This window comes from Falco rusticolus, chromosome 2 (assembly GCF_015220075.1).
Source record: "Falco rusticolus isolate bFalRus1 chromosome 2, bFalRus1.pri, whole genome shotgun sequence".
Taxonomy (NCBI): domain Eukaryota; kingdom Metazoa; phylum Chordata; class Aves; order Falconiformes; family Falconidae; genus Falco; species Falco rusticolus.
In genome coordinates, this window is record NC_051188.1 from 29,591,397 (window position 1) to 29,663,485 (window position 72,089).

General features: G+C 40.2%; 1 protein-coding gene across 3 annotated transcripts; it reads right to left on the reverse strand.

Moving 5' to 3' along the window:
• Positions 1-10,575: 10,575 nt before the first annotated feature.
• RNASEH2B (ribonuclease H2 subunit B) lies at positions 10,576-54,280 on the reverse strand. Of its 3 annotated transcripts, none has more exons than XM_037376537.1 (11): positions 54,144-54,280; positions 41,117-41,188; positions 38,056-38,163; positions 35,719-35,795; positions 32,998-33,115; positions 27,706-27,770; positions 26,428-26,533; positions 23,325-23,403; positions 22,354-22,396; positions 17,594-17,671; positions 10,576-15,642 (listed from the first exon to the last, which is right to left on the reverse strand). In XM_037376537.1, the coding sequence occupies exons 1-11, from the start codon at positions 54,205-54,207 to the stop codon at positions 15,535-15,537; spliced, it is 918 nt and encodes a 305-aa protein (XP_037232434.1). In that variant the 5' UTR covers positions 54,208-54,280; the 3' UTR covers positions 10,576-15,534. The 3 variants fall into 3 exon arrangements, with proteins under 3 accessions (XP_037232434.1, XP_037232433.1, XP_037232435.1); XM_037376536.1 differs by having other exon boundaries at positions 32,998-33,118; positions 54,144-54,279; XM_037376538.1 differs by lacking the exon at positions 41,117-41,188 and having other exon boundaries at positions 32,998-33,118.
• Positions 54,281-72,089: the final 17,809 nt, after the last annotated feature.

Here is a 72,089-nt window from a genome sequence, read left to right on the forward strand (position 1 = left end):
TTACTATTGAGATTATAGTGGGACAACTGAAGATCAGGACTCCTGTAAGCCAGAGCTGCATGAACATGGCTGAGGAAATGTGCCTCGCCTCAAGGAGCTCACGTTAAAAATACAAGGCATCGCAAAACCCCTGACGGGGGGGGGAGAAGCAGAGATCTATATCCTTCCCTCCCCTCCATGAGGCAATAAAAAAAGATGTATCTCACCCCAGATCCCAATGAAGTTTTGGAGCAAGCCAAGAACTGAACCCAGACTACTCAGATGCCAGTCTTGGCTTTCAAGCTCCTCCTCTGGCCACTCCATTCACCTTTACCTGTGTGAGAGGGGAATAGACCCTACAGCTGTTGGTTTGGGTCCAGCTGGTGCAGATGTTGAGAGTCTGCTGCTCCTAGAAATGCAGAGCAGAAGCACTTGTTGGCACCTGGACACATCTGCTGAATGTGAGGAGACCCTACCACATCCCCACAGCCCAGGGAGCCTCGCTGGGAAACTGTGCCTACTGCCACCCACAGCTCTCGGGCTGGGAACCAGTGTTGATGTCATTGGCTTCAGGACATGAGCCCTCCTCTCCCCGTCTTCTGTGGCTCCCTGCTCACTTTTCCTACCTCCTCACTGACCCTGGTCACAGGCTCTGGTTTTAATTCTTTTCCTAGTCCCCCAGGGAAAGCATCACTCATTCATTAAGATACCCCCCTCCTGATCCTTCCTCTTGTCTCATTTATTTCATTCTCAGCCCCTTGCAGAAGATAAACCACATGAAACCTGAAAGTGTTCCTTGAAGACAAACAAGCGCTGCTGTAGCACCAGTAGGTTAGCACCACATGGCTTCTTCAACAAGAGACAAAAATCAACGCCCCACAGATGAGGTGGGAAAAATGAACAAACAAACAAGCCCAAATGATAGAGCTCCCTGTAAGCACAGAAGGGGCATCAGTATCACCATCAGCTGGGCTTCCGTCAAGCAAGGCTGGGATGGAGGGAGACGACCTTTTTTGGCCTTCTGCAAATAACTTGGCAAAATGCACAAAATCTTTCCTAGGAGTATTTGCAGCTGATAGGGTGCTAAAAGAGAAAAACAAGTTAGTGGCACTGTCAGGACAGTGGGCCACAAGAAATCCATCTGCATGGCAGCACTGCCATGCCTGGGGGTAAAGACCACAGGCCATCCCAGGAAACAATGAATCTGAGAAAAAAGCATGGTACGGGCCTAGTGTACTACTGATGGACCACCCACACGTTGTGCAACACCGGTTAAAAAGGAGATTGTGATCCTTGGATTTTGAATTACAAAATCCCAAGTAGGATCCACATTTTGAAAAAAATTGGACTTGAACCAAGAGAACGGGAAAATAAGTGTTATGATGAAAACTCCAACCTACCCAGCTTTCCCAAAAAAAGCTGAAGGGTGGTGACTACTCAGGGTACAGAGGGTGGTTATGTTCTCCACCCCTGTCGTGGTTCAACCCCAGCCAGCAACCAAGCCCCACGCAGCCGCTCGCTCACTCCCCCTCACCCAGAGGGATGGGGAGAAGAATCGGAAAGGAATGTAAAACTCGAGCGTTGAGATAACAACTTAATAGGTAAAGCAAAAGCTACGCATGCAAGCAAAGCAAAACAAGGAATTCATTTGCTGCTTCCCGTGGGCAGGCAGGTGTTCGGCCATCCCCAGGAAAGCCGCGCTCCATCACACGTAACGGTTACTCAGGAAGACAAACGTCATAATACTGAATGTCCCCCCCTTCCTTCTTCTTCCCCCAGTTTATATACTCAGCATGACATCATATGGTATGGAATATCCCTTTGGCCAGTTCACGTCACCTGTCCTGGCTCTGCTCCCTCCCAATTTCTCATGTCCCTCCAGCCCTCTCACTGGCAGGGCCCAAGAAACCAAAAAGTCCTTGGCTTAGTATAAACATCACCCAGCAACAACTAAAACCATCAATGTCCTACCAGCATTGCTCTCACACCAAATCCAAAACACAGCACTGCACCAGCTACTAAGAAGAATATTCTCTATCCCAGCTGAAACCAGGACAACCACACAGTGGCTAGAAGGTAAAGCCCAACGTACTTCTGATAAAAATAAAGTACACACTTTCAATCAAGAGGATACTTAAGCACAAACACCTTGCCAAAGTCTGGATGAGCAAATCAACATTGGGTTTCCTTATTTTCCTAAGAATGGTGGTCTGCTTTATATGGGAGTTCATCTAGGTCCTCGGTATCATAGGAGAATAATTAGCGTTGGAGGGACCTCAGAAGGTCTGAGCAGGGTCAGATAGGAGATCACATCAGGTTGTGCAGGGCTTTATTCAGTCAGTCTTGAACCCTTCGGTAATGGAGACAGCACAACCTGGGCTGTTCTCATGGGGAAAATGTTTCTCTATATTTGCAGTCAGAACCTCTCTTGTTCCCACTTCAGAGTGTTTTTGTTTGTATTGTACTGCTGTGAAGAGCTTGGCTCCATCTTCTCTGTGACCTTCCTATAGGCACTGGGGTCTGCTGGTGGGTTCCTCAAAGGACGTTTCTTCTCCAGGCTGAAAAGGCCCCTCTCCCACCCTCTCCTCACAGGGTAAGTGCTCCAGACCCCAACAAACTCAGTGGCTTCCCCTGAGCTCCATTCAGTTTACCAGTGTCTTTCTTGTACCAGGGCCCCAAAACCAGACGCAGTGTGAGATAACGAATGCTGATCAGAGCGGAATGACCACTTTCCTGGACATACTGGCTCTGCTCCTGTCAGTGAAGAAGGCTGTTGCCCATCATTGCTGCCAAGTCGAGCTGCTGGCTGCTGTGCAGCTCGCTGTCCCCAGGCCCCCATGTTCTTTCTGCAAAGCTGTTCCCCAGCCAGGCAGCCTCTGGCCCGTGTCACTGCAGGGCTCCTTTCTTTCCAGGTGCAGGACTTGGCATTTGTCCTTGTTGAATTTCATAATATTCCTGTCAGCCTGTCCTTCCAGCCTGTCTCAGTCCCTCTGATGGCAGCTCCCACCTCTCAGTGTATTGACTGATCCCACTAACTTGGTTTCATCTGCAGAATTAATGACAACACACTCCTCACCTCATCCAGGTCACTGATAAAGCTGTCCTACATCCAGGACAGATTCCAGGATAGATCTCAGGATAGCCCACTAGTCACATGCACCCAGGTAGGGTCTGAGCAGTAACCATGACTTTTCAAGCCCGACCATCCAACCAGGCTTTTACCCATCTGGTTGCCCACCAATCCAGACCATAATGTCCCAACAACAAAATACTATGGAAAAATTTGTCAAAAGCCTTAATAAAATCAGTGCAAATGACATCCACTGCCTTGCCCCAACCACAAATCCAGCCATTTTATCACAGAAACCCATCAAGTATGTCAGGTGTGATTTACCTTCTTGTAATCTGTGCTGTATTTTTCCTTCGTGTGCCTGGATATGTGCTCCAGAAGCACTTGTTCCATGCTTTTCTCAGGGACTGCAGTAAAGTCAACTGTCCTTTAGCTTCCTAGATTACTCTTTTGGCTTTTCTTTGCAAATGGGTGCAATGTCCACCTTTCTCCAGTCACCAGAGACTTCCTCAAACTGTTTAAAGACTTCATATGCTTCCTCACCCTGGTCTGTGACATATTTCCATATCAGTCTTCTCTTCTAGTCCCATTTCACAAGTTCTCAACCAGGCTGTTGAGGAGCTTCATACATCCAAACTGCTCCTTCATGTAGACTCTTCATCTTCTCTGCCACTTTCCTGAGCTTGTATCAGTCCATCACAACTCTCCACTTGGGCAAACTGTCCTGCTGTGTCTGTTATACCAGTGATGTTGTAGTGTTGTGGCACGTAGAGCTCAAGTTCCTCCTGCTTGTTTCCCAGACTGTATTTGTGTAATTATATTTGAGGCAAGTGTCCCTTTGCCCTGCTCTATCATTTATGAAGTCTTTCTTTTATCCAACACGGAGCAGCTTCTGCTTTTGACCTTGTACACTGCTGCCTCACTTAAATGGGTCATCATCGCCACCTTCCTAGTTCAGCTCTCCTTACCAGGTTGGTCAGCCTATTGGCAAGGTTTCTTTTGCTCCACTTTGTCAGGTGGATCCCATCTTTCCCTAGCAGGCATCAGTCCTCAGAGTGGATCCCACGGTTGTAAATACCCGGTTCCTGTTGACACCAGGTGTACAACAAGGTGCTGACCCGCTGGAACTATCTGTTCTTCCCAAAGCCCTTCCCTTCACTCATGGAGACTAGTTGTTGTTGAGCATAACAGCTTAGGCTCTGCCAGCCTATAGACATACATATGTTAATACGCACCATTCATTTAAACTCAGTGCTTCCAAACCCCAGGACAGAATTTAGTACACAACTCCCATCCTGCCCAATAGGATCTGTGTGGTTACACTTTGGCAGAGTTGAAAATACTCACACACGCATAGAGCGGAACACATGGACACAAGTATGAGGACATCTGAGAACATCACTGTTTGTAGTTATTCTGCAAGTCCTCTGGGACAGATACTTCATCTCTCATGGTCTTCAAAGCCAAGAAAGACTTCTTTGTACACTGCAAAAATAAACAGTCTTCTATAAAGAACTGCTGAAAAAGGCCTTGGAAAACTCTGGACCCAGAATCTCTCTGATCTTTGTAAGTGCTACTGGCAAACTCATTTCTGTGGTGGTTTTCTCTTAAAAAGGCCCAGTAACATTTTCTTCTTGACATGGAGTAGCATGTCCATTCTAATGAGCTACTGCTTTTCAGTAGTTGCCTGCTGCCTAGTGGTTTTCACATACCACTGGCTCAAGTAAAGAAGAACATTTACTGCACAACTCCCAGACAAAATAAGACAATGGAAAAGTGCTGAACCACGGTCCTCTTTGCTCCCCTGTGCTGTCCAGTCTGTTTCCCTCCTTTCTGCCCTTCCCATCATGAGCCTTTTTTCCCCCATAGCTTCCTGCAAAAAAAGTACTCTGATCCCTGCAGGAGATCATCTGGCCCATGCTGCTGATCACTAAATAGTAGCCCTGGAAAGTAAATACCAGTTTCTTCGAGCCCAGCATATGCACACAGGGACAACTGGCCTTGGACACAAAAAAACACAGCAGACAAACCTCCCTGAAGATCTCCTCTCAGCCAAAGCCACACTCTCTAACCAACTGGCTGGGAAAAAAAGGACATGATGCACTCACTGCGGTTCTGTGACAGCACATCCATCACAGATTTCACGGAGTTACAGAACGGCCCAGGTTGGAAGGGACCTTGAAAGATCATCTGGTTCAACATTTTGAGGGAAAGCCTAGCACCCTGCACATCGCATCTTGAAAACCTGTAGTGATGGGGACTCCATCATGTCCCTGGAGAGGTTGTCCCAGTGAATGATTGTTCTTACTGTATAAAAAATTCTTTCTTACATTGAGATAAAACCTCTTCCAGTGAAATTTATATGTGTTGCCCCTTGTCTTCTCCATGTGGCTCCTCATGAAGACAGAGCCTCATTTCTCTTTGTAGCTGCCCTTTAACTACTGGAACACTGTGATGAGGTCCCCTCTGAGCCTTCTCTTCTCCAGGGACAGGAGGCCCAACTCCTTCAGTCTTTCCTCATAGGGCAGGCTCTCCAGCGCTTTGATCATCTTTGTGGCCCTCCTTTTGGACCATCTCCACTCTGTCCACATCTTTCTTGAATTGTGGGGACCAGAACTGGACGTGGTTCTCCAGGTGCATCCTGAGAAACACTGAGCAGAGATGATCACGTCTGTCTCTCTGCCGTATTTCCCCACTACATTCAAACTTATTTCCTCCTTTCAGTCTCACTTCAGTTCTGCCAGTGCTCCACCTGCTTAGAGCTGGTGCAGAGTACATGCTTACACCTGTGCTGGGTGCGGAGCATGTGCAAAGGTTAAAATCCTGTCCTGCCTGTGAGGAGTGTGCATGGGGAATCTCTCCTTGTCTTCACAGATCTTGCAAGTTGTCCAAATAACTTGTCATTCAACAAGATACCCTGGGAGAAACTATCCTGCTAAAACCCCATGATTTCTGCTCCCGCCCCCCCCCCCCGCCTTATGGTATAACCAGACTCCAGGAAAGCCACAAGTTACAGTTCATGCTTACTAAGGGCAAAATCAGACCAAAGCAGTACAAAAATGGAAGGGTCTTTTGTTTGTTGGAACAAATGGCAGCATTAAATCCTCTACAAAGCTTCTAGCTTGCAGAGCCTAGCCTAAACCAACAACTCATGACCTGGACGTAGAGAAAAACTCTCCATCAAGATCTGAGAGCCTGCGTTGGGGCCCAGTTACTTTGCAGTAGGTTGTCTGCCTCTCACAGTAGTACAGACCAAGTGGTAATCTCGCATTGCTTTTCCTGAAATCGAAGCAAATCAATGTCTCTGTGTAGCTCTGGTCTCCGAAGAGGTATTCCTGCTTGTGGTAGGCATATGGGAATTCAAAGAAGTTCAGGTTGAGTTCACTGGATTCAGTTTTAAATGTATTTTTATTTAAACTGTAATCCTGTGAGCTAGTAACTGTCACAAATTACTGTGATGAGGCAGGGAGATATAATTCACAGCTTACAGACTGAAGGCTGAGGGACAGAGCTGAAGTACACTTGGATATACTCTTTCCGTTGAGCCTTAACAGCTTAAACAGTTATGGCCCTCAGGTTGTTGGTTGCTGTTTTAATTCACGCTGAAAGGCTGCATGTGCCTCACACAACAAGTCACAGCATCGCAGCTAAAGGGGCAGGGGGCAGCTAACAGCTGAGAAACAATAACTGGAAATTAAGGGGCTAAACCCCCTTAAAATCAGTCGCAGGAGTACATCTGGAAAGAGGGGGAGAGGCCCAGATCAGCTTACTTACCTCCACTGCTTGCAGATAGAGCAGATAGTCCAGTCCAGTTCCTCAGTGCTTCCCTTGTGGCTGGTGGGAATGTTTCAGGCACCAGAGGGTGGACTGCAAAATTATTAAAAACAAGTTTTGCCTTCTCAAACACGGAACAGTAATTTGGCAGGGGGAGTAATAGGGCAAAATTTCAATGATTCAGTGGGCTGTAGGGGAAAACAGTATGGCAACTCTGCAGAATGTAATCTGTAGGGTGGAGAGGGGAGGTTTCCCCTTCCAACAGAACAGGTTAAAATTTAAGTTTATTATGTATTTATTAAATGAAGAGAGAGAAGAGAGAGAGAGAGGAACAATACTTACTGGAAAGCTGAGGAGATCTTGAGAGCCTGACTTACCCAGTCTAGCCTGGAGGCTAAGTCCAACTCCTCTGATACAGGACTGCCTCCGGTTCTGGAAGGCACTGGCGTCACGCTGAAGACAGCCATTGACGAACCATGTGTGCAGGCACACACCATGCCCAGGCTCGTCTCACCCTGCAGAGAAACAGCCACAGTTCCAGTGGACCCTTCTTCCTGGAATACAAAAGCCGCCTTTTCAGGATCCTAGCTATGAATAACAGAGAAGCTGTGTAGAGGTGTGCAGAGACCTAACCTTCAGGTGGTTAAAAGGAGTAGGAGTGACTCCTTAACGGCTTCCTTCAAGGAAGCTGCAGTTATCCCTAACTAGCAACCTCTGTAGCCATTCATCTCAGTTTCTCTGACACAGACTACAAGATCAGAAAGTGTATCAGCTGGTTTTTAAATTTCACTCCTACTAAATCAGGTTTGAACTGTTTATGAAGAAACTGTAGCAATGCCAGCTGCACAGGGAATTCAAGAGGAAGCGGCTGGTTGCTCCATTCACGACCAGGACCGGCTTCACTTATTTTGCAGGGTTGCAAATAGCTTTGATTTTGGCTGTCTTCATGAATGTGGGTGCCCGTTCTGCAACAGTTTGCTTGGTTGGCCTGAAGTCAAGGGGAGGTGGGGCTGTACCGAGTTAGCATCTTTTGAAAAATAATCAGGCCCTCAGAGTGAAAAGACAAAGGGCAAACACAACAATAAAAATAATCCCAAATTAGAAGCCAGATTTTAAAGCACAGCTTTTAATTTTTTCTGTTAGCTTCCCTTTTTTAAAATTGATGAGCCTTACCGGGGCATTGTTTTATCTGATAACATTGCTTGCTTTGCAACTATCTCAGGGTACCAAATTAATTTTAAAAGGGAGCTTTGGACAAATTAGCACAATTTGCAGTGTGACAGACCTCAGATGTTAACAGTTGTGCACACAGAGGGTACATGAGAGCTAAGCTTAAGACACTTGAGCTGTGGCAGTTCTTTAAAGATGTAAAACAATGTGTCATTTTCTTCAGTCTTTGCATTACTTTGCGAATTGACTTTATTGAACTAAGCAGTATAAATGCTGTTTCATATTTAAATAGAAGCTGCCTTAGCGCTTTGTCCTTAGCACTATTAATTCTGCTTTTACAGAGAAATGCTGATGAGTGATGGGCTTATAAAATGGTACAAATTTTCCTGCTTTTCTTGCTTGGTTCTCATTAATACCAATAAACTTGACTGCCAAATTACAAAAAAAAAAAACCCAACCCCTTTGTTCTGCTTCTTGTTCTCTGGATTTTACAAACAAAATGGCAATAACTCTCCTAACTGCCTTGAAGCCTTATGTCACCATGTCCTGGTTTTGGCTGGGATAGTTAATTTTTTTAGTAGCTGGTACATTTTGGGTTTTGTATGAGAATAACATTGATAACACACTTATGTTTTAGTCATTGCTATGTAGTGCTTACCTTAAATCAAGGACTTCTGAAGCTTTCCATGCTATGAAAACACGAGCATGTGCATAGGAGCAGGGAGGGAGCAGAGCCAGGACAGCTGACCTAAACTAGCCAAAGGGATATTCCATATCATAGAATGTCATGCCCCGTATACAAACTGGGGGGGGGGGGGGGGGGGGTTGGTTGGGAGCTGCCGATTGCTGCCTGGGGACTGGCTGGGCATCGGTCAGCAGGTGGTGAGCAACTGTGTTGCGCATCACCTGTTTTTTTCCCCTTGGGTTTTATTCCTCTTTCCCTCTCCTCTTCATTACAATTATTATTATTGTGGTGGTTTTTGTTGTTGTGTTTTGTTTTTTTTTTACTTTATTTAATTTATTAAACTGTTCTTATGTCAACCCACAGGTTTTACCTTTATCCAACTCTCCTCCCCATCCTACAGGGGGGTGAAAGCAGGGAGTAAGCAAGCAGCCACATGGTACTTAGCTGCTGTCTGGGGTTAAACCACGACATGGCACTTAGCACAGCACTGTGGTGATACCAGGATGATGTTTGGTACAGGACCAGCTTTCCCCATGTGTTTGACCGACTGTCACTACAAAAAACATGGAAAAGAATTGTCTATCAGTTCTGTGTAAGTCTGTGATGGAGCACCTATATACTACATATGTGATGGAGAAGATTATGAAATATGTAAAAAATGACATTAATATCACATCATTCTCCTCACTTTCATTCTCCTCATCCCACTGCTGCTCAGAGATTCACTGCCATATTCATGAAACTCAAAATCCTGAGTACTCAGGTCAACAACTATACGTACACAGAAATGAGTTTTCACTAGAACATCTGTAGAGTAAGGCCTTCCAGTATTAGTCTAATTGCTTCACTGAATCTGTCTTATTGAACTTCTGGATTTCTATCGATTCCTATCGATTCCTATCAGGATTCATTACTTCCTTCAACTCAGTCTAAGAACTACTGACTACCCTGTGGAGACTAACAGTATTAGTCTGACTGCACTGCATTTTTCTTTGCATTTCTCTGTGAAATTAATGAAGTAACAATCATAGAATTATTCCAAATATATTTATTTATTTCTTGTAAATGATTAAAAATAAAATCTTTCCAAAAAATTTTTACTGAAATATATAATCTTATTCATACATCAAGGAGTTTTTTTAACATAAGCTAGAAAAATAGAAATTTCATTTTGGACATATATAATATTCTTGCAGTACTGCTTAGAAAACTATGTTAAATATTTTTTCCTTGAAAAGGGGCAGTGCACATTATTTAACCAGGAAAGTATAAAAGTAACAAAAAGAATTCAGTGCGTATTTCTAAAATACGCATTCAGATTACATTTCCTTTCATACATGATTTCTAAATAGTTAACAGTTCAGGTTTTTCATATTCTGAAACAGAGTGGACCAGAATCAGCTGAAAATAAAGTTGAATAAGCTATTGCCCTTTGTCTTGGAACTTAGTTTTCAGCAATGTCGTAATAAACTCTTCTTGGAGCTGTTCTATGACTTCAAGTTAGGCAGAATTTGCCAGAGCGGAAGCAAAATATTTTTTACTTCTTATCTAGAATTCTTCAAATAAATTCAGGCTTTATAGAACATTTTGGCCATTTGCTGTAGGCGTCTAAGAACTGGGGTTATAGTTAAAATTTACAGAAGTACACATTCACTGTGTTCAAAATCCTGTCAAGTATTACTTTTGAAAAGTTCTGTAGCACAGAGTTAGATATTAATGGTAGTTTGATAAACAGGTATTTAAATTAAAAACATCAGACAACATCTGACAGATAACTTTAAGGATCTCATTAGCATTCACCTTGTGCATATTTTATGTAGATTCTGGTTGACATTTTGGTCGAAGCTCACTCCATGGAAAGTGTCTTTACAAGAGAAAAAATTAGGTTTTGTTTTTTTTTACCTGGAGGATTACATAGCTTTTGCTTTAGTTTTGAACAAAAAATGTACATGTTATTTTCTATATGTTTCTGAGGCTTCAATCCCTTAGAATAAAAGAAGTAAAATAAAAATTCAGCTTCTCTATCTGCCCTTCTAAACACAGATCCTACCTCAAGCTTTAGCACTTCAAGAGTCAGACTGTCCACACAACCAGAGCTCAGGGACCTCTCCTGAACAATAAGTCAGGGCTGCACAAAACCATGTAAATCAGACTCAGCGAAATTATTTAAAAAAAGGTACATGTCCTAAAAAATAGAATTAACTTTTTTTATTTTGGATGATTCTGTATCTGAGCATTGGACTTCTAGTCCACAAAGGCCATCTTGCTGAATTTGGCTAGGTTTTGAAAAAGAGAAAACTGCATACAACATATTTTGCTATGCAGCTTCTAAAACTTGTAATTATGGCCACTAAAATCACCTGCTTTGTTGAAAAACGAGTACAAAAAAAGGAAATTTGTTCAAAAGCAAGTAATTATTTGAGACTTCCTAAAGGATGCTGTTGGGCTGGCCTTGCAAAATACTTAGGCAGGTGCTTAATTTTAAGCATGAAAGTCATTGTGCCAAGACAGATTTTATGGTGAACACTAATGTACAAATACTAGACTGGCTCTTCCACTTCAAGATAAGCATGGATCTAAGTGCTTTGCTGGATATGGATCAGGATGCTCAGCACCTAACAGGACTTTAGGCGTTGATCCAGCAAAGCACTTATCCACACGAACAACACTGCTGACTTTAAGATCACTGCTCATGTGCTTAACATTAGGCATGCTCGTAAGTGCTTTCCTGGAAGGGCCCGATAGACCAATAGTGTATAAGCTATAAAATCTGAAGCAGTGTATGTTTTACACACTGCATATTTAACAATGTTAATCTGCTGAGATTTGCTTTTTCTTGGAACAGGGCATGTCTAACTTCAAGCATTTATTTTCAGAAAGTGTGTAAAACAAGCCTTTAAAAGCTGCTTTGAGATTATGGCAAGTTAAAATAATGTTAGCGAGTCTCCTTATGCTCCTTTCATTTCTTCTTTGCATGTCTTTGCACAGGCATCTAAAAAGGAAAGAGAAAACCCTAGTCATAAACATTTATTTATTCAAATATGCATCAATGCATTTAGTTTCCCTCTAAAAAACAATAAAGTCAAATGCAACTAAACACCTGAAAACAAGCATCACCGAACTCTTCCAGATTTCAGACCTGAATAAAATTCTGCCAACTATGCCACCTTTTCCACTGAAAATATTGAAATCACCAATTGTCGCTTCTACAAATAGAACTAGTTTATTACTTAAGACTGAAAATGACGTGCAATTTCAACCCCTGCATATCCCTAAGTCACTGCTGGTATTTCCATATGAAGTTTTCCAGGCCCACTGATGTCAATCCATTTGCAGTGTGACGTCTAAAAAAAGTGGAAACACAACAGCTGCTTAATCCCAAAACAACAACTATAAAAGCATCACAACTCATCAGATACTTACACGAACAGGTAGAAATGGCATGTTAATCCAGAAAAAGAAATAAAGTAAGACTGCATTTCTGTAATGGTGTTGGCATATTGTTTCATACTAAGCTAACCAAGGAAGAAATAGCAAAGCAGTGCTTCATAATGACCTACTGCTACTGCTGGCCAGGCAGAGTAACTATATTTAAATCCTCGTTGTGGTAGGAAATATTGTTTTATGTATTTGGCTCTATATGCTCTTCATAACTTCTTACAGCTACACACTGAGGAAGTTTCAAAGTTACTAAATGTATTTCATTCTTTCCTAAAGGGAAAAGAGTTTTTTGTTTTCACGTGAAAGCACTAATGGCTTTTGGAAATGGCTTACTTTTTTTTGTCGTGCACAAATTCTTGCTCAACCAAAAGCACAGTCACTAATAAAATTACTATTGTTGTAACTTAATGGCATAGCTGACAGCTGAAGTCGAGATGTGACACACTAAAGCACAACACATCTATGCACAGAGGAAAAACTCTAAACTTATGTCCTTGAGTGCAGCGGCAGATGTGAAAATCATGTGGAGAGAAAGGAAAAATAAAAATTGCCACCTCGGAACAGAAGTCAGCACAAAGGCCTCCCACCTCTATCAGAATTGTCCTCCTCCTGTCCTAAATTCTGACCAGAGAAACCAGACTTTTTCTCAGAAGTAAGGTTCTTGAACTGTTCAGTCAATGAAAACACATTTTGAAAATTTGCTTCACAAAACGTTGGAACTATTAAAACCAAACCCCTAAAACTAGCAGATTTAAATATCCAGAAGAGCTTCTACCATACATCTGTCCTACTCACAGTTCCTGTTCCTAACATAACTCCCCCATTCTTGGTTTTCCACTTAAGCATCCATCTCATGCTTGTCTGTTTTCTCAAAATCTTCTAGTGCTTGGAATTAGCTTTCCATTAATAGATACACAATTCCATTCCTCTCATTTACCAAAACACTCCCTAAGATGTTGGTTACAGCACAAAACATCTCCATTAACACAATGGCATGTGTCTGTTCTTTTTTTTTTTTTTTTTTTTCATAACATTATCCTGCACTTTTGAGTGGTGGTTTTCCAAAGCTGTCATCCCTTCTCCTACTGATAAGAACTTGGGGTGCTTCTTCAACTGTAAAATAAACTGCATTTTTTTGAAATGTTTTTCAAAATCTAAACCTTCCAAGTTCATCACCACAACTGCTCATTCTGGGCTCACTAAACACTAGTTATTTCAATTACAGTGAAGACCCAACGGATAAACCAATACATGCTGCAACAGGGCTGGTCTTCACTTACAGCCCACACAAGTAAGGTAGGAAAAAGGCAAGATGGCAATTCTAAAGGTTGTGCACATAGAAATTGTCACGTACAATGTGCCTTTTTTTAACTTTTAAACTTGCCTCATGGTTAATGTCAGAAAAGAAAACTTCACCAATAGGGCTGATGAAATTCTGCTAAAGAGAGCAGAACAAGGCAGTGTGGTATAAGATGAATTGCTCTACAGCTCCATGTAGAAATCCCTGGGTTTTGTGTGTCCACTATTGCTCCCCGCCCTCTTATATCATTTCAGAAAGTTGACACTCATGACTCAAATTTTATTAAAGCACCAAATGACTTGGGAGAATTATTCTAACTGAAAAATCAATAAAGTCTCTGCATCTGAATCACACACTTCCCAACCTACAGTCAAACACTAATATTACCAGCGCATTTTCAGAGATAAGGAAGACTTACAGTAGTGATTCCTCAGAACACCTGAAAAGTATTTTTTTCTAAGGAACTTAATTCTGGGTCTAGATAATCCCTTTCAGACAAACATATTTAAGACTGGGAACATCTACTGTATGGTATTGGGAAGCCATTTGCATTTGTTAAATAAATCTCTCTGTAATCAGAGATAGCAATTCCACAGATTTTCAAATATTTCCCTCTATCTGGAATTCCAACCATACTGACTTCCCCCTTTACAATGTCTGAAAGTTTGAGAAAAACACTGGTTTAAAAGGCATACAAACCATAATTGCAAAACTGCACACAACACACAGCAAGGCTTCTCATTCTTTTCTGTTTGGAAAAGAATGCCACAGAGCTTTTTAACCTAGCAGACACCACTGTAATCCAGGGGTTGTAAATAGCAGCAAGCACAGTTACTAAAAATGAAGAAAATCCTAGTTTCTCTGAAACTCCTTACTATCAAGGGACACAGGCAGATTCTCTACTGAGCTGAAGTAGCAAAGAATGACAATTTTAAGAGTGCCTCTGTAAAACACACACTGCAGTTGATCCACAGTAACGACTCAGTGCAACAACTGACAGATGAAACTATGAGTGCTGCACAGAACTGGCTAGACCTATACAATCCAGTGACCTCATCTCTTTTTCAATTCGTGAATCAAGGACATTGCAATGTAGCAGACAGCTATCCCTCTGAATATATAGGAATACTCTCTAACGAGGTAAGAACACACGCAAGAGCAAGTAGTGTGTTTTTAGTAACAGTCCTACTTTACACAAAACTCGATAAAACTAAACCTTAACTAAGGCACTCATACTTAAGCTTTTGAATCCAGCTCCAAACAGACTTCATTAAAACCCCCAGTTTTGCCTTTAAATAAATCTTTCCCTAATTATTTCTGTAAGGACCTATTGACCTTGGAACTGAACATAAAAATATCCCAACATTGCTATGTGTTAAGAGATTTATCAGGTAAGCCCAAAGTGACACTGTAATTCTTCAGGGATTAAGAATTATACACAGAAAAATACCAAAACTCCCTTAAAGAAATGTCCTGAAGCCTATCCCAACTCTTGAAGCATACAGCAAATACAACAAGCACAAATTTCTAACAGAAAGCACTTTATTGAATTACATGCACATTGGCATTTATTGCAACTTGTTCCTAGCATATTCAAAACAAGTCAAATCCCAATATAGAAACATATCAGCATTTAGATTTGGGTCAACATAAAAATCTACTGATGCCATTCTACTCTGGTGTTATACTGTGTAAAAATCTCCAGAAAGTCTCAAAAAATAATGCTCTGTACAAATGAAAAAAATCTCCTCTTAAGATCTCAAAGGAGGGCACATTTCCAGCCCAGAATGGAGTGCAATGCAGAAAACTGTGGTGGCCTTGACTGAGCTTGCTCTAGAACAAGCAGCAGTACAGCACAGCACCATGCTAAACCTCGCTTCTCAGCTAACAGAACCATGCTAACGCAGCTAAGCTGTCTTCCCCACCCAGGCTGGAATATACACATGGTACTGCCTCGCCCCACTGCAGCCTAACAGCTCTGTGCCACACTCGCTCACAGATCTCTTCATCACACTACATCATGTACACAGCACGCTCGGCATATAGTATACTAACAAAAAAATCCAGGAGACATCTTTAGCTTAACATAAACCCAACTATTTCAAGAACAAGTCTTTATTTTGATGCTTTGGGTTTGGAGCTGAAGAAAGCAGAAATAGATTTCATTCCACTCTTATCAACTTTGGCCAGAGCCTTCTGTGCTGCAGACATCTTGCTGTTTGCCTGTTAGTGAAATGATAAACAGAAAAAGTTAAGCAGCATCTGCATAAGAGGGGAGTATAAGCTACAAACTCCTAAATACAGAAGTCAAGCAAGAAGCTGAATTGCTTTTTTTGTGTACAGCAGTAAAGATAATGTTATGCAGCCTTTAAATTGTAGGAGAAAAACCTTACAAAACAAATTTGAGATTATTCAAACAGAAAAATACTTGTCATGAATTACTTAACCTCAGACAAAGACAGAGAATCAATTACAAGGACAACGAGGTGAAACAACTTTCCTTTTTGCAGCATGAGGTATCCCAACTCAAACATTTACTTTGGGATAATCCCTAAGTGTACATTAAGAGGAATAATGCATGCAATATAACAGATGCATACTGTACCCTCTGACTCAATCTCATGATTATGCTGTCAGCAGGCTGAATTACAGCCTTGCATTACAGATGATGAATAATTCACACTGATTTATTATCAAGGATTCTACACACAGTGAAATGAAAGAAAGAGAGATGGAAGAACTAAGAATGAAGAAGGTAACTAACATTTGCAAAGCACTTTGAGGCCACTGGGACAACTTCCCAGACTTTTACACCTAAAACACATTTTATGAGCCACATTTTATACAGCTGACCTCTTTTCTTTCTTACATTTTAAAATGTTATGTTTTAAACCTCTAGCTGTTTTCCCTATTAAGAAAACTTTGCATTGACCTTTCCTTTATGATACTCCTCAGTCTGCAGGACTTCACAATTGCAATACTTGGGATCAGCTAGAAGGTTATGGATAGGACGGAGATACGCAACAACAGTATAATCGTCTGTGTTACTACACAAACAAAAACACTGCCAAAGTATTTAAAAAAGAGTAGTATACTGCACAGAGTCCAAGAGCTATCTTTTCTTTCCCAGATTCTCTCATCAACGTGCTTCATTATTTCAGAAGTAAATCATATTTAATGTTAAAATGAATTATCTCTCCTCAGTTTTTTTCTATCTTTATGCTCAGTTCAAAAGCTATAGTTACATAATGGGGGAAGCAGGGGGGAAACATGCATATTTTAAACTATTTAGCACCTTCACTTAGGGGGCAATCCTCTTCTTACTTCAAAAACAGCACGTGCCCTGAGTACAAAAATTCTGGGGTTTTGTGGGGAGGAAGGAATGCATCTGTCACCAGCTGCTTCTCTTTGCAAAGGGATAAAGAGTAGTCAGCATTAGCCTGAAGGTCACAAAACCAGCACAGAGGGCCTTTTTGGCTCCCGATGGATTGGAGAAGGATTCATTTTGTTTCAATGTTCAGAGAAATAAGCCAGTGCAAGCCTCACAACCTTGGCACACAAAGACAGAATCTATTTCTTTTCACATCTCTGTTGCTCTCCTAGGAATAGTACAGTGGCAGGCATCACTGGACTCAGATTTGAATTGGCCTCCAAACTTGCGTTGGAGCTGGCAATCAGCAAGCTCTGTGTTGATTTAACTTCATTAAGTTGACATAAGTAAGTGCACAAGCAGTATTTCTAGGTAAAAATAAAACCTGTTTTAGCATCCCTTGGAATTCAAGTGAATGCTGCCATCTTTGTGTCTTTTTCAAATAACTGAAATGTAACAGTTGCTATTATTAAGCCATAGGATTTCTCATCTAAAGATCTCAAAGAACTTTGCAAACATTAGCTGAGCACCTTAACAAATGTCAAAGTCTGTGAGGTTCACTGGAATGTTCACTGATAAAACAGCTGACCAGTAACAGTATAGAAGAGTTCAAAAAGGGATAGTAAGACTATCAAAGTCAAATTAAACCTCAATAAGAAGTTCAATGAGTTATAACTATGGGTATCTTCTGTTTTGTATTTGTTTTTCTGATGTGTTTTGGAGAGAAAAATAGGCACTCTTGTGCTGATGTTGGATATTAACCTATGCTTCAGCAAAACATGCATGAATGCAAGGCTTGCTTACCTTTTTGTTTTTCAGATTGCTGTTAAACTTAGTATAGTCTTCTTCTGCTTCCACAGGGACATCTGATAATTTCCTTTTCTGAAATGTTAAGAGTGAGAGGAAGCTGCTCTGTCAACCACTTTTATGATGTACACACATGGAAGTTAAAAACTTTGGCTTTATAATGGAACCATAGCACCAAAATAGGACTAGCAATCAACTGAAGAATCTGCAGTAACAGTGGAAGATTCCTCTTTGTAATTGTCATCTACTTACGTGAATATATACCATCTCTACAGTTTTCAGAAGAGATCACTCAGTGTCATGGGAAGCATTTTCTCCTTCCTAGCCTTCTGAAGAACGACTTCTAGAAATCACTTGAATTCCATTTTTAACTTCCATGACTGTGACTTTGGTGTCACTCTATTTAGAGAACCTTTATGGAACAGTTGTTGGAAGCTAGTGCCTAACAGCTAGGGAACCCAGGCTCTAGTCCCCATGGTCTTGTGGAACTGTGCAGCAACTTCAGTGTTATTTTATAGCTGTCTGCCAACACAAGTGGATCACTGTCTAGTCCATTATCTGTTTGTGCACAACCTTTAGAAGCAATTAGTTTCTACAGTTTGGCAACAGTGAAACACTGACATAGTTCTGCTAACTGCTTCATCACTTGAATCCAACAGTATATTAAAGAAGTTTGATGCTGCACGTGCTGGGTGCCTTCTAACTTCACAAATAATGGAAGTGAACGGTTCTCGGCACTTCACATGATCAGGCCGTAAGAATGAATATTTCTTTCCATAAACTGTGAGCATGTGTTTAGTTTAAAGGTGAAAACTTCCTGGTATGTTTCCAAAAGGGAAAAAAAGTATATAGGTTTTTACAACACTGTATTTTTATTATTATTATATATCTGATATTACTACCCTGTCCTTAATATCCTGTGAAATCTAAACTGCGGCCTTCCTAGTTTTTGTGCCAAAGAGAGTGATTTTGCAAGCAACTTGGATGGTACCACACATTTTAAGATCCTGTTTTATTCATTTTGTTTATGGTGCTTGTGATCTCTCTCGCTCCCCCCCTCCCCCTCTCTCTCTTTGGCACAGAAGCCAGGTCTGCAGCTTAGATTTCTCAGCTCTTAGAACCAGATCCAACAGCAGCCTTTTCTTTTGATTTCAATGGGATCTGGACCAGCCTCTTTAGGAGGCTGTGATTACATTTCCAAATTACAATCTAATGAATAATTACTATTCTCCTCTTTTTGGAATCTTATAAACAAGTTTTTAAAACTTACAACAAAATGTTTGCTATTCAGCAAAACATTTGCTGTTTAGTTGTAGCAGTCTGCGTATTCTTTGTAGATGTCTCTGATCATCTGCCTATGGCCAGAGTCCCTAACGCTGACAAGCGGCTTACAATTAAGACACAGAACAAGCAATTTTGATTTAATTGTTAAATCACAGAGTCCAGACTGTACCCAGTTTAATCTTGTACTACAGGACAGAGAATTTGTTGTAGCTTTTCTGTTAACCACTGAAGTTTCTAAACCTCTCCTACTTTCAGAATTTATTCAAACATAATTTCTAAACATGCAATTACTTCTCCATAATAGGAAATAGGTTAGACCCTTTCTTTATTTGCAATAATCCTATACTATTGTCTGTCAATACATCTTGCCCTTATGAAGAGAAATGTCAATGCATGTGAATAAAAATGCTTTGATTGAAGGAGACTATAGGTTCCAGTGTAGAAGGTTGTCTTGCTCCTGTGAGACTGTGAAATAAAGGAGTGTTTTAACCTCTGAAGTTGCAAAGACTTAAATGCAGAAGCATCATACACACCCTGGTCAGTGCTCTGGAAATTAATCAGATCCTCAGCAAGATTTCACTGCCCAACAACTGAACAGTTCTAAGCCTCATTTCCTCTGTAACCAAACTGCTGAAATAAAACTATTTTTAAAAATAGATTCTCAGAACTATCCCAATGGTATAAAAGCTATTCGTATATAAATGTAATGTACATCACATGTAGTTTAATATAGTTGTTGTAATATGCTTATATGTCTAATGAATATCAGTTGGCTCCTGATCTGTGTTTAATATTTCTTACAATGCATAAAGATAATTCTTAACTGAATCAAAGGTTCTTAACAGAATCAAAGGGCCAAGTAACTGTGCAGCCAGAACAACTGTCCAACCACATGGAAATAACTTATATCCATGGATATGCATTGGAGAACAAATGCTATTAATAACAGTAGGGCCCAATTATTCCTGCATGTGCTAACTGACATACTGCTTAACAGAACAGTCACTGAACCAGCCAGAAATGAGGTTATTTTAGACTTTGTTTCCATAAGTAGCAGGGACATGGCAGGAAAGGTCAGTGTAGTAAGTGACCTAATTTCAGTAGACATGGGGTGTCTCACTTTAAATTAAATGAGAAGAATAACCAAAAATGGGGTTCTTGACTTTAAAGGGGCAAACTTTGCAAACCATATGTCTTACATCTCTAAGCCAAAGCCAAAGGACTTGATGTGTGGGGAGGACACTTGGAATGTAAAAGAAAAAAGATGGAAGAAGAGATTGTGTATCTTATTACAAACCAGGTGAAAAATCTTGAAAGTTAAGAGCTTCTAAGACTAAACTATATGAATGCTCCCCCTTGCTCACACAGATGCACACACATCCCCCCCAAATTAAAAAAAAAAAAAAAAAGGATGCTAGGAGTAAACAAAATTCTACAATGAATGGGGAAAAGGCGGCTGCCAAAAAAAAAGAAAAAAGATTTGTTTTAGGGGTCAGGTAATACTGGGATATAGTGAGAACTGCCAAAACATCAAGCTGAGTTAGACCTTGGAGAGGAAATTAAAACAAATAGTGGAAGGTTGTTTAGCCACAGAAGCAAAAAGGGAATCAAAAAGAAAAAATGAAGCTGCTATACTGTAAGGATTGGCTAGATATTAAAGCTAACGTATGTGTAGCCCCAACACGGAATAAATCCTCTGCCTCAGTAAATTGTTTTCAATAAAGATGAAGAGGTTAAATACAGAGGCAGAAAACAGACTAGAAAGCAGTCTATTCAAGACCTAAGTAAAATTCAATATGCTGACACTGTTGAGAGACTGCCTCAGAAATCACAAGTCCAGAGGCAAAACCTGGCAACTGTTCTATCAGGTAGGGACGATACTGCTGTGGAATAGCCAAACACCCCTATTTATGTAAGGAGGAGGAAACAGTAGTAGGCCTCAGCAAAATGGAGGGGGGAGAAAAAGTGAAAGAAGGAAGAGTAAACAACAACTGAACATCGGTAATGCCTACCAACTTAGCTTTTTTTCTCAAAGTTAGCACATTTTCTGGTGACAGAAAATGTGAAGAATTGCCAGAGAACTTGACATGGTGCCACTTAAGCAACTGAAATTATAGAGAACAAAGACTGCTTAACAATTTTAACATAGGTAAGAAACTGAGTAAAAGGGAAACAAAGGCAAATAATGCAGAAAGGGATGGATCAGATGGAGATTATTACTTGGAGTGCCATGCACAGTATCTATTCAAAATGTTCATTAATTGTTCATTAAAGATAACAGCATGCTAACATTTGCTGAATGTACACCACTGAGTAGCATTATAAATACCTAAGGAGCTTTTAACACTGTGATGGAAAAGCCAGAGAACCTTCAAGACTGGAAACACTAAAAACGGATGAAATGTACAGAAGTACAAGGTCACGTACACAGCAGTTAACTGCATGAATTTCTTGTAAATCTGAATGCTGATCAACTAAAAATCGCAGTGGAGGAAAAAACCCCAACTGTGTGTCTTAACTGTTCACAGCATGACTGTGAGCTATCTGGTACATCGCACAATAATAGAGGTAAATGGGATTCTAAGATGTAATGAGATAACGTAATTCCAGTTAAGACATGAAGGGAAGAATGCCATCATATTGTACCAGTAAAGGTTTTATCATGAATAATTATATATGATTCTGGTCACCTGCTTTGAAACAACTGAATTCACCTTGGAATAGGTGTAAAGAAATGTTCCTGCAATGACGAGGGAACAGAGAATCCATGTTACACAACCAAGTTTGGCTTCACAAAACGAAAACAGAAAGGATCTATGTTTTCCCTTTACACATCAAGAGAATTAACGTTAGGGAAATGTAGGGAAAAGAGCCATTTCAATTAAAAAACCCAATGATAATGTTAGCACAAAAGCACACGGGAATAAACTGGCCATGAATAAATTCAAGGTGGAATTTACAGAAAGGTTTCTGAGCATCAGAGGAATGAGGCCATAGAACAGTCTTCCAAGAGAGGTAATGGAAATAAAAAATCCTAATGAGACTTAGAGTGAAGAATGGTCAGTGTACGAGAGATTAACCAACATGGTTGTCTGGGATTCCATGACCCAGGAGGTCCCTTTCAGGGTCCTCATAAATTACATATCAAAGAAAACCTATGAGGTCATATTGTCCCATCAACCTCAGTAAAACTTAAGTAAGCAAAACACTATGAGAAGACTGCTGACCAGAAACATAAAATATATCTCTTTCTTTCCCTCCCTCCCCCTTTTTAAACAGGAAAACCAACTGAAATATTCCTTATTTAAAAATATGAAGTACCAGGTAAATTTCTTGTGTTATTTCAGACTGCTTTTCAGAAGGCCAACTAACTGTATTGTACTCAGTGCTTGGCCTAGTCTAGTTTTAGTAATAATCCAGAGAAATTAGCTTACAACACAAAGTATCTGTCAGTATCTTAATGTCCTCCCTACCTTCAATGGTGGCTCTGATGCTGGGCTTTTAAGTTCTGGGAGCCTGTAGAACAAAAGATTTTAAGTTACAAAGTCAGCTGGATTGCACAACCTAAAGTTTATAATTCCTTCCTCACAAAGGCTGCTTTGGTTATCAGTTGCTCACACATGGCATGCATTTGCGAAAAAAGCAGCTCATGGACTCCCTATTTTTGACTTAGATAACTAAAACAAAGCCAGGCACCATACAGAAACACGGGCTCTTTTTAAGTTCTTAGATCTGGCAACCAAAACAGGAGAACTCCACCTTATTTTTGAAAATCTTGGCTATTAGTAAGATGATTTTAGAAAGCATGTTACATCACTCTTCAAATGAAATTGTTAAGCTGTGAGCCTTCAAGCTGCAAATTGCACATACTTCTGTAGGCCATCATAACAGAACCCTTTGAACAGAACTGAATGGAGGGGCCGGTACAGGGTCCCAGTGACGCTCCAGGCAAAGTCTGTTGCTGGCAGGGAACACCAGGGTGAGGAGCTGGTTCACCTTCCAGATTTAAATATAAACTAATGCAGGTTAGATATGTGAAGTCAAACCCCATCAGCATTGAGTGAGCAGGGTAAGAGGACTGGGGATGAGGGTCCTACTCCTGGCTCTGCTGCTCAGGCTTGACAATTCTAGACAAATTGCTTTAACTCTGGATTTCCTTCCCCACTTTGCTTTAAAATGGGACACATTACTCAGGGTTTCATGATGCAACTGTGATAAAAGACCTATCAGACTTACATCTCTCCTCCAGCGCATGGTCCTTAACATCACAGGAACAACAGAAAGACATTATGTACATTTGAAAAAATGTAAAATGTGGCAAACATAATCTCATTGTGTCATGCACTGCAACCTCGATAAACAAATCTCAGTATTCAATAGAAATGACCAAAAGGACATTAATGCATGCCATATAAAACTAGCAGCTAGCTGCAACAATACTTACCCTAAGTATTTTAACAACTCCTTACTCAGATCTTCAGGAATATATTCTGATATTAACCCATGGGCATACCGTACATAGTCTTCAGGAACAGGGCAGGGAGTGGGAAGGAGAACAAAAAGAACATTCACATTATATAGACACATTGCCTTAGCCATGTTGCATCCACTACTATAAATCATAAGGTTGAATTAATAGTAAGAGACTTCTAATTGGATACACTCTGATGGTTCTTTGTGTTTATGTTATATGACACTTGTAGGTTTATTTAAAAAGTAAAGACTTACTACACTCACTTTGTCAGCACATGTTATTAATATCTGCTGTATGTACTTTACAAAAGCTGTTCGCTTTTTGAGAATACTAGATATCATGTATTTTTCCAAAGAAATTAAATTTTAAAAACCTGCAAAAATAAAAAGCTGACTCAACAGAACACGCAATCATTAATTTTAAAGCATCTGGATCCTACAATTATTTGGCAAGTGCTTCAGTACTAAAGTACATTTTCTGGCTTCAACTGAAAACAGTTAGATAAGACAATGAGTCTATTTCAAAGTCTTGTACTTAATTTCAGTACTTTACAGAAAATGCCAAGGCCTATCTAAACATCACTGGCAAGACGAGGTAATTATCTGCGGAAATATGAACTACTAGAAGCTGTTTTCAGTATAGGGCACTTCTGCTATAGATGTTTTTTTCTGAGAGACTGGGGGAAAAAAGTGACCCTTTTATAACACAAAGTCCTAAACCAGATCTTTTCCGGTCACGTTCTATACAAGTGCTTACTGATCACAGGCTGGATCTTTTAAATCCGCTGTTGTCAGAGCTGCTAGGGAGTAACTATGACCATGCAGAGGAAGTATTTGCCAGACAGACATTAAGCTAAAATCTCGGATCTGAATTCCATCTACAACAGGCCAGCTCTATCTGTTCATATGCCTACACACTTAAAGAGTTCAGCAACACATGATAAACTAGCCTCAGGGTGGTAAAGTACTATTTCTTCTGTGCCAGAGACAGTTTCCTTTTTTTTTTTTTTAAAATCTAAAACGTCCAGTGCAAACTGGCATTGAAGCAGAAAGCATTAAACTGACACCAGCATATGCAATTCAACTATACTGACATCAAATTCTTAGTATCTCCTATCTGCACTTCTTCCTCCTCCACTGCCTAGATTCATCAAGGATTTGTCACTCCTTAAGCCCTCTTTAGGATCAGGAGAGAATAAAAATAATTTCAGTCCAAGACCATTTCACCTCAGCACTTAATATGTCCAATTTATTGCTTAAAAAAATATTCCCATCACTTCACTCTTTGCATTATGACACTGAATGGGGAGTCCAATTGCTATTATTTGTCAACTGCTATTATTCTGTACTAAATATAAAATCCATTCTCTTTGCATTTCTGCCTTGAAGTAATCTTTACCGACTTCCTTTACCAATTTAAAAATACCACTGTTTGCCTTCTAGGGAACCTCTGTTCTCACTCTACCCTTGCTTTAATATTAACCTCCTATTGAACATCAGGAATACTTGCGCATCTCCCTTTGTCTTCTGAATGAAATATTCAGGTTTCCCTTCCTTCCCTATTTGCACTCATTATATCCTCCCAGATTTTTGCCCTACAACATCTGTAGATGCTAACTACAAAGACCCATCTATTTATAAAGTACTGAAATTTCATAATACCCCTATGAAAGCAATTATCTACAGAAATAAATTGCACTGTCATGGCAGTGAAAGGATCAGACAAGAAAATTAGTCTTATTAAAAATAAGTGTTGAGTAAGGTCCATTTGACTCCTTGTCATTCACCTTGCTACACACAGTGGGAATGCCTCCAAAACTTACTTACTTTTTGTTCTAAGTATTCCCTATTACAATGCTGCTCTTTTAAATCTAAAAAAGGCTTTTAAAAAGACTGTTATATCCTTGTTACTATAAGTAAGAAGGAAGGTGGAAAAAACACTGCAGATGAGTTATTTAATTATAAATTTCAGAGATAAAGTATTTAAGCATAATCAAGATGGTTGCTGTCAGGACAATTTTCCCTTTCTTTAAAAAAATGGGGGTTGGGAAAAGGATGAAAAGCTACTGTAAAGTTAAAGTCGCTTACAAGTTTTGCAGCTTTTCCTCTTTTTAAAAAACATATATTACAATCTCTGTTCTATAAAACTGTCTAGTCGCCTCTTAAATCTCATTTATGTTGTTTCCTTTGATATCATTACTCGGTAACTCATTTTCCACTTTGTCAGCAAGTTGCTTTGTTTCTCCTTATTTTTCAACAGCATGCAGACTTCTGCATGTCTTTGTAATAAGAAACAATTTTCTTTTGTTCATATTGTTCTAAACTTTCCTTAATTTTCATTAACATTCCAGGAATTTATTCCAAGAACATTTTCAGGTTTCTCTACACAACTTCATACAACTACAGAACTTAATTCCCAGTAACATTCAGGACATTGTCCTCCCCAGGGAAAAGGCGACTAGAAGCAAACATGATTACTCCAGATTTTTTGGTACCAGGATTGTACATTTCTGGGCAATTTAATAAACATATTATTAATTTTTTTGTCTTTAATCAGCAGAAACATGTACATTCTATACATCTGTCACATAAAGTAATGTTTGGACCAGGAGCTTTTACTTTGTGACTATGACTTCCTACAATCCCTTCCCTTTTGGGAATTTTATGAAGAGCTAATAAAAATAATAAAAAAGAAGTCTGTTCTGATACTGAGACACTTATTTGGTCGATGCTTATATATATTATAAGCATATGTCCTATTGTCCAAGACAGTCTCAGTTCAGCAAAGCACTTCAGTACATATTTCACTGAGAAAAATGTCTTCCATGAACTAAGGAGAAGCTAATAGAAGGCCAGCTGAGACCTACTGCTAATTACAATGTCATCCAATGAAGACACCAAAGAACCCAGAGTAAGTCAAGGCACAGTCACAACATATATGGAATTTTCTGTACAAGGAACACATTTACTGCAAAGGCTGATTTCAGTACATTTTACATTCTAATCATGCACTTTTATCTCCACATATGCGATTTCATAAAACTTAAATTCCTTACAATGTTTTCTTTCCTTACCTTCTTTAGTATCTGTGATCTGTTTACCACTGATAAATGTAGCTGCCCGTACCCTCTCACCTACACATATATCGTTGCTTTTAAGTGCTTTCACTGTTTGATTGACCTATAGGAAACCACAAAATGAAATATCTGTATCAATGTTGTTATGCACATGTTAATACAGTGACAAAGCTCTTGTAATTTTGTTTCAAGCATATAAAACACTCAAGTTATGGACTGTGGTAAAATTTAATATACATTTGTAATGACTAGCATATGAGCTCAAAAAAACCCAAAGAAACTAGCATGTCTTTGAACATGTTGCCTTGGCAACACAGCACCAGTTTTGCAGTACCCTAAGATGAGCTGAGCTGCTCAGATGCAACAGCCACAATTACACAGGTGAGAAATACACCTGCCTGGAGAACAGAAAATGTGTGAACTCAGCTGGATTGCAAAGGCAGTCTGCATGGAAATCAAAGATAAAGGGCATTTACAAGGCATTGCAATACTGGATCTAACAGAGAGATAACTGGCAGAAGAAGATATTTCTAACACCACAAACAGGTTAACATGTTCAAATGTAAATATTCAGGTATTCATTGCAAAATACATATCCCAATACCTCATCATTGCAGAAAGCAGACCAGATTTGGTACTGACATTGACACTAATTTAAATGAGGAGGCTTCCTCGTATCATGTGATACAGACATTCTACAAAGTGGCGTAACAGTAGCGGCACATGTGTGTATGTAAAATGAGATTTATCTTCTTTACACCAAAACACAGACACATCAAGCTCAGCTATAAGACTAGTGTATTTTCTGCAAGCTGTACAGACGTCTTGAACAGCATGACTGGATCAGGACAGTAGCAACCATACCAGGACCATTCTGAGAGACTGTGCCAAAACTTCATGAGGAAACTCACTTGTAGCACAAACCCAAGGCATTTCTGTCCAGCTTTAAAGCATGGCAGAATTTAGAAGTTGCAACAATCAAAGCTCTCCTCTAGCCCATCCATGAAGTGGATGAAGCACAAGACAAGGCCTTCACCTTATGCAAAGCTTAACACAGTGATAAGCTGAACTTCAGCTTCCTTTTCTGCCTCCCTGCACTCCATGAATTCCTTTCATGCCAGCCCCATCAGAAAGAGAAACGTATGTCATTTCTCTAATACCTCACCACATTCCCAAGTGCAACTTTACATGGCTTAAATGCAGAGATGGACAAGCTAATAAGCATTTGCATTTTAAACATAAAGCAATTTCAAAAGCAAAAGAGAAACACAATACCTTTTTCTTTAACCACTTCAGTGTCTTCTCCTGGCTGTATTTGTGGAATTTCTGACTGCCAATCTCTGAGAAAAACCAAGCAAGGGGAAGAAAGCGATCACTGGTTTGGACTGCATTTTCACTACTTTTAACATATTTTAAATTGTAGATACAGCTTCAAAGTTATTTTGTGGCTTGCACATGTTTGATATCAGGGCAATAAGTTTCCATAATATTGGAAAACAGGAAAAATAAACAGACAGCTGAACTTGACAATTCTTTAATTAGGCCCTAATCCAGTAAAGCACATGTTATATTTATGTGTAATCTTGGGCTGCCTGAATTCACTAAGACGCTTCTCAAGCCCTTGTAGTTTACCAAACCTTCACTGCCCTGTGTCACCAGAATGGTCATTTTAGCTACATAGTTCACAACACAAAATGTTCGTTCCATGACTGCTTTTACTTTACGTACTGAATTCCAGCACCTAGTAAGGGGCCAAGACACAAAGCTGGTTAGTGAAGACAAACCATTCAAACTTTCAATAAACCCTTTTTCTTTCAGTTCTCCCAATTCTCTCCTCTCACTTCACAGGGTGACTAAAGCAAAAGTTTTACTTCTATCCCCCCTTTTACGTAGTTTAATACAGCATTAAAAGAAAATACAGAATCCAAAACAGTGAAACACACTCCTTGTGGGAGGAAGTACGTGATTCATTTATCATTTATTGAGCAACATAAATTAACTCAATTGTATAAGAATTTCAGAAAGTGTTCCCCCTGTGATAACTAGGGTAACACGAACACTTGCTATTCACATACGATTAGTTATCTGGAGATATGTGAATTCACAATGCTGAGGCAAAGGAGAGAGAAAATTACAAAGGCTCCTTGAAATTTCAGTATAAAAATTCAGTAGTAATTCACAGAAAGCTGTATTTTGGAAATGGAATGAAATGCCTAATGAGAATTCACAGGAGATTTTAGAGCCCAGAGTGTTTCAGTCTTTTTCTTTAACAGGTATTTCAATAAGTTTTAATCTCCTGTTTACCATTCCCATAAATACCTACATCTGTTTCATGTCATTTACTGATCCAGTATCATATTCCAACACTCAGTTCATGGAGTTTCCTTCTCCCCTTGCAAACAACAACATATTATTTATGATTCCTGCAGCATTTCCTTCTTTGGGATTTATCTTGGCTCTTTCAAATTGCATACAAATAGCTAACTATTATGTGCTCTTTGTGTATACATGGCAGGGGGTATGGAGAGGTCGAGGAAAGCTGTTTACAAGATAAAGTTTAAATCTATCTCAGCACTCGCAGAAGAGTAAAATGCCAAAATTCTTCATAGCAAAAAGGAAAAAAACCACTAATATACACTTTGCTTCATGGAGCTGATGAGTTGCAGGTAAAGTAATTAGCTGCGGCACTGCTGGCTGCAGCCTTTAGGACTTAGAAGCTTCTATATGGCTCTGAAAGAAAAGAAGAAAATGGGGGAGATGCTCTGGATACATGAACCTGCTTCTCAAAGAACTAACATGGTCTAGGTCCAAGTACAGTAAGTACGATTTGTGGATTCTTATCTTATCTAAGAAAGTTCGAGGAAGGGACATCCTCCAGCCTCCACCCTGCAACCCATGCTGAAAAGTAATTCTAGTTTGTATTCCCAGGCAGGCTCCCCCACAACAGCATGATTCAGAGTGACTCAGTTAGGGAAAGGAAACATAGAACTGTGAAGCCATTTTCATTAAAACATGAAAAATAATTACACTGAACCCTTCAGAGATCACTTTGTTTGAAAATATTTTGTGTGCTTGACAGTTTTGACTATTAAATTCTAGAAACTGACAGTATTTGAGACCTCTGAAGAATTGAAGTGAGTTATGAAAGTCACAAACTGCTGACAAAAGGATTCAATATTGGAACGTGGATTTAACATGTGATGCACATTTGATATTGGTGAGAGTTAGCAACTATGTTTGATAATATGAGTATATATTGGAAAGCCTTTTGTTCCCTAATGTGTCTGGTGCTTATAAAACTGGTCTGAGACATCTGGAAAGATTGGGTTTGAGAAATACAGATGGAATATAAGTGGTTCTACAATTAAATAATATGTTCAGTGATCGGGTAATCGCTATGTAGACTTGGAAGTTTCCCTGATGTATTGTTGAGCAAACTGCCTAAAGCACATTTTAACATCCATTTTCTCAGTGTTTTCCATAACTCTGAAACTCACATGGCCCCTTTTTTCCTACCTTCTGGGAATACAAGCTTGGCAATATTACTTTGTTATTCTAATCAGGTAAGTTTTCTTGGCTCTTCATGTTAATCACATCAGACAAGATCACAGTGCAGTTTTTGCCTTGCGAAATGAAATAAAAGAGTAAAACTCTAGAACTGGAATTCATAAACCTTTCTTAAACCTTTTCTATTGTATTTCCTACCCGATGTTTGAATTCATTAGCAAACAACCTGCCTCACCCAGATTTAGCGAGCTGTTAAGACACTCTTTCCTCAACTACTAAAGCAGGTAACCAGGAATTTAATCCAGCAAAATGAATTTGCAGTGCCCTTCAATACTGAGGCCAGGGAAGGTAGACTTTCTGCTAATTCAGTAAACTGTGTAAACCGTGAGCACTCTAGGGTAAGAATTTGTTAGACAGATGTTAAATGCCTTAAGATTAAATTAAGATTGAAATAATTATGTTGTTAGGTTCTGCCAAACAGAACAGAGCTGCAGAAGACTCAACACAACAGATACTTCTTGCCCTAAAGCCCTACTCCTTAAACAAGAAAGGCTACAAAGTGGGCAACAGGTCTTAGACCTAGAAAAGAGTACTTTAGTCATAATAATTTTACAGGCAGTGAAAGACGTGAGAGTATGAAACACATAGAAGTGGACTGTACAGAAAGGTGACCTGTGCATGACAGGCCAGGAAGCACCAATGTGTTTGTTGCATAACAATATGCTTGGTGTTCTAAAAAAAGAAAGAAATCCTAAGAATAAACCCCACTGTTACATTTAACCCAAACCGGAATAAGAAAAAAAAGCTTCAGGTACATGCAGACACATACCTAAGGACATCCAAGAACATCACATAATGCTGGTGTGTGCATGTGTGTACAGCTTTAATGACAAAGGCAATTTTTACCTTACATTTCAAAACAAAACCCAGGAAGTGAACACAAATTCTTTAACAGTTAGTATCATTTGCTGGCAAAATGACAAAAAACGTATAGGTGTACATATTATGTAAAAACACAATTGCAAAAAAAACAAGCAGTAAAGCATCTTCACTACTATCTAACAGAATAATGTTTATCAGAGGATGCGCTGATGGATAACTGCAAATACAATTTAAGAATGGACACAGAGGTTAGACCAAGACACAAGACCTTGTCTATAGCAAATACTTCATTTTTTATTATTATTTTTACTTTGCTGCTAAGAAGGGAATAAATAAATACTGCCCTCAAAGGCTGCACTGCTGTTAGGAGGAAGTGCCTTTTCAGAAAAATAATCCAGACCTAGTTCTACATTCCTATACAGACTTCTCAGTTTGACAGCCAAGAGGATCTGGCATAATTTTTCACCTTCTCAGATGGGTGCACAGCAGTTTAGTACCCCTTCTCTCACCCTTAGCTCCTTAGCCAGTGTTAGACAAGTTGCAGGGCACAGTAATTGCCTAAAGGCTTAATAATGGTTCTTTCTGGAAGTATTTATCACTTCACAGGAAGGCAAAAGCAGTTTTGTATTTCAGATGCACCTGTCTTAAAGAAGCCTCAAAAGTCAGAACTCACCCAAGGAAAAAGTTTGCCGGCTCCTAATGATGCTGAATATAACTAAATGTTTTCCAAAGTTTTTTTCAGAAATGCAGGCGTATCACAACAGCACATAATTCCAACTACCCCAGTCTCAGCAAGAATGCAACAACAGTCTTGCTGCCCAGATTTCCTCATCTCTTGTTAAAGTGATCATTTTCAGTGAAAATATGTCCTGCCTTAAAATTCAAATTGATTTTCTGGGGGAAGCAACTGCCCTACATGACTGCATATGCACCATATCACACAGGAAATACTTAAGCTTAAGCATCTGAATCTTTAACGAAAAACTCACAGCCCCACCCCCACCCCCCCAATATTCTATACAGCAATACAGAGGTCTGGTGTTTTACTTCTTAGCAGGGTTTTTGTTCGTCCATCACCCTTCCTTAGCCACTTCCTAATTATTTGTATATCACCTAAATATTTCTTCTTTCATATATGTTTGTATATCAATGACAAGGGCAGAGTGCTTTGTGAAAGCAAACTCCTAATATTTCTGGCTTTTAATCTGTGTACCTCAACTGCTTGGAGGAGCTCTACGTGCATAAGGGTCAGACAGCTTAGTTGTTATGCACTTGGTGGTAGACTTATGTTCTCAGACTCCTGTACCTCCTCCTGTAGAACTCCATCTGCACGTAGGTAAGTCTCCATTCCCTATCAGGAAGTCAGCAAGCATAAGGAGAATGCTCTTTAAAGAACTGAATATAAAAACTGAGGTCTTGCATCTTCTGCAGGTCTGCCAGGCTGCCAAAATTACATAATGCTCCTTCATCTTCCCTCGAAAACATATATGGTCCTCAAACCAAAAGCCCTTATACCAAAGGGAGTTCTGTGCAAAGACTGAGAAAACTATGAACCAAATTAATACTTTGCTATTTTTTTTTCCATTTAGGTTTTCTCTCTTATACACTTATGCATCCCAATCAAGTTTTCTATTTTTAAAAAATTAAATCTTTGAACTTAAACCCACAACATGAAATTATGCAGAGCCAGAAAACCTGTGCTCTCCTTTCTCAGCAGTATATTCTCTCTTCTCCAGCTTCTTCCTACTTATTTGAATGCTTTGCAACAAAGGGAGAAAAAAAGCCAAATGGACAATGGTTAACTTCTTCCCCACCACACCATCCTACACTAAATAAAGAATTTAGAGAGATATAAAACTTTCTTCAAAAGGCAAAGAAAGTTCACAACACATACAGTAATGTCAAGAAGGCAGCTCTGCTCAGTTTATCATTTTTATGAAACCTAGCAACAAGACTGCACAAGTATTTCAGAGTTACAGTAGATAATCTGAGATCCACACATCACTATTCACAATACTGCAATGACAACTTCTAAGCCTAAGCTTCTGTTTTTAAAGTACAGCTGCACGCAGCACATTAGGTGTTTGGTAAAGCAAAAACCAGTATTTAGATCTATCTTGTAATGAAGTGACATTAACAAATCCAGTCTTTTTTTGCCCCCCCAGCCCCTTTTTTCACCTTTTTCTTCTGTTATATGATGTATGTACTGTTTAACATCTGCACACTTCAGCAGCAATGGGCAGCTAGGGTACTCCGCGTCTAGCACAACTTGATCAAGTGGCTGGAACTTTCCCTGCTGCTGAAAATACATCAAAGAGATTATAAAAGCATTATTATAATGTTAATACACATATATACACTACACATATATAGAAATATATATGTGTAGAACAGTCATAGCTTTAAAATAAAGGATTTAAAGAAGATCGCATTTTGAATGGTAACACATGACATTCAGAAACTGATTACAAAGCAAGCTATAAGTATTTATTTCAAACCAGTAAATACCTGCAAAATGCCTAACTCTTCAATTACTGCACTTAAAAGACCAAATTTAAAACAACATGGGGAGAAACTAATGTAAAGTACAGTGGGATTTTTTGGAAGATGACATAAGGCACCATAGTCAGTGTGTGCCAATAGTATTTTAGACCAAAACCTGTTGGATTAAACCCAGTGTCATAACTTCCATTCAAATTTTGCTTCTCCTTCCATAAAGATAAATCTCAAAGGAGCAGGGCAGCTTCTGGAACACAATATTAACCTTTCACCTCTGCAAAGTCAATTCCAGTTTGGCCAGAGTATGTATATAAAGTGATTTTGGCATAACTTAAATAGCCCCACACATGACAGAACCATCAAACAAATTTTGCTGTTGCCAAACAATGCATAATCATTCAGCACAGTTTGGCACAACTGGCAGCCTTCCCTTTGGAAAGATCCTTTAGCGCATCAGTACAAAGACTCAGTGAGCTCTCCATCCTCAGAGTGCATGGTCTCAGGAGCCAAAGCTGAAGTCATTATACAGATCAGCATGAAAAAAACCCACTTGGGTATACTGCTTTCACTATTAATTAATCCTCTTGCTAGACAGTCAGAGGCTTAATAAAAGTAACCATCCATTGTTAAATCACAATAAAAACAGGCCAAAACTCCCTCAAAACACATTAAAAAAAACCCCAAACAAAAACCAAAACCAGAAAGGATTTTAAGTTTTTTTCTCCTGAAAAAGAAAAGGCACAATAACACTGGCAAAAAGAAGGCTGAGATGCAGAAATAAAGCTACAATGAACTGCTTCCTATAGATAACTTAACCTGCACAAACCTGCCTGTGTCTCAAAGCAAGACAGCCACGCTTACATTGTACAGGGGCCCTGGCCTAAACCAAGAAAGCCTGCTGTATAGGGGATGGCTCTGCTCAGAAGACACATCAAGCAACTCTGCATCACAGTATCAAAACCAAAGGATTGCACAAAGGATGATCCTAAGATACCCACTGGATACCCATTATTTCAAGCCAGAAGTGACTGTGCTGCATTCAAGCTGGCCTTAGACAAAGTATCTGCAACACAGTTCTCAAGACTTCCCCTTTACTGAAGAATACACTAACTTAAGCAGGGCACTGCAGGAATGCATTTGCCCTCATTTAGGACACAGAACTCTGTGCACTTATCTGGCATCATGCCTGGCCTAGAAAACCAGAAAACCTAGAAAACAACGTACCAGGAAAGTAAAGGGCAGTACAGGACTATTCCCAAGAACAGGAACATCAGCAGTAGTTGTCTTTTACTCAGGCTACCTCAAACACTCTACCACATAGAGGAGATTTACTGTGTCCCTAATTTAAGTTTGGTATAAAGCTTTCAAAGGGATGATGAATTCAAACAGAGCACAGTGCCTAGAGAATGAGCTAAATTATTCCTTGTGAAATGACGACTTCTGATGGGCTATCCTGAAGCAGAAAGAGAACAGATACACAGGATATATTTGCGCATCCTATACCATATATAATTTAAAAATTATTACAGAACAATAGGTTACTATTACAAATGTGTAGCTGGGCTTCATTTCTTCACCATACAAAAATTGTTTTCCTGCATTCTCCACTTGCAATCAAAAGCAGAGAATAGCAACCAACCTTACAGGAAATGCTCTTGGAACAAAAACTCTTTGGATGCATAAAGTGAAATTATTGCCTCCATGAAACAAAAAACAAGGATCAACATTAACGTTTTATTTTATGCCCTTTTTTCCACAGGCAGATTATAAACAATAAATCAGGAACTGCCTTTGCCTTTTGATACACTTCCAAATTTTAAATAAACTTTTGCCACACCCACGATAAATCAATTGTCATTTATTAACTATCCGACTTTTGGATACTTGATCATCCTGTTCCTGTTCTGTGATATAGCATCTATACAGACACTTCTTCTAAAGAGGCAATGCTTCCTTTCAAGTTCAAACTGCCACAGAAATGTTCCTTGCTCCTCCTCCTTAGCATCCAAATTCTTCCTTCTTCTTCTCTTCTTTCTTATAATAATTCATCTCCTGGTGCCTCAGAAAGGGCACTGATTTGTTTCACTCTGATGATATCTCATCATTTTAAATTCAACAGTCCTGGGACAGGCTCACACAAAAGGACAAAAGAGATTCTCCACTGCTCTTAAAAAGCAGGTGATTCATTTGTTGAGATTGCAAGCTGACTCCTGGAACATACTTTACCAACCAAAAAACTTGATGCAAACAAAAGTACTGCTAGGGTGGCTTTCACTGCTTTACATGCAAATTAAATTTCTATTATTATGGAAGCCCCTCTTTGTAGAATTAACGTAATTTCTCAAGTCAGAAATAACATTTTCTCCTGAGAATTCCAGTGAAAAAATAAAGCAGCCTTACCTCCTTGTCTGCCTTTATGAGGTAGTGAAGTATCAGAAATAAGGGGTCCATCGGTGTAACAAATAGCAGACGCCCATCTAAGTGACAGAAATGTAAAAGCAAGCTTAGTACTAAGAGACACAATATATTGACCTTTGGATTTTTTAGGATGTTTTTCAGGAGTGGAGGCAAGAAGAGAAGAATCTTTTTTTCTAGTAAGTATCTCAGTATTTTAATCAGATGGGCAGGAAAATAGAATTTGTGATTGTATATTAAAAATACAGAGCTAACTCAATTCTCAACCCTGCCAAACCAAAGCAGAAGCTCCGCTGCAGGTCTGCTAGCTTCAAGTACTCGTTATTTTTGCCTTTTTCTGGACTATATTAAAAACATAAAAATTGAAGCTGCCCTCTATTGGCAGATTTAGGTGTAACAGAAACTTATTTTGGGATACCAGATGTATCCAGTATACTTCACCTCAAACACTGGGCAAGGCAACACTGTGCTGGCAGAAGAGGTAGGCAGGGCAAGAAAGAATTTCAAGAGCTAGTTAAGTTAGAGCTGCCTCTCATCTATAAGGGGAGAATTTGCACGCTGTCTCCTAGTAGAAAAAAAAAAATTAAATAGATCAGAAAGTATGGCTCAATATGTTGTATTCACTTGGTCTCCCATTGAAACAGACACCTCTGCCCATCTGGAGCTCATTGCGGGACAATGGCTTAGTCAGGCTTTTTGTATAATTGTAGATAATTGGAAACAATGTAACATCAAGAAAACTCACTAATGAGACCAAATAATTGACGACAATTTGACATCAATTAGCAAACCAAAAGCAAATAAATGTAAATTTTTTTGGCTTAAATCAAATGATTAAGATAATTAAAGAAAAGGAAATCCTATTGCAATGGCCCTAAAACTAACAAAAGATGAAGTGGGAAGGCAAAGCTGATACCCAATCTAACATCTGTATTACTAACATAATGCACTAAGTGAGACAAAGCAAGCACCAGGACTACTTACAAACATGAAAGCTTTGATAATAAAACTGGAGGGGAAAAAATACTAGCCACTTTCTCACTGCTTCCATTTAAATGCTTTCCACTGTACATCCAGGAAGAGGTATTTTTATTTGTTCTAAAGAATTTGGGCTCTAGATGTACAAAGACCTTCCCCCTTCTCTGCAGATAATAAGATAATTTGCTTTAACTGCAAACACACAGCTTTTTTCTGTTGTTCGTTCCCTGATTGTTTTCAGAGATGCAGCAGCCCTAACATTCAGGAACAATTTCTTCTCCTCTATCTTTTAAAGAAAACAGGCAATGATTCCTTAAGGCAACTGTTTCCCAAGGGCCAAAAGAGAGGTTAGAAAGGGAGGGGGGAGAATACAACGTGGACATAATTGGGAGCAGGGAGCAGACTCAGTCTTTTGGCTCAGCCCCAGATGGAGCAAGGAAAAGCTCACAGACATACCACTTGGATTGCTATATGCACCTGCAGAGGATGTTTAAAAGCTAACACACGCTTTGGGATATTACCATTAAAGAAGGCACATGTCCAGTGGGGTTGCTTTTATTTGCTTTTATTTATCGATATAAACGGTCTTTTTTCTAGTTAAAAAGGACAAAACAAATATACCTTCTTCTCCTGAATTAATACTTATTGTTTGGTCTGTGGATATGCTGGCAGAGAAACACTACTTCAGTGACATTGTTACTGATAAAGGCTTGTTAAAGCTGTCACAAGGAGTTACATGAGTTTCCTCCTCCTTTTCAGAAAGGCAAGCTAGGTACAGAGTATGACTGGGATGGTATAGATGAGCTCACTTCAGACAGAACAGTGAAATGGCACCTTCAGACAGCAGGCCTATCCTCAGATCCCAGCACTCACACACGGGACTACAGCTGTAATTAAAAGAAAGCAAGACCTTACATTCCAACACTTGGAGCTCTAACACAACACTCGGCTGTTCAGCTAGCTAAGGCCTTCCAGCCCTTTTTCCCTCCCGTAAGATCACACATATTTTTCTTGCGCCGAGAACTTGCTGGTGTGATTGACAAGGCAAGCTAATCACTTCAGTTTAAATACAATTGAATGACTTACACACACACCCCCAACCCCCAAAGACAAATGAACATCTGTCTAATTGAGGCTGCCAAAGGCTGCCTTTTAAAGAGAGACCACAAAGCCCCCAGCCCTGGTTAAATCCAGATGGCAAATGAGTGTGTCAGAAGCTGGGGATATGATACAGCATGCCTCAAACAACTAGGAAAAACACCTGTAAATTTACTAGAAGTGAGAGGGAAGGTCTGTGTATGCACATTAGTTACAGCTGGGAGAAGGATACATTATAGTACTCACCTTGTTGAACAGTCTGACCTATAAACCAGGAACGATATTCCTCATGAAAAGCTTTTACTTCAAACAGCTGCTGTGCACCGCTATTGAATAAGTAAAGAGTTGCTTCCCCTGTTGAAAAGAAATCTGGTTTGTGTTTGTAAGCTTTCACAAAAATCAAAAGAATACCCAATACATCTGAAGAATGTGCCTTATATACATACAGACACACAAACATACACACATTCTACATAAACTCACTACAAAGAAAGCTCAGACAAAGAAAACTATTATATACAGATGTTCATTTACCAGCTCTATAAACTAAACTGAATTTGAATCAATAAATAATATGTGTGAATAGTTCATCTTACAACACAAAGCCTTTGATCCAAACCCAAATCAAAATCACTCAAGAAATCAGCTTTTGTCTGTACTGAAGGGGGAAGGTGGAAAAACAAGAAAATACCCTCTCCTTTGATCATGTTTGTCTCCAAGATATCAGTCTCTAGGTTAGAAAAACAAAAGTCTCAAACCTCCAAGTGACAATTTGAAATATTTTTTTTTGCGTGTATCAAAATGGATTGTCGATGACTCAGTATGGGTAGACAAACAATGTGAACAAGGAAGCTAAAAGGAGTTGCTTTGAAGTGCCCATCAGAATCTTCATAGTTTGGAAAGGAAAACTTTATTTTAGGCCACCCCATAGCACAGCTCTGCCATTTCACATTAGTTCTGGGTTACAATAAAAGGGTGAGGAATACGTTGCAAGCAGGATTGGCATTTTCCATATCTAAAACAGGAAGTTGCTAGAACTACAGAAAGAGCCCCTGAAATTTGGTCAGCTGAGTCTGCTGGCTGGAGTGGTCCTGTCTTGGGTATCAATGCATCTTCAAGAGACAAGAGCAACTACAACAGGGCATTTCTGCTCAAAACACATAAATTGCAAAGCTGCACTGACTTGCAGACCATGGGCTGGCTCAAAAAAAGTTTCAAATGTAAGCACCTGCAAGCTGATGTCAGCACTGCTGTTCTAAGTTTGCAGAGATCCCTTGGTGCATAGGAAGGTCAGCAAAAATGGCCAGACACACCTCTTCTAAAAAATTACTGATAATGCATTTCCCCCCCTTTATCCAAAAGGCTGACCAGATGTTTAACCTCACCTAAGGATACAGTTTGAGTTCTCTCATGATTTTTTTTTTTTTGAGGGGGAGTGGAGAGTAGATACAAGGGAGAGCAGAGGGTTCAATCACTACCATGTGCTTCTCAGCAAGGGTCTATACCATAGTTTGCTCAGTGCCAGACATCAAACTACTCACAGAAGTGCTCACTGAACAACTTTAGACTCCTACCAGTGACAGCACAAGCCAAATACTATGGTGACCTATGAAATCTTGAGAAAGGGACCATTCCTACTGCCTACCTCCAGCTCCTTAATTTATTTGATTATGTAAAAGGACAGTCACCACAGGTTCCCAACAGTGTCATTAGACAGAAATACTAATGGATGGAGAGAGAACTTAGGCAGCTTTTCTCACAACTTTACCACTTCAATTAGTTGCTTAAGTCTTATGGTACGGTTATTTCCCTTCTTTTAGTTCAGCGCTTTAAAAATGCTTCTTTTTCAGAAGTGGTACTTCTGAATTGCAGGCTGAACCCTAACTTATAGTCTCTGTAAAGGACAGACATTTTGTCCTTTTTGCCTGTCTATAAAAAGGACCATGCATGCTTTTATTTAATAAAGTGGTTAGCATCAATTCTATAGCGTGCTGAGTCCTTCAGTGCATATTTATACAGTATCTGGCATCAACAATTCATCAGTTAGACCCAAACATAAGGAAAATACATTAATAGGGTGTTCTCAGTCCTTCCATTTTCAGACCCTATAGTTATAATAGGCTACATAACTGGAAGTTTATGCAGGTCTATAAATAAGCTCCTGTAAATTCTAAAGGAACACACCCAGGCAATCATTGTGCTTTAGGCTTTCCCCAGAAACCTTTCAGAAGATCTCTGATTCTACAAGGTAAACAGATCTCTTCTTTCACAGAATAAAGCAAATTATATCTATGCTTTTAAAAACAATAAATTAGAAAGCTAATATAATACAACAGGTGGAAAATATCCATGACTATACATTCCCACTGTAAATCTGAGCAATCAAAAAACAGGTATCATGATTAGTAAGTGATTTCACATTCTGTTTCTATTATTTTTAATTCTTTTCCTCTTTCAAGAACAAGTAGGAGTTAGTACATTGTGACATTAAAATGTACCTGAAGACTTTATTTACAAACACGTAAATATGAGCAGTGAATTTCAAAACAAAACCATACAACTTAAATCTACAGAAACCAAAGGAGCTTATGAAAAGAAAAAAAAAAGCATGAAACATGTTTTTCAAACAAAATACATTAACCCTAACAAAGGCTTACTGCAAGTTTCTGTTGCAGTATCTCATATTCCAATTATTACATTACTCATATAATAATAACAAATCGTTGACAAAAAGAACAATCTGATTATAAGAAAGTAACTGTGGGATGGTGGTGTCATGGTATCACCTGCATTTGCTGGTCTTTCCAATGTACTTTGAATTCAAAGTGCCTCATCATGAGAAAAGAGACACCACCACTTTGACAAGGGAAAGAAGAAAAATTAGATTTAAAAATGAAAAGACCCAAAAATCTTGGTAAGTATAACTGAAACACTTCTTCTAGCTCCAACTATTTATTTTATAGCATAAGATGAATGCTATGAAGTCTAAATTTGGATTAAAAAAAGCCCAGGCTCAACACCCAACACTGTAAGCTTCCCAAAACTAATGCACTTAAAAACAGAACTTAAATTACACCTCTTTTTTGTGCTGCCAATATTCCTGATGAATAAACAGTTCAACCAATTAAAATTATAAAAGAAATCCTAAATGTTTGCACAGCATTAACTATCTGGCATCACCAGCAATATCTTTGGCACATAGACTTAAACTATCATCATTATTTCAGCTTGCAAAATATGAATTTTTTGGTGGTGGAGGGAACCAACCAGAACATTAACAGGCTCATGTCACAATTCCAAAACTTGCCTGTGCTTGGATTGCGCAGTTTTGTAAACAAAGGTTCGCTGTCAGGTGTCTTAGGGGGGTCAGTAGCAGCCTCTGTAGAGGGAGAGGAAAAAGTTATGAACTTGTAAATTGAGAAGTATTTCAAGTTTTGTCATGCTTCTCCAAGACATTCGGAATTGGATTGACACTTCTTGAAAACTCACGTATTTTCCACCTAAAAGTTGTAAGTCTCAGCTCAAATTCATCCTACCTGATCAAGGCACCAAAATTATCATTCCAGACTTCCTGGCACTCTCCATCTGCTACAGGAAAGATATGTACCTAGGAATGATTTAGATTCTGAAAACCACTTCGCCCTAGAGAGCCTCAGGCAAGAGATCTCCTAAGTTTGACATTTCAGTTAAGCAAGATGAACTGATATGTCGCCCTGACTAGTCACAAAAGACAATGAGAACGCTTTGGTAAGTTAGGACAAGCACAATGTGGGCATTAAAAAGTTAAAAGTGCAAAAGGTAAAATACTTATGGGAAGAAACAGTGGTCCTCTAAAGCTTTCAGGAAGTCAGATTACGCAGGAATATGCAGCATGATTTGTCTGAGTGGCCATTGTTTTTGTGAAAAATATGCACACTTGTTTATCTCTTATGTATAATCTTGAAAAATAAAGAGTGCATTTAATTCCCCTCCCCAGGAAAAAGAAGTTGAGAGAATACAGCACCTTTGGCTTAAGCCTCTGACAGTTGTTCTCTTTTCTGTGTCCTTAAGCAAAAAAAAGACAAAAAGCAGAGCTACAAAGTACAATTTCTCTGTGAAATTATAAAAAAAAGAAATAAAGGAAACAGTTCCCACAAGGATGCTGAATCAAGTCTGAAAAAAAAACATCTATAAGGATCCCCAGTTAATAATATTCTATCCAAGCTCTCTTTGTAGCGAAAGTCTAACATATTTATGAAAACAACTTCCCACATCTGAGTGAAGAGCAACATGACAGCATCATCTTTCTTAGCTTGCATACTGCCAGTTCTGTCCCAATTCCCTTCATACAGCCATTCATCAGAGGAAGGAAAATTACTAAAGCATTTCACATACACAACCAGTATCCAGACCCCAGAGAATGGACTGACAGGGATCAGGCTGACAATTTAGTTACGGTGCTGCTGAGGAAAGCAGAGAGCAGCAGCAGAAGTGGGCCGCACAGCTATTCACAAAGGCTTGTTGGAAGGAACACAAGTGCCACATCGTCCTTCCCCTTTCAGTAGCATCCAGGAGGTTTGCAGAGTGGGAGATAGCACAGTTCTTTTCTGTGGAAAACAGGGAACTAGGAACCTCAAGCACAACCAAAAATAGCTGTCCTCCACTCTGGCTGAAATCCTATCCCCAACACATTCAGAAAGGACAGGTGGACTTCTCACAGGTTGTTCACTGGCACCTCAGTGGCAAAAAAAGCTCCAAATAACCCTCAACTTTTACATCCACTCCTGCTTATTCAGTTGTGTCACAAACAGAAATTGCCCAGATAAAGACGTAAGCAAGGCTTAAAAAGCAAGTGTGTTTTATGATAGTGTTGGAGGATAATAACTCTCAGAGCTGTTTGGAGAATTTACAGTCATTTTCCTTCCCCGAATTTTTAGCTGAGTCTTCAGGTGGCTTGAAAAACTGCTCAAAAAGTTTCAATGTAAGTTGAGGGGGTTTAATGGAAAAAGTCCATATTTGCTAACCAGACTTGCTTCACATGCGAATACATAAACACACACGGTTGTCAAGCTACATTTGCCCTGGCAAAGGCAAACTTCAAATTTCTAGAGCTGTGTATATTTCAATTCTTGACCACAGTTTAACATTAGGGTATTTTTTGTTACTTTTTAAAACACTACAGTGATTAATGACAGTGAAAGAAACACTGTGTTTACTTTGATGTTTCACATGAACATGTTAAAATATACACACTAAATGTGAGTTTCAAAATTAAAAAAAAAAGCAAAACAAAAAAAATCCCAAAGGAACTTTTAGCACTCAGTTGCTCTGCTTTCTTCTTGCATAGATTTATGAACACTGGGAATGAGTCCAGCTGAGCCCTAAGTTGCATCTTGTATAATGTGAACAATTAAGTAGACAATCCTTCCTAATGTAGCTGTTTTTAATGAAGTTCACATCTTTATTTAGTTGACACGTTCTTTTCCTAACCTTCTAGTAACACACTGAATTTATCTAGCCCTGCTAAGCCTGGGAGACACCTGCACTTAGGGAACGTTCATTGTAGCAAACCCAAGGGATACAGTGTCCCATCTCTTCCTCATCAATCTTCTGCCTTCCCAACACCCCATGCTATCCCAGGCTCAGCAGCCTTTGCTCTGCCCCTTTGTATATGCAACCTGGCCCTGCAGCTGCCTTGGCTCAGCCAATAGCTCACCATGTGAAGAGAAGCACAGCACTGCCCATTTAGTTCTTTGGTCCTCTCCAATTTCTGTGGGATTCATCACCGCACAGAGGACAGCTGTGATCAGACCCCACTGAACAGTCTGAGCTGCAGCCTTCAGTCCCAGTATCTCATGCTGATGGAATCAGAGTATACACGTCACATTCTCCACACAGCTGCCAGAGAAGATGGGACACACACACACACACACACAAGAAGAAGGGAAGGAGTGGGCAAAGGCAAAAGTTGTTTCTCTGAGTTTCTTTTATCTTCAGTTTCCTCAAAATGTAGGCAACACCACACTCCATTTCCAGGGGCATCTGAAGTATATTTTTGTTATAGATTGGTTCTACTAGATGTCAAATTGGCAGTTAAAAAGAGGCAATTGGGCGAATGCCTGCTTGGAAAACTGGATGCAGTATTAACATGGCCTTAACGGCGAAGGCGGCCTTATTTATCTGAATTTAAACACTGTATAACTAGGAAAATGCTGAGCAAGAGAATTTTGAAGTTAGGTGTCCAAAGCTAACTTGTGTGTGTTTTGGCCTTTAGCCAGGAAAGGTAACTGGATTTCTTTAATGTCATTACATTATCAGTCCTTGTATTTGTGCAAGGATCTCCTATAGCTAAATAAATACAGACTTCTTAAAAAACAGTACTGTAGAAATTTTCTAACAAAACTAAGTTAAACTAGTTTCTTTTGTTTTTAGTTTTTAGATTCACATCCACATAAGAAATAATCTTACATAAAATAAGCAGACAAAAGGGATATTACAGGAAGAGGTTTTTTTGCTAAATCCTAAAGGAAAACATCAGGTGATTGCCACTATGCTTACTACAACAGCTTCCATAGCTCAGCCCAGAGAAACTTGTTCATCTACAAGAACAAGTGAGAGATGTAAGAGTTTTCTGACTACTATACTCTCTACCAACTGTCTTGCAGCTGTAAGCTGCAGGTAACACACAGTCAGTACAGGTCAGCTTACTAACAGATGTGCCAGCACAGCATGCTCTTCTCCTGGGACAACATTTACAAGGATACAAAAAACTGATACAAGGCTACAGGACACAAAAAACTGACACAAGGAGGGGCTCAATTAATCCTGTCCCAAGAAGGCATCTCAATTAGCAAGCCACTCTCTAAATTGCCAGGGAAGACAGATGACAGGCACTTCCAGGAGGCAGTTGAACCCACCTAAAGCCTAAACCCACCTGTACCATCCCCTGCAAGTATATGCCTCTGTCTCCATGAAGCTTACAGACACTTCCAGTTACACAGAGTACATCCGGTTGCAGTACTGCTACCGCTATACCAGAGGAGGGAGTTCTGAGGTAAGCACAATGCAAGACAATTAAATGCCAACACTGGACTGGTAAGTATGTCTACTTTGCTTAAGTTATAGTCTACTGTTCATTCACTATTAACAACCAAATCTCACACAAAGTCCACCTAAAAATGTGGGTGATACGTCAGTTGTACTGGAGTCTACAGACAGAACCTCTGAATCTTGAAGCTGAGCGAAAGAGACTATAAAAGTTTAAAGAAAGCTTTCCATTACAGAAAAGGAGAAAAGCCTATCGTATTTCATGGAGGTCAGACATACAACCAGGCAAATTCTATAAAACATACAAACAGAACAAAGTAAAAATGAACCAGCTGTCAAGGGATTTCTGCCAATAATTCTTCCACAATGGATAGATATGAGGCACTAATGAATCTGGCCATTTTAAAAAAAGAAGTGTTAGCTGGTACAGCAACATGTATAAATTGGAAAAGAACATAAAACTCCCACTAAGATCTATGAAACTGTTATGGATGATGCAAGGTCTACTCACCTTTTTTATAAAAAAAAAAAATGCTTACAGAATACTATATATATAAGACTAATATCAAGTTATATGGAATTCCCATGCAAAAAGCTGCCAGCCAGGCAAGCAAAGAGGCTGTAAATATCTGTCAATTGCGTAAGAGGAAAAAACCCTCTGAGAGCACAGATTTCCCTACCACCATCACCCTGCAAAAAAACAGGATTATTTAAAAGTCTGGAAATATAAAGTTAAGATTTCATTTAAAAACAGATATTAAACCATACGTCACCTACACAAGTCTTTTCCATTCCCTTCTTAACTTCTAACCATGCATGAAAGGCGTGTCAGATGGAGACATTATGATGGAGCCCATTAAATGGACATTTTATGGAAGACTTTAAACTATGTAGCCTAAGGGTACAGATATGTTAGATCTAATAATCATTTTATTTATGTTATTTTTAGAATCAGTCAACTCTGAAGTAAATGGTTTTAATTCAGCGCCTGTGTCCTCTGTCCTGCAGCATGCCCTGAAAAAAGTCCAGTGAAAATTAATAAATCTAGTAGTTTGTATCACCCAAACTTCTGACATATTTTATAATTTACAAGGCAATTAACTCTTAATATAAGGAATGCATTCACATACGCACAGGCTGAGGATACAGTTTCATGAATGGTTTCAAATGACCAAAGATCATAGGCCATTCAAAAGTGTAGTCTTGAGGTCCCCACCTCTCCTCCCTCCCTGTTCCACATCTCTGATGCTTTCTTTCCATTTAAACTAGCAATCCCATGGCCACACAGCAAGTCAGCTCATTTCACTGATCCAGCTGAGAAATAACCAGTCACAAAAAAAGTATTAATTTTCAAGCAGATCAGTAAGCTATTCTCACTTACCATATGGTTACATGATCACCGGAACAAAGGGACAGAACCCATGGCAGGAGCAGATGGCACAGAATATAACCTACCCTGTATGTGACACTGGGGTCTTTAACCACTGTAAGCTAACTGGAAAACTACACTGTATGTGACTTTACAGAGGTGAGAACAAGAGATGAGCCACAAGACTACATTGTTGCTTCCTTGGCTCCCAATACTCTCAGGGGGGTACTAAATGGCGCACAGCTCAATTTACTGCTGCAGCCCCTTTTCCAGGTGCTTATAATTAAGGTATGGCTTTGCACTTGCACACACTTGATTTTGTAAAATTTTTTAGTTGTTACTAAAGTTATGTTAACTTGATGCTACTTCACCACCTTACCCTCTCCTTTACCATACACAGTACTAGACTTCTGACATGCCTGTTGTAAAAGATAGAATGGTTTTCAGTTTGGTAATTATAGCATTTATTATTTGGTGACCTAATGAAATAACAATTAATGTGACATAACTTATACCCCTTAAAGTTTTTCTGGCTCCCACTTCACCTGCTAATCCTATGATAAAACACAATGGTATCTAAAAATGGCACTGTTTTCTATCCTGAGCAAAACTTCACATGGAAAGGCTACTAGATGGTTTGAGTGGTGTTTTGCTCCAGTACACAGCTTGCAATACAGCTAAATATTAAGACTTCTTCCTGAGAGCATCGCTGTCCTTATGCTGGCACAGTTCACTTCTTACGCCAATAAAACTTTCATGGACTCACTGGCAGCAATGGACAGTACTAATTCATCTGTTACTGAAATCTAGATGCTTGACAGAACATGCAGGGGTTTGAGCTGAATGAAGGAGAGGTCAATCTGGAGAAGTTCAAGAACAGGTTATCACTTGAAAGGATAAAAACTTCAGACTTCCCTTCTCAATATTTATAGGGTCAACACTGGTGCAGCTGTATTACTGGCTGAATCAGCCCTATTCCCATGTGCAGAGAGGCCTAAGTTGGCATAAGTTGGCCTCTTCCAAGCCAGATGGCAGAAAGCAGAAGTAGGAGATGGTGTTACACATTAAAACATCTCTTTTCAGTTATTTTATTTGCTGTGCTTCCTTCTGGCTCCTTAGCTTGCCAGTTATATCTGCTTTATACACAGCTGAGCTCACTATGCCTTTTAAGAGATGACATATAAGGAATCGTGCAAATTACCTGCAGGCAAAAGGCTTTGTTCTGGAGATGCAAATGCCAATTTAGTGGGAGGTTAAGTAAAATATGCCCAGAGAGTGCTAACTTTAAAATAAGCGTATTCACGTTCACCTTATTTAAAAGGTATATAAATATGTGCACATATTTTTATATGACCTTTCTAATGTTTTAAGTCAGCTCTTAAAAAACATACGTACTTGTTTATTGTAAACATTACTTCCAAATTCTTTATCTAAATTATTCTGGAAGTATTAATGTTCAAGTATCCTGCTCAATTCTGACATTCATTACAACTTCTGAACCAAGCTCCCTAACAGCCCAGCAGTGTGGTCTATTTTGCAGCAGATAAATTGAACTGTTTTTCAAAAGCTAAATAAAAGCATGTATCAAAGCATTGTGCAAGGTGTGAGAATGAGAAAAAAAGAAACCCCCAACTTGCCTACTTCAGATGTTAAAGCAAACTACTTCCATGCATTAAGTATACCACAGCTTCTTTTGCTATATCTTCTCTCAATATGACCCAAAATCTTCAAGTCAAATGCTTCCTCTGTTGTTGCACTGAAAGAAAAGTTCCTTAGTTTCATTTGAAAGAATGGAGGATTAAATTAATGTTTGCTGATGTCCTATGGTTTGGCATCACAGTCCATTTATTTCTGCCTCCATCTGACTTTTGGCATACATGAGACTTGTTCAAACAACTTGCCAAGTCTAACGTGAAACTGCTCCTTTTTAAAAAAAATAAGTAATTCCTAAAAATAATAGGATTGTTAAATTTCCTCCCCCCCTTGCAATCCTTCCCATGCTATTCATACAGCAGTTCCCATTAAACAACAACAACAAAGCTAATCAATTTACTGTTTTAGAAAACAACAGACTGAAAAAATGTAGTCAACTAAACTTCTAGTTCAGAAAAATAAAGGTTGAAAATAATTTTCAGCTTGCAGCTAACCCCTACTTCTTTTCCTATTACAGACAAACAGAACAAATTAAATACAGTCTAGAGAAGAGAAGCCTCCAGGGAGACCTTATAGCAGCCTTTCAGTACTTAAAGGGGGCCTACAAGAAAGATGGAGAGGAACTTTTTACAAGGGCATGTAGCAATGGGACAAGGGGTAATGGTTTTAAACTAGAAGAGGGTAGATTCAGGTTAGATATTAGGAAGAAATTCTTCACTGTGAGGGTGACAAGACACTGGCATAGGTTGCCTAGAGTAGCTGTGGATGCCCCATCCCTGGAAGTGTTCAAGGCCAGGCTGGATGGGGCTTTGAGCATCTAGTGGAAGGTGTCTCTGCCCAATGCAGGGGCTTGGCACTAAATGGTCTTTAAGGTCCCTTCAAACCCAAACCATTCTATGATTAACTTCAGGTGTAGAGCGGAACACCTAACTTTGAAAACTGCCTTGAATTTCTGACCTCTTTGCTAAAATCAGTGGATGTAAATAGTTCCAAGTTCTGATATAACACCTATCCCTGAGAAAGTGTACTCAAAAGAGACAGCCCCCTTCACACCCATTCTGTTAAGCAGCTAGTGTGATTTTGGTTGCTATCAGTAAGACCAGTTTGAAGCCATTATGTAATAATGTTTATTTGTTATACACAGCCCAGATCAGATCTGTCACCCACAGTGACTCTGCCGCAGCATTTGAGGTTTTTACAGAGCCCTGCCCTTAGAACCCTGCAATTAAGTTGGGTCTCAGTATTATTTCTGTCTAGAAATTAATTTCTAGATCTTATGATTGTCAGAGAAAACATAAAAAACAGTATTTCCAGGGGCCCAACTCACAAAGCAAGTAGAAATTTCCTATATGCACATGAAAAAAAATAAAATCTCATTGGTTCAGGTAGTAGGGATTTTTAAAAAAACTACATGAATACTCAGTAAACACAGACACAATCTCCTTTACTAAAGCACCTCATTAGCAACTTTTTAGCTGTGGGATAGCCAGGTTTCAATTCTCAGGAGCTACTTTTCCCTTGTACCTGTCTAGTTGCTACAGCTTACAACAGAAAGCCTGTACAGGAAGCTCTGCATTCTCAAGGGTAAAGGAGGGCTCAGCTACATGGGTAATATAATGTTCCTGATTATTCAACCACTATGAGAAAAGCACAATCTGGAAACTCGGCCATCCACCAATGAAGTCTGTGTGGGTCCTTCAGGACTTATTAGTGCTTTGGTATCTTGATTCCTCCAGAACTCCAGATTCAGGAGGTCTTCTTAACCATCGTCAACTACCCTGCACAAAGCAAGTTCAGATCCAGATTTCGAGCCAAGCTAATAAAATCCCCTGGAACGTGGAGCACAGCACAGAAACACCCAAGTGGGCCTGCACAGAGCCAGCTTGGGTCCATCAGGACTTACTAGTTCAGACACTGTCTGAAAGCAGCTGCACTGCAAAGCTGGTTCTGGAAATAGCAGAGATGTGTTAACATGGCACAGTACTTGAACTAATAAACAGTTAGTGCTGAGCTGAGTCTGCTCTAGGCCAAATCTGGTGCCTGTATATGCACGGCATAGTTCATCTGCAACTGGAGAAACTGCCCAAAGAGTTGACTCTATTTCGAGCCCAGCATGCACAGCTCTATCCTTACCCACACACTCAAGTTTTCTGTCCTCATCGTTTCCCTCCCTATGACAAGTGCCTCTGTCTGACTCCTCCTGTTTGTTCATCATTTTCTCTCTTGACTATAAACATCCATTTCTCAAGCTTCCTCTAAATGTCCGTGATAAGGCTGCATAACATACACCAGCAGCTTCCAGCCTTTCAGAAGTGATTAACATGGTTACTGCCCTCTCCTTATCCTACCTTCTCCACCAGACCCACACTTCCTAACTGCTCCCCCTGACTTCTGGCTTTGCCCTTTGTCTTATCCTTGGTATTTTGATCCCTAACACAGGAAAAATTATGTTTATAAAAACAAAACAAAACTACGATTGCACCAGCATATCAAACCATCCTGTCTCCATGTGAAAAAAGTAAGTATCAGCAGAAACACCATCACAAGAGCTCTCACCAGGACAAGGGCAGGCTACCATCTGTAAAGGTAAAATTTGCTACCTGACCTAGAAGTTGCTTACCAGCCAGCCCAGATATGACTGACTGAGGGTCTCCTTTTCAACTCCAACTTGGACTTCCCTTGTGTGACTCTCCCATGCCAAACAGCCTGAGTGTCTTGGTGTGGGAAAGGGCTGGTGAGAGCAAAGATTGTCATCAGGCTGCTCATAAAAACAGAAGGAAAAATAAAAGAAGGAAAGAATGCCATTGGAAAGAATGAGGGTAGGCAAAGACTGATTGAAATGAAGCACAGGGTGACTGGCCTGCTGAACATCACCGCTGCCTCTCAACTCAGGCAACTCTGCTCCCCTTCCCACCTTCACGCACCTCTATAATCCATGCAAAATACCTGCTGAGATATGTGGTTTGTAGCTCTGTACCTCTGTAGTATGATGTATAGACATGAGATGGACATCACCAATCAAAGTTTTACAGTACCAGAAATACAATGATAGAATTAACCACTTGCAAAAGGAAGTGACAAAGTCTGGCCTTCTAGAACGGTTCAAGAGGGCTGGGATAACACACATCATCAGTAAAACAACCAGTCCAACTGCATTACTCCTCCAGCCATAATCATGCCTTCAACAAAGAACATGGGCAGTTTCACCTGACCAAGGAGATTTCTTGTTTCTGAGCTGTTTCCAGAACACTGAAATCAGTATCAAAATTAAGAAAACAGAAACAAAATCGAAACTTATCTCCTTGGTCATCAAACATGCTCTGAACATCAGAGCAGCAATTTATTGCCTATGCATCAGAACATAGTGTAGCAATGTGGACTGAAACAAGATTAGTAATAATCTTACAATCTTCAATACTAAAGCAGACAAGCATACTCTGCTCACTTTCTATGGCAATAGAAAATGAAATCTGCCTGCTTTTTAGATGCTGTGTTCCAGATAATCAACCTGATGTTGTTAGTTGCTGATGTCCAAATTGGAAAGAATCTCACCTTTCTCTTACACGTGCTTTTTACAGTTAAGTGTTTCTACATGTCACATAAGCAGCAAAACCAGTCAGAGACCTGTGCAAAACCAGATTCTCAGAACATCATAACAACTATGGAATCAGAGCAACACATGCACCATTTTTCAGAACTCCAGCCATATCTTTGCCTTGTTCTAGAAAGCTACTGTTGAACCTCTAACAGCCCGAATAATTGAAAAATACTGATTCTTAAGAAAGCAAGTTTCAGTTCTCACTGTTTTACTTCTATACTTCTGAAAGACTTATTCTTTTTTTGGCTAAGATATCCAGTCTCTTTGTAGAACTAGTCACCATCAACATGATCTTCCATCCATACAGGCACTTTTAAGATGTCACAAACAAAGTGAGATGAATGGCACATATGCAAGTGAGATGCTATTAGGTTGTGTAGGATAGTATACATTGTTAACCTCACAAGCTATTCTAGGAGGCAGGCTAGCTAGGTGGTTAGTTCAAACTAACTTAAGCACTTGAAACCAGACCTTAGAAAGCGCCTTTATTACAAGAAAAGTTTTGGAGCTTCTTGCATCACATTAAAACACCTTGCCCCATCCTCTCCCTATGCACAGGATAATGGCTACAGATAGCTACAGTAGCCATACAATGGCTACAAGAAGATAAATAAGCTATTTACACCTAGAAGGTGTTGGTAGATTTATTAACAGATGGTATTAAACTCTCATCCAGAAGCAGATCCTGTAACTATTTACACCAGTCATTTTTATGCATGCATGTAGCATAATGCCATGCGGGTGTTATGAAGATATGGATTGCCATGAGACCAAAATTTAACACAAAGCAGCAGCATTTTTTTGTCATAAATCCAACTGCATCTGTCTTTGTTTCTAAAAGCAATCAGGTATTCCTACTACAAATTCTGCTAAATGGCCAGTGAAGAATTTCTGAGATCCATTCAACAAACCAGTTAAGAAATGTGAAAAGTGATGTTAACTTTAAAAATCTCTTTTCTGGAAAAAAAAAAAAAAAAGTTAAAACCAAACCAAAAGCATTATTTTTCAGCAGTTCTATTCATATAATTGGCAAGTCTCATCAGTTGTGAAGTTCTGAAATTATCAGCCAGACTTTTTTTAAAATCACTATGTGCTCTGAGGTTCTACTAAGGCTTTAATAAACTTTCTTACAGATCTGGAGTACTATATAAATTTTTTCAGAGCTGTGCTGGCATAATTGGTAATACAAACTGTCTGGCTTCATGAAAGTTACAAGCTCTGGCTCCAGTCCTGCAAACGCTTACTGAAGAATTTAACTTACTGCACAGAACTGACTACTCATGCATAAGTTAAGCATATTTGTAAATATTTGCACAGTATGGACATCTGTTGGCATAGCCAGTCATCTGATACAAGATGCAGCTTTAAATCCTAGTCTGTAAAGAGTCAATATTAAAAAAAAAACCAAAAAACTCCTCACTTAGAAATTCCTTTCTAAGGCATCAAGCATGTCAGATACCAAAAGGTAGAATCAAAAAGGTAGAACCAGAGGAAGAGAGGAATCAGTGAAATCATAACAGTTGGTTCTGTTTCTCATGTAACTACAGAAGCCTGGTCTCTTACAGATGCACGTGTGACTGAGCTCTTGCCTTGTTTTCAACCTTTGCTGGACTAAGCTCTTGCTATACCCTTCCTTCAGCAGTCCCACTTACAGCACTTCTCACATCATCACAGTCATTTTCACAAAGCTCATAAAATTACTCCAAAGAGCTCCTCCTTTTTATCAGGTTTAGTCGAAGTTAATGCTCTAAAGTTTTGGGTGGGGTAAGAAACAGGCACAGTACAAAGCTGACCCACAGATAATTGTGGAAGCTGCATTTCCTTAAGCAATTAAAAAGCACTTACAAGACACCTCCTTCCTCTTGTTGTCCTGGAGCATCCTGTTTTGCTCACTCTAACACAAAACCCTTTTGTGATCTGTGAATTTAAAATTTTAAAACCTGATAGTAGCTGGAAATAAAAGGGGGAAAGGCATCTTCACATTTATTCAGCACGAAGTGAGAGAAACTAAGCCTATAGAGTGTTTAAGGCCTTGTGTATATGGCACTTGCAGAGCTGCGCACATGGAGGTCTGCTTCTTCAACCTATTGAGAGGAAGAGCCGAAGACATTTCACTGCAGCTTCGGACTTACGGCTTCCAAGGAGTTTGTTTTAAAGCTGAGGCTTAGGGCACTAAACTGTTTCCTTCAAAAAACACAGGAATGGACTCTGGGAATGGAGGCAAGGTGGGCTGCCAGCAGCAGAGAGGCAACGGTGAGGCTCTATCTGGGACCTTGGTGACAAGACCTCTCTCTTCTACAGCTCCTCTCCCCAGGCCTCAACACGCTGTTTGCAAACCAGAGGCGAGCTTACCTTTGGAAAAACCTAATGACACACAAAAATGAAACGCAGAGATGCAGTGAGGCAAACAGGACCTTGGAGAGGAGAACACGGGTACTCTGCAGGGCCTTGTGTAAAGGCTGTGTCTCAAACCGTCCTTACCACACCAGGCCTGGGGCTGGCTGCACACAGCAGCCCAGAGACCTGCTCCGTCCGATGGAGAAAGGCACCCGCCTCCTGCCCGAGCGACGGCCCAGCCCCGCCGCGATGCGGGCAGGCACCGCCAGGGCCAGTCAGCGGGGCGCGGTGGAGAACCAGCGGTCGGCGCTGCGGCAGAACCTGTCCCACCTCGGAGCCCCGCTGGGTTACCTGGTGCAATGAGCACCCACTGGCCAGGGTGCGCGTCCCCGGGACGCTGCTTCGCGCCGCCCATGCTCCGTACAGCCCGGCCGCCGCCCGCGCTCCCGCCGCCGCTCCCGCCGCCACCGCAACATGGCGGCCGGGGCGTGGCCGCACAGCAGGGCAGGAGAGGCGGGAAGAGGCGCCGCGCCCTATTGCCCGCCCGGCGGCCGCGCGCTCCTCAGCCCCGTGCGTGGCGGCAGGACGGCTCCACTCCGCGGGCGGCAGGGGGGGAGCGGGCGGCCCCTGGGCACTGAGGTGGCTAGAGCTGCGCTGCCGCTTCCCCTCTTCCCCCCCTCCCTGGGGAGAGAATGGTACAAGCCATTGCGGGCGGGACAGAGCGTGGCAAAGCCTCCCCTCTCCCCACGTCCTGTCAGATGCAGCTCTGCGGGCAGTTGGCCGTGTGGGAGGCGGGCAGCGCTACGGAGCCCCTCTCCCTGCTCTTGGCCCAGGAGCGGACAGGCTGTAGCGCTGCTTTCCCGTACATGCCTCCCCCCTCGTACCCTGAGGGCTGGCAGGCAACGTCTTCCTTTTCACCCAGTCCCGCCGCAGGCTGGGAGGTGATCGTTTTGTAGCGGTCTGTGGCAGACGCTGGGGCGGCCGTAGCTGAGCAGCGTCCGCCCCTGCCCCATCGCCGCCAGCCCCTGGCAGGAGGCAGCAGCACGGCCGAAAGCTTTGTCCTGAGGGGGGCACAGCTTCGATTAGGTGTGATGAGTTTGGACCTGTAAACAGAAATGCAGGGCCACGGCGGTGATTAGCGGATTTGAACATCCGACCTGAGGAAAGGCCAAAAGCTGGGGCTGTTCAGCTGGGAGAAAGGCAGGCTCGGGGTGGGGATCTTAATCCATGTACATAAACAAATACCTCACAAAGGCAGTAACGAGGATGGAGCCAGGCTTTTCTCAATGGTGCCAACTGGCTCGAGGCAAAGAGCACAAACTTGAAATGTAGGAAATTCAATTTAAACATAAGTAAAAATGCCTTGAGTGTGCAGGTGGTTGAACACTGGAGCAGGTTGTCCTGAATGACTGCAGAGTCTCCATCCGTGGAGATGTTAAAAACCTGACTGGATGTTGCCCTGAGCACCTGCTGTAGCTGGCCCAGCCCTGAGCAGGGACTAGACCCTCGCCAGAGGTGCCTGCCAGCTTCTGCTGTGCTGTGGAGCTTTGGTTCTCCAATGCTGGGCATGGGCAGAACCAGAGTTCTCATAAGAGTCATCCTCCCTGGTGTATAATATGATCCTGTTAAATAGGGCCTATACCTCCAGGTCACACCAAGGAGCTATAGTCGCAAAATAAGATCCATGCTTATGCAATTTTCATTCACATGTACATATGTACATAAACTCAGCTTCACCAACACAAGGATGGGTTGATGGCCACCATCCCAGAGATTTAGGAGGCAAAAATTATATATTATCAAAAGTATTAAAGAACACATATCGACTGTAAATCTCAGAGATTTGAAACAAATATTAAAAACATATTAATATCTATGCCCCAAACCAGAGCACAACTAACCAAGGCCAACATATGCAAAACAGCTGAGTTGATATAAGGCTGAAAAAATAGTTTCCTGAAGTCTGAGCATATACATTCGTAATTCTGAGATTACATTAATCTAAATTTATTTTAATTTTCCTGATTTTTTTCCTCTTCTTGAAGTAGGGCAAGATCTAACTGCCAAAGACCACACCACACCATGTGTTTTGAAGAAGTCCCCACTGAAATCACTTGCTTTCAAAGCGATTGCAACTTGCCACAGCATATGCCTGGATTGCAACATTCACTGATGGGTCTTGTAAACCCCCCCTCAAGATTTGTGTTAGTGAAGAGAGAAAGAGGCTCCTGACCCACTGTAATTTGTGCAAGGGCACTGGAAGAGCAGAACAGAGCTGGTTGCTGTGTTTGAAACCTTCTTAGAAGGTAAGCCTTCCATAAGGAGAAAAGGTTCTCCATAAGTAACAACACAGATTTGGCCTCCAGTTCTGAAAATGACAAGCAGTTACAGGCTGTTGTACAGTGCTGAGCTTAAGAAAGCTCTGGAAAAGCCAGGAATCCAACCCTGCAAGCCTCCAGATGCAGTGTGTGTCAGGGTCAAGTCTACAGGCATAACCTGCAGTTGTTCCAGGCATCCGTTTTCCTCCCTGACTGTGGCGTGTGGTGGAAATGTTATAGCAAACATTGCTGTACGTTTACAAAACTGACTAAGTTCACATTTTTCAAAGCACCAATCCATCCTTATTTAGGTACCTGGTAAGCAAGCTAATTTTCAGAGGTGCTGAGTTCAATAACATCAATTGAACTGAATGGAATTTCAGCTGTTTGTTTCTTTTGATTTATGAGCATCTCTTTTGATATCTGAGTAACAGATGCATATTGGCCCTGGGATCTATAATGTCCTTTTCCAGGAACATTCAGGTAGAAATGTTTTTCCCAGATACTTTAAAATGCCCCAAACAGAAGTTCTCAAATAGGCCTGAATAAGGCTGTAGAATTACATCGGTTTTGGAATAAAAAATAATGCAGTAATTTGTACATATTAAATATTATAAACTTTCTGTTGTTACTAATGCACATCTGAGATATACTGTCTGTCTTTATAAACAGAAAATATACTGTATCATTATAAACAAAAGGTATGCTAATTAGGGGTTTCTGTCAGAGGCTGATGATACTGAAATCTTATTTGCTTAAGAATTGAATACTTTCTCTCCAGGCTTGCCAACACTTTTAAACCTTAGTGATAACTCCCAGAAAGAAAATGCTAAAGTTTAAAACACTAGGCTGATCTGAACTGCTGTGGTGATGTCATTTTAAGTACTCAAATCTTAATTTTACACACATGGGCATTCTCATTTGGGTCCGTATGACTCATCATGTCCAGAAACTAAATGCATGCAATATGGGACTGCATCCTATCTGAGGACAACCATTTTACACATTTCAGAGCCGTTTGATGTGCATTCAGACTTCACCTGCATGCTGTCCATTCATTCATTTCTGCTAGGGCTGCTTCTCATAATCCAAATGTCTGTGCAAAAGCAAGCATCCCTTTTTGCCAAACAAAATTACTTACTTTCTGCTGCCAAAGAAACACTACTATTATCCACCTTCAGCTGCGGAATTTACCCCCCTCCTCCCCTGCTATATGAGCTTTAAGTGAAGCAACTTTTAAACCTGGCTTGGAGTAAGAAACAAAACAATGTTTAGAAAGAAGTGCGATTCATTGTTAAGTCAAAGTTGTAATTTAAAAGATAAAAATGTTTCCACTTAAGATTGTGTTCTATTTTACACCATTTCAACAAACAAATTATATTTATGGGCCAAGTTTATTTGTTTTATGCTTCAGTGGTTCAAACATTTACCTGCATAACTTTAAATCCATTGATCTGCACGTTTAAGTGTCAGATGTATATATGCAATTGTTACGTTTCATCTCAGTAAAAGGCCTATTGACACATGTAACTTTAGCTGATGTATCAGGATAATTATGATTCATTTTAAGTTGCCTAGTTTGAAATACTGTTCTCTGCTCATCACAGGTCAAATGATTGTTTTGTTTGGTTTTATTCAAAACCAAATATGTGTGGCATTGAAACAAACTGAAAATATTTTATTCTGTCCTTTTTCCCCTTATTTTTCTTCCTATTAGATAAAAATCACATCCCTTTATCCTCACAACTAATGATGGATACAGGCAAAAAAGAAAAACAACAGATAAATATGAAAACTGAAAAGCCTACTACAACTGTATAAGGCAACATGAATCATGCTTCTTTATACATTAAAATAAGCCTATTTAAATGACAAATGGTATATTCTTAGCATACTTTAACAGAACATAAACTGGTGATGAAGTAAGTATCTGTGCTCTGACCTACCAAAGCAAACCATAATGCTTCCTCATCATATGACCAAAAATACTCCCTGATTTGACTGAAATGTGACATCCGACTTTCTCAGTTCAAGTAATGGGATCATCTTGTCACATGTGCCTCGGCACAGTCTGATTCTGTGGCAGGAAAAATTGCCATGTGGGTCAGATGAAACACACACATGCTGGCTCATGGTGGGTCCAGGTGTGCAGCCTTCTTGTCCTTCAGAATAGGTTTGCTTGCCTCACAAAATGGTTTCCCAATCTCAGTTTATTTAACTCAAAAATACTTAAGAGCTGGTTAATCCTTATATTTAAGTCCTAGTAACCTTAGAAGGTTCTGCTGTGACTCAAAAGAATGTATGGAGTCCTAATGTAGAGATGGCACTGACCAGAAAGAACACATACAGGCATTACAAATCTATAAAACAACTCTCAAAATCATGTTTGAATTTCTAACTGAAATTCTAAGTCAATTTTTCAATCTGAAAAATAATTATTTTAAATAGTTCTTCATGACATAAGAAAGTACTTATTGAAAATAGTCCATTTTAAGGAAAATAACAGTATCCATTTAAAAGTATTCTGGCAATGATGAAATGGATTCTATAACCAGTTATAAGCAGAAATTGTTTTGTCCTTTGCACTAAACAAGGTTGTACCACACCTAAAGGTAACAATTAGTGATTTTTGCCTTAACAGAAATAGCCTGCTGGGTTCTAAAGTTTGCCCATATGTGAGGTCGAATAGGAGTAAGAGAGCAAAAAGGAAAGAAATCAGAATTAAATGGGGAAATATAGGCACACCCACAGAAACCATGGGATTCATATTGTATGAATCTCATTTTATACTGTAAACATCTAGCTTCAAGCCGATTATGTGGTGTCTTTTTATCATCAAACATAAACAGGGAGCAACATTCATCGGACCTACTTTGTAACTTTATCTCAGAGGTAGCCCATCTATCTAGGGGTAGATAACCAAATTGCAGATACTTCAGATGAACAGGTAAAAACCTTTCTGCCTTACCTTTTTTCTGTACTGGGACAGGCCTCAGTTTACATACAGTTGTTATCATTAACTCTTCTTCCCCCTGTCATTTCTGCATCCATCACACCCTAAGGATGGGTGAGGACCTTACTGTGGGGTTAGCACAAGCAGATATTTATTGACCCAAGTATGCTGGATCTCTCAATTTTCTTTTGGAGAACCTAAGAAATATTATTTTTCCTCTTTTTAATCAAATTCACTTATTGGAGGTGTGTTGCTATAGGAAGCAGAACTTGGTAGCTTGGTCTGTTTATAGAAGCTGCTCAGAATGATGTAAACTGTTTGGAGATAAAAGTTGAAAGAGTATACAGATTTTGAGCTGGTTTAAAGTGAACAGTAGCAAGACTTGTTTAATGTGCATGATACATTTATCCACAACAGTAAGTTACTGCAAAATATCCTCCAGATTATGACTCAGACACTGGCCAAAAAAAAGAACAAAAACCAAAAACAGACAGACAACACTACATTTTTTTTAAAAAAAAACAACAAACATATGGAGACATTTCTGAACACTTTCAGATTAAAATTTGTTGCATCAAAAGTGTTATAGTGGCCATATTAACCCTGCCTTCCTGTACTGTAGATTTCAATGAATTTCTCAGCCCCATCAGGACAGTCTCAGAAAACAAGTGTTCTCTTGAAAAGTAGAGCATGAAAAAAATCAACTATGCAAATACAATGTCCAGACTGGCAAGAAAGAAGGCAATTCTTGAGTTTGAATCACAGAATGGTTGGAGCTAGAAGGGAACTCTGGAGATCATCTAGTCAAACCTCACTGCTAAAGCAGGTTCACCTAGTGCAGGTTGCACAGGATCACATCCAGGTGGGTTTTGAATGTCTCCAGAGAAGGAGGCTCCACAACCTCTCTGGGCAGCCTCTTCCAGTGCTCTGCCACCCTCAAAGTAAAGAAGTTTCTCCTCATGTTCAGAGGGAACTTCCCTTGTTGCAGTTTGTGCCCATTGCCCCTTGTCCCTGTCACTGGGCTCCACTGAAAGAGCCTGGCCCATCCCCCTGACACCCGCCCTTAAGGTGTTTGTGTGCATTGAGAAGATCCCCTCCCAGTGTTCTCCAGGCTACACAGGCCCAGCTCTCTCAGCCTGTCCTCGTAAGTGGGATGTTCTAGTCTCCTCATCACCTTTGTAGCCCTCCTCTGGGCCCTCTCCAGTAGCTCCCTGTCTCTCTTGAACTGGGGAGCCCAGAACTGGACACAGCACTCCAGGTGTGGCCTCACCAGGGCAGAGCAGAGGGGCAGGAGAATCTCCCTCCACCTACTGGCCACACTCCTCCTAACGCACCCCAGGGTCCCACTGGCCTTCCTGGCCACCAGGGCACACCGCTGGCTCACGGGCAACTTGCTGTCCACCAGAACTGCCAGGTCCTTCTTTGCAGAGCTTCTTTCCAGCAGGTCAGTCCCCACCTTGTGCTGGTGCATGGGGCTGTCCCTCCCCAGGTGCAGGACCCTGCACTTGCCTTTGTTGAACTTCCATGAGGTTCCTCTCTGCCCAGCTCTCCAGCCTGTCCAGGTCTCACTGAATGGCAGCGCAGCCTTCTGGTGTATCAGCCACTCTTCCCAGTTTTGTAGCATCAGCAACTTGCTGAGGGTACGCTCCGTGCCTTCATCCAGGTCACTGATGAATAAGCTGAACAGGATGAGACCCAGTGCTGACCCCTGGGGAACATCACTGGCTACAGGCCTACAGCTAGACTTTGCACCACTGATCACAACCCTCTGAGCTCTGCATTCAGCAATTCTCAATGTCTACTCGTCTAGTCTACACTTCCTGAGTTTATATATAAGGACGTTAGAGCAGACTGCGTCAAAAGCCTTGCTGAGATCAAGGTAGACAACATCCACCACTCTCTCCTCATTTACCCAGCCAGCCATTCCATCAGAGAAGGCTATCAGGTTGGTCAGGTATGATTTGCCCTCGGTGAACCCATGTTCACCATGTCCAGACTGTTCCTGGTGACCTTCTTTTCCCCCACATGTTACAGTGAATCTCATAAGTGCCATGTGACGGGGTTATTATAAACTGACAGCACCTTGGCAGTCTCGGTGCTGGACTTTCCTTCCACAGTATCAGTGGTTAGAAATTTAGTATCTGTAAGATAAAAAACACAGAAACTATACCATTCTACCAGAATTCACACAAATGGATACATATACATGAAAATATCTGTGTACACAGACACAACCATTTAAAATACATATAGATATTTTCCATGTAAGATATTCATATGTATATGTTTATCTGTGTGTTGTTCGGTTCACCAAAATGTTTCAGAAGTCGATGTACCAGTCTATTGGACCTGAGGCTTTGTCTATTTGATATTGAGGAATAGAAGCCTAGATTTCTCAGGCAAATCAATGCTATGTATCCTAGAATGCTATCTATATAGTCCAGAAAATGTCTGGGTTTTTCTCCTCATCCATCTTTAAACAGCTATAATTCCCTTTCATCTTCTGTGCTCCCATTTTTCCTCTTTGAGGGATTCTCTCTGAACAACCACTGTGTTTTTAATTTCTGCCAATTTTTTTCCCTCCCTGCTTTTTACTAACAGCAATTCTGTTACTAAAGCAACACATTCATAATTCTAATATCCAGCAATTACTAAGACATCATTCCATCCTCAGAAATCATTACAGAGGTCCATGATGGTTAATTGTGAAACTTGAATAGCTAGCTTCTGCTTTCAGTCATACAAGCATAAACCAACAGACTTACCCTTCTGCAGAAAACCCTCCAGGTGGGACCTCAAAGAACAAACCTGTTTATATTGCTGCCTTCAGAGAAGTCCTTTCACACAGGCTCAGTTTCTTTCCTAGCAAATACTGCAGGCCAATCTGCTAATCACAACTGTCACCAAGGGTGGTCTTTCACATGCTTCAAACCCAGATGTAGTCCCCCAGCAGACCGACTGAATTTCTGTCACTGGGGATGGCTTAATAGTCCTCCTCTAGATCAGGTAGAAGGTCTCTGTCCTCTACAATGGATAGAATGGGATAGGGAACTAACAGCAACAGAAAATAATTATGGAAGCTCTGAGTGGTGCTTACATCCCAGTCTCCTAAGGAAGGAGGGCTTAGGGGAAGCATACTGTGTGGACATATGCATGTCTGAATCCTCCTTCAGTAAGTAGTCACTGACTTCAGCCACCCCCAATGCAGGTTCATATTTTATGAGAACACACAGCTAGGCTGAGGAGCGAAACACCCTTCAGGTGATATTCTAAAACAGATGCCCACCTTTGAACAGCCCAAATGGTCTCTAAAATCCATGGCACGTATTGACTGCAGGCTTAATTTAGTTGCAGAGTGGGAACACCTGGCCACCCACTTCTGGTCCATGGGGGCACTGGTCTCCTGTAGGTCTTTTGTCATATCTTCTAGCTCCATATGCATGTGTCAGATACCTTAAGGTATCTTAGATGGCATTAGTGACTTTTCTGAGGGAGAAGATAATTTTAAGATGAAGAAACATGAATCCTAAATGCCGTAGCCATGAGTATTTTGATGTTCAGGCCCCAGAAGGCAGTGAAGTATCAACATCATAGCCAAGATTTCTCTCTTGTAAGAATTCTTTAACATCACACTAGGTGTGAATATTCCTGCAGGCTTCCCAGCTATGAATGACAACATTAATAAAATGGCTAGTATCTGCATGGATTATCTGATGTCTAATAAGAACTTGAGCTCATGCCACAGTTCAAAGGAAAGTTAAATCAGCCATGGGACACACATTCATCAGAAACCAGGCTTCACTGGTGAATTTAGAGCTATTGTTTTGTGTTACTCTGAAAGCCAAATATATTAGAAGGGGTGATCTGCCTGCTCTGTACTTGTATCCCATCTGTGGTTATGCACAAAAATACGTCCACAAGGCCAGAAATGTGGGTTGTGTAGTGGCTGTGGGAGAGCTGAACATTGCTTACAGGTGGAAGCAGGGAGATCTGTAAGCAGAGGGCACTTGTATGAGCAGGTTTTGAAAGAACAATCATGTCTATAGCAGTTTGAGACACCTGAATTTCAAATTCAAGGAGGCTAATGTAAAGTGGAACACAAACACTGCCCTCGCAGACAAAGAAATGTATTTATAACAGTGGCCCAAGTCCCCTAGGACACAGACTGTTTTGCCTGCCTCTTTTGTAATTCCTGGTTGTGGCTTCTTTACTGTAACTGTGAGTGACATCAGAAGAAGTAAAATAACAGGGTTAGAGCATGGCCTCAAACACTGTCTGGAAGCTATCTGTATTGTCTAATTGATAGCAACTGCTGTCATAGCCCTGTGCCTACCCGTAAGCTCCCAGACACTGCCCCAGCACAATGTAAGGCACAACGTGACTGTTCCCAATAAGCAGTATGGTTAGGGACACCCTGTTTTGGGGAATGAATGCAGCATCAGCATCCTGCTTCTTCCCTTGGGGCCGTGGAAGGCACCCTGGCCTGATTTATTCACTAGTATAGAGACAGCCATGCTTCAGTATGGCTCACAATGTGGCTAGTGAGAATCTTTGCCAAACAGGTCTACTGCAAGCAGGCACAAGAAGTCAGTATTCAAATGAATTTTATGAGGCTCATCTGTTTCTAGGAGTTGAGGTTGAAGATTGTGTAGAGATGGCCAGTTCATGCACTGTGAACCTGGCATTTGTGGAAGTATGGGGCTTATTGCACAAGCAGAAAACATACTGTACATACACATCTATAATTTGGGCAAAAAGACTTTATAAGAAGTGCAGGTACCAGTGCATACATGGTGGCCATTTGCCCAGAACTGACAGCCCTGGCAAAGCTATTGCCATGGCTCCAAATGGAACAGCCAGACATGCAGGAATCCTTCACAAATGATCATGTTTTTTGTTTTATGACAATACAAAATTTTGAGGTGGAAAAAGGGGTCTTTTCTGTGGAAATATGCAGAAATACCTAAGGTGGGTTTTTTATATATATATGCCTAAGAATTTGAGATTTTCAATTGCTTCTGAGTTAATGGTTTCAGCTGCCATACTATAAAAAATATTTTATTTCACAACAGTTTTTCATTTATGTTTTAAAAGTCTTCTGAATTCATGTGCAAAATTAATCTCACTGGTAATTAGATATTTGGTGAATTATTAGCTTGCTGCATGTGTTAATCATGTTGAAACTAGCTATTTTCCAAGGTTACTTTTATATCAGACTGAAAATCAGAACTCTCAGTTGAATTATGCATTGGCTTATGAAGTGTTGTGTCTTCACTAATGCAAGTAAGTCTATTATTTTGTGAGCACTGCAAAGAGATTATTAATATACATAAAAATTGATTTCAGCCAAGTATGTTCTCAAGGGGAATTCTAGAAGGCAAAGGGTGCTTGTTATTTGGAACATCATTAACAGTATTTTGTGACCTTCAAAGCCGATCGGTAGAAAAATTACTTGTTAAGATATATGTACCATCCATGGCTTTATTGAAACAAAGGGCCTGTGTGAGATGCTATATCAAAGATTCTGTACAGATCAAGAAGTGTTGTCTTTGACATAACCCTTATCAAGAACATCATACCAGAAATGAAAAATTGGCAATAAAACATCCCTCGTACTGGATTTGGGAAGTAACCAAACTGATTACATAGAAAGATTGTAAATTGATTTAAAATGTGAAAGGGTAGTATTAAACCTAAAGACTGCTGTACTTGTTCCATATCTTTAGAAGTGACTGGCTGAAGACTGACTTGCCTATAGTCTGAAACAGACATTTTATCATCTGTCTGCTGGATGGAACAATAGAGGCATGTTTCATTTATTTAGAAAATGGCCAGGGGCCAAAAAAAGATTAAAAATGTAAGAAAGAGTCAGTGCAATGCTTGTTCCTGTAAGAGTCAGGCATTTGAACTGCAATATCAGCAAATCCTCCCAAAAAGATATATTCCCGCAATGCAGGACTTGAATTTGATGTCCTGGAAAAGCAACTGGTATGGTAGGCTTACTTGTTACTCCAGCAGCTGAATTTCGAATGCATTTGGCATTTACAAGAGTAAACAAAAGCAACTCACGTACTTGAGTAAGTTGTTTTGTTAGCAGCAGAACTAATGAATGCAAACAAATTCTAAAGGACTGAATTGTTTCTTAGGGATTTCTACCTTTGCTGTGCAGCCCCCCCCCATCATAACCCCAGCTCCCCTGTGCAGGTCCTTTGCACCACTTCAGCCAGCTGAGATTCATCCTATGCTGCAGCTTACCCAGAGCTGTGGGTGTACTGGTTAGCCCCCTGGCCACGGGCAGGCAGACCATGCAACAGCTGAGCTCAGCACGTTTGTCTCAGGGAGGGCAAGTTGTCTGAGGACCGCTATCCTCCAGAAGATCTTAATTGACCTATAGATGCTTAAGATGGGATCAAGCCTGCCTAACAGAGGGACCTAACTTGAGTTTAAATTCAAGAACGCTAGGGAGCCAGCCTTCCTTCAGTGTTTTTGCCTCTACCACAAGCAACAGATCATCGCTGCCTTTCTGAGCCTAGGCATCTAAATTGCTCAGGCAAAGGTCTGCCTTCAGGGACATCCAAAGGCATTTACCGGTCTCCACTGACTGTAGACGGAAACTTGGCTCTAGGAGGGCTTCTTGTCCAGTTCCCTGAAATGTCTGTTCAAGTTAAGAACCCAAGGTAAGATTCCAGTTTGAGGCTTACTCTTTTTAATTTGATTGAAACTGCCCATGGAGGTCAGGAGAGGAGGACAGACAGATTGCCCTGATGCAGGAATTATGGGAAATGAGGCTAAAAGTAATAGCAATTAGGGAACATGTGTATTTAATATAGTGATTTATCAGCTTTAATATTGCTATAGATAATGTAGAAAAATATGGCAAAGAATATAATAAATTTTCATTTAGTTCCATTAAAACTTTTTATGAATAGGTGAATATTGGTCCAAAACTTGTGTCTACCTGGAACAATCTAGTGCAAGAAACACAGAAGAGTTCAGTCCAGGATTTCATTTTGGGTAAGGGAACTGGTTCTGCTACATACATCATAAGTGAGTTGAACAGGAGACTAAAACATTTTCAACACAAACTTGTGCAGAAAAGCCATACATTACCGGTTGAACTCAGGTTTATTAACATTCCTGAGTCTTCTGAATGTACCCAGATTGGTGGCTGATGTGATTCCTTAACCTCTCTCCAAAAGATGTTTTTAATTTTTCCTTGACACTCAGGTTCAGCAGAGATCCATTTTTTTATGATTTAACTTCACTCAACTGTTTTGGAACACATACAGCTCATTACACAAAGAGAGCAGGAGAACAGCTAGTTCAAAAAGACAGTAACAGAACTTGAAATCAGTCAGTTTGAATAAAATAAGAAACAGGCTGAGCCTGAATCCAAAAATCTGACTGATTTCAAGCTGAAATCTTTTCCACATTTGTATGAACAAAGAATACACTATGAAATAAAGTTTTGTGCCTTCTTGCTCTGTTGGGGTGAAGCTGGAATGAGGACATACTCTGACAGCACTTCCACTGCTGTGCTAGCTCGACTGCAAATGCAACTGAGAAGTGGATGAAGTCTCACGGAAGTCCATTTCAAGCTCAGTTGCACAGACAGCAGCAGCGAGCTGTTTGGGAATGAGTGTACCTAGTTTTCTTCAGTGAATGTCTGAAGACTTTACTGTAAGACCCTGAAATTCACAGTACTGTCTGTTTTTCCACCCATGCTTTTTTTTTGTTTTTTTTTTAAATTGAGTGCCAGTTTGGCTGGATATGCATTGATGGAAAATGCTAATGAATCTCTAATCACCTGGGCTTGTTTTGTCTCAGAGCATCCACAGCAGTGCTGAATTCTCTTCTATGAGCAGTGACTTTGGCAGAACAAGGAGTAGTTCTCCCTGCTACCAATAACCAGCCTCCCTTCAGAGGGTAAGTGGGTGATTTCCTTTGGGTTCTTCCATTCACATGCGGTAAGGCCTTGCTTCTTCCCTTCCCTGATGTGCAAATACACTTGAAGTCTGCCATGGTCTGGCTTTAGACCCATCTGCAGTCACATTTCTCTTCACAGAGATGAAATAAAACTTTCCAAGTCAGTTTTGCTTAAGCAGAAGAATGCTTGGAGAACCGTCTGAACTCAAGACTGAGGTATTTCTACTGAGGTACTGAAGATACTAAAGTACTAAAACCATTATTGGATTGTTTCTGAAAAAGAAGGAAACCTAAATAGTATGGAAAACATCCCAAAAGTATTTCTTTAATATATAATTTGTGAATTATATAGAACACATCTAGAACAGTATCAGTCTTTAGGAGGATGCCTTAGTTCTGCCTCACAGGATTTCCACGTTCAATGCACCTAGAAGTAGAGCAGTAAACAAAAGCTGACACCTTTTTGTTGGTTAAACTAAGACTTTTATGCTCTACTTTTAAGTGATTTAATGTGGAAATCCTGAGGCCAAAAAGCAAAAGAGGGAAAAAACAACTGGAAATAAAACCACAAGAAACAAGGAGGACTTTGGCAAAGACAGATGAAAAGATACAGAAAGAAAATCAGAAGTGAAATATGTCTAGTGAGAGAGAAAGAAAAAGTAACTGCAGGGAACACTAGAAATTTCCTACCCTCGGAACCATAGCAGTGGCTCAGAAGGAAGCAGCTGTACCCAGCAGAAACCCAGACTTCTCAGAGACCCTGGGGCTCTCTTGCCAGAAACCGGACCCAACTTCTAAATGCCAAGGAAAACAGGAGTAGAGAAGAAGAGAGCTTTTTGCCTTAAATATAAAGCTTTGCCTTAAAAAAAAAAAACACTTTCAAAGGACTGTCCCCCTTTGGCCTTTACTGTATGAAAAATAGCAAACTTTAGCAATGGCTGTTGGGCTCCGTTCTCAAAGACTTGGTTAAAATGCAGCTTGGACAGCACGATGGATGAGGCCAAAGGGTGATACAAATGGAATCACTTCTTTCTGTTGTGTTTTGGGTTTTAGTTATTAGATTAATGCTCTTTAGTTTAGGTCTCTACCTAGGTGTTGTTTTTTTTTTTTAACCTAGATATAAAACAGTTTGGCTCCATCCTAACTGGCCAGCCAAACTGTGTTATAAGGTCAGGCCATAAACAAATTTAACAACTGTTGTTAATTAAATAGTTATTGTAGTATAGATGGGGTCAAACAAAGGGTATGTGTGGGAGGGAGGGGAAGGGGAGGGAAGAGAGGGGCTAAGTGGTAAAAGGTGGGGGGAATCTTGGCTCCTGATTTAGAAGGCGTGAACAAGCAAGAACTCTGTGGAAAAGGCCTTTGGGACATAACAATAATAATTAACATTTCTAATTTTGCTGCCAATATTAAGCGATTAATAGCAAAGGACAGCTCACGTTCCCTCATTCACACTTTCCTATGCTCTGAAACTATCTTGATAAATAAAACTTGGCTTTCCTCAAGCAGAAATCCTGTATCTACCTCTATCAGTGACACCACTTTAACAGCAGCACTTCATTGACATATTAATGCCTTCACATGCCAGGATGTTGCCTAAGTTCCAGCTGGTTAAAAGAGTTGTTATGGAATGGAAATTCCAGTTGGAGATTTATAGAAAAGCAACAAGGGGGGGGGGGGGGGGGGAGGGGAAAAAAACCCCCAGAACTATTATATTTACTTCAATGCTCAGAAATGTGCTTTCCTTATCATGGAGGCAGAACCTTGCCTGTGTGTCTGCAGCCTACCTTGCCTACTGCTTTTGTGTGTGCCTAGCTAAAACCACTGCCTGTGATATGATCTGATTTTGACTCTACAGAGGAAGGCAGGAGGAGCAAAATTTATGTTTCAGGTCTGTAAGGCATTTTAAAGTTAATCGAGTCCTTTGGGCCTGATATAATTTGCGTATGATTGCTGTTCATGATTAGAATAGCTATTTAAGATTTTTGTTAATAGTCTGTTACATGGACCCAGTGGAAAGATTCCAATAGCAGTCTGTTAGTTTTTCACTGTCACATTCAGGTTACAGACCCTTCACAGATGTTGTAAATAGACATCAATACTAGAAGGGAATATTACACAAATTAAAATCATAAGTGTGCTCAAACTGCCAACACAGACATTTTGTTAAAAACATCTGTCACATAAAAGCAAACATTTAAGGCCATTATATTTATAACAATTGTTTTCATTTTTAATATGTATTACATATTTTTCTTTTCTTCTGTTATTATTGACTTGAATATTTTTTCTTAGACTTTAATACCTATTTTTCCCAACATTACTTATGCTTTTGACCATATAAATAAAAATCTAGACTTCTAATGAAAAGAAATAAATCTCAGTGGTTGGAAATATAATAGATACTTGCACAATGAATGAGTCAATGGAGAATCCAACACTGTGTTCTCCAAAAAATATATAGTTATCAGATATTATAAAGACAAATATTAAGCTGGATGTCTGTTCAATTACATCCAGTTACTTCAGTCTGTTCTGAAATTAATTTCTCAGATGAAAAGGATAAATTACATATAAATGTCCTATTCTGGGACTTTTTGTTGCATTACTGCTGATGCAGCTGTTCTGGTTATACCAGTATTCACCATGAATTCACCATGACACCGTGCAAGAGAGCCCCCTGAAGCTGGACACCCCTGGGGTGCTTGCTTTCTAGCACACTTACTGCATTGGCATTGTCCATCCCTTCCTTCTCCTCTTCCACTGCTGCTAGCAGTGTCTGGGTAAGCCTCTGTGATATCTCTTAGCCCAAGGAGCTCTAGGCTTCTCTCACCAGTGTTGACCTCTCAAGCTGTTTCTAGTACAAAGTAGAAGAGGGTTAGGAACTGTCAGTGCCCCCATTTACTCTGCTTACAGCTCTTCTCTCTCACAGCTTTGCTTTGGGGAGAGCTATTTGGAGCTAAAGCAGGAAAGGAGGCAGCAGTGAAGGAGTGGGGACAACAGAAACCTTGCACTCAAGCTCACATCCTTGTCTCCTTCCATTAGTAGCAGGCCACCTTCACACTTCCTAACAGCACAAACATGTCATAAGTTTATATAAATTCAATAAATTGTCACAATAAGGAAGGCTTTGCTGCTCATAGAACAACACGTTTGGTCTGGTTAAAATTGATACTTGCTCTTTATTATCTGTGTTCTGAAAACTGCTTAAATATATGATCAGCTTTAAGTTCATGCTTGGCTTTTCCTTAAGTCAGTGAGATATATCTTGATATAAGGCCTCCATATAATTACGCACAATTTAAGAACAGTTGCAGTCTCTTGAGATACTGGGTTTTGCCTGGTACAGAGGGTGTGCTGGAGCCTTTACAAACATAAATAAGAGACACAGCTCATGGCCTGGGGAATCACTGAACCAATTCAAACTCACACAGAAAAGCCATGAAAAACATAAATACTGGCTTCTGGTTCAACTCAAGAATGGAGCAGACCTCATGAAGAGATTAGAAAGATGCTCTGTTGTGTAGAACTGAATGAGACAGGCCCATAGCATCATGGAAAGTTAGTTGGAAGAGAAGTCTGGAGGTCGCCTGGCCATGCAGTCCGACCTCCCTCTCAAAGCAGGATCATCACCAGTGCTAGAGCAGACTTTACTGTGAAGGAATGTTGTGGATTTTTTTTTTACTGCTGTACATCACAGAGTATCTTTACTCTTTAAAATCTTATGATCAGCTTGTCCAGAATTATCCTGCACCTAAGGATCAGGTGCAGATGACTCAATAAAAGGCACTATATGTTAAAAAGTGTAATTATTAAGATCAGACTAAAACCAAACCCAGAACTCACTGGGATTCATTGAGTTGCTGAAACACAGTCAAGAGTTATTTTAGATAGTAAAGGGTACCCCTGCAGCATCCCGCTGCTGCTGCAGCTGGGTACTGATTTGCCGTAAGCCCCATCATAACTGTCTTATCTGGCAAACCCTGTATAGGTGCCTCCTTACGGTACTAGGGAATCTCAACTTGACATCTATGTTTAGGCACCTGAATGAGCTCCATTGACTGTACGAAACAGATTTCAGCTGACTACAACAAGAGCTTACGCAACATGCTTACAGATAAACACCTGCATATAGACACCTAAAGGATCCAAATCCTACCTTGAGTGGCAAGGTGGGACGTTTCTGGAAGAAAAAGAATTTTGAACACTGTTTTAAAGAACAATACATTCATCACCCATCTTTATTGTAGAGATACATACCCCATACCCTTAATGTTTTAAAGAAAATGATTCGGAGGCCATGCTGTATGAGCCTGGACTCTCAGTCTATGCAAACTCATCCTAAAGCATCAGAATTTAAACTTTTCTCACTTATTCTTCAGGGCTTCTGTGCTGTCTAACTAACGCTTAACTGAATAGTCATTGTATTTTTATGTTGGAGTATTTAATAACAGTTGTTCAATTGTCTTCCATGGTTGTTTTTCATTTAACAGAAGATACCTGAGAGAAACAATAAGAAAAGATAGTGGACGTGCATAAAATGGATGAGCTATTACAATTTTCCCCAGAAAAATGACATAATGTGTTTTAGGCTTTTTTGGTGGGAAAATGGGAACACAATGGGTCACATATAAAATGTTGCTTTCAGCATTACTGCTTTTATGAACTGCAAACCAGAACCATCAGGCGTTCCAGCAGTGTGCAGATAAGAACCATCAGCATCAAGGCACTAAACTGACAGATTCCTGTAAAGCACGTAGCCCTTAGGTACGTGATCTGCTTGAGATCCTGCACTGGAAAATATACAATTCCTGCAACATGTCAGTTCCTCTGCTTTCTGCTCATCTTAATTTTCATGTGTATCTTACTTCAAGATGCCTTATTTGCTGTGCTCTGCATTAGTTTAGGCAATCATTTTCAGTCTGTAAGTGTGTCTAGTTCCCTTATTTCCATTATTTTGCTCTGTGAGCATAGTTACTGCTGTTTGTGGCACGAGTTCTGGCAGCATTGTTCATCCCTGTTCTTTATGAGCTTAAAAGTGCATGAATTCAGGCATTTCTCTACCTGTCTTTCTAATGTAATGCCAAATTAAGCTATTCT

Bases quoted from the DNA above. Each gene is read 5' to 3' on its own strand.
- RNASEH2B (XM_037376536.1), bottom strand. From the start codon at position 54,207: ATGGGCGGCGCGAAGCAGCGTCCCGGGGACGCGCACCCTGGCCAGTGG. The intron at 35,796-38,055 runs GTGAGTACTATA...TCTGTCACTTAG, and splicing joins AGGTCAGACTGTTCAACAAG to ATGGGCGTCTGCTATTTGTT. The intron at 33,119-35,718 runs GTAAGGCTGCTT...ATGTATTTTCAG, and splicing joins TCATAAAGGCAGACAAGGAG to CAGCAGGGAAAGTTCCAGCC.